General features: G+C 36.4%; 5 protein-coding genes, 1 long non-coding RNA gene and 4 pseudogenes across 8 annotated transcripts in view; 5 read left to right on the top strand and 5 right to left on the bottom strand.

Moving 5' to 3' along the window:
• The first annotated feature begins 18,577 nt into the window (after positions 1-18,577).
• LOC120218839 lies at positions 18,578-21,856 on the top strand (annotated as a pseudogene).
• A 992-nt stretch (positions 21,857-22,848) lies between these two features.
• On the bottom strand, positions 22,849-26,552 carry LOC120218922 (annotated as a pseudogene).
• Positions 26,553-26,704: 152 nt separating this feature from the next.
• On the top strand, positions 26,705-30,345 carry LOC120218835. 3 transcript variants are annotated; one of them, XM_039215736.1, is made up of 11 exons: positions 26,705-27,053; positions 27,215-27,403; positions 27,476-27,560; positions 27,722-27,797; positions 28,023-28,199; positions 28,339-28,441; positions 28,696-28,805; positions 28,906-28,995; positions 29,080-29,160; positions 29,258-30,088; positions 30,183-30,345. In XM_039215736.1, exons 1-11 carry the CDS (start codon positions 26,813-26,815, stop codon positions 30,273-30,275), a joined length of 2,076 nt encoding a protein of 691 aa, XP_039071667.1. In that variant the 5' UTR covers positions 26,705-26,812; the 3' UTR covers positions 30,276-30,345. The 3 variants fall into 3 exon arrangements, with proteins under 3 accessions (XP_039071667.1, XP_039071666.1, XP_039071668.1); XM_039215735.1 differs by having other exon boundaries at positions 26,707-27,053; positions 27,209-27,403; XM_039215737.1 differs by lacking the exon at positions 26,705-27,053 and having other exon boundaries at positions 27,261-27,403; positions 27,483-27,560.
• A 196-nt stretch (positions 30,346-30,541) lies between these two features.
• On the bottom strand, positions 30,542-31,648 carry LOC120218838 (annotated as a pseudogene).
• Positions 31,649-32,195: 547 nt separating this feature from the next.
• Positions 32,196-34,683, top strand: LOC120218836 (chloroplast processing peptidase-like). The gene is made up of 5 exons (XM_039215738.1): positions 32,196-32,758; positions 33,418-33,555; positions 34,080-34,166; positions 34,285-34,352; positions 34,461-34,683. Exons 1-5 carry the CDS (start codon positions 32,216-32,218, stop codon positions 34,591-34,593), a joined length of 969 nt encoding a protein of 322 aa, XP_039071669.1. The 5' UTR covers positions 32,196-32,215; the 3' UTR covers positions 34,594-34,683.
• Positions 34,684-35,681: 998 nt separating this feature from the next.
• On the top strand, positions 35,682-48,401 carry LOC120218840. Its single transcript, XR_005525267.1, has 3 exons — positions 35,682-35,821; positions 36,807-36,808; positions 48,392-48,401. It is a non-coding gene; the product is annotated as an uncharacterized LOC120218840 (long non-coding RNA).
• Positions 37,806-58,427, bottom strand: LOC120218837 (probable protein ABIL5). Its single transcript, XM_039215739.1, has 11 exons — positions 58,411-58,427; positions 53,294-53,296; positions 40,897-40,905; positions 39,668-39,753; positions 39,509-39,591; positions 38,943-39,090; positions 38,728-38,827; positions 38,564-38,603; positions 38,314-38,474; positions 38,168-38,229; positions 37,806-38,039 (listed from the first exon to the last, which is right to left on the bottom strand). Exons 4-11 carry the CDS (start codon positions 39,746-39,748, stop codon positions 37,935-37,937), a joined length of 780 nt encoding a protein of 259 aa, XP_039071670.1. The 5' UTR covers positions 39,749-39,753; positions 40,897-40,905; positions 53,294-53,296; positions 58,411-58,427; the 3' UTR covers positions 37,806-37,934.
• A 609-nt stretch (positions 58,428-59,036) lies between these two features.
• On the top strand, positions 59,037-63,823 carry LOC120218830 (annotated as a pseudogene).
• Positions 63,824-64,298: 475 nt separating this feature from the next.
• On the bottom strand, positions 64,299-66,218 carry LOC120218832 (rac-like GTP-binding protein ARAC7). Its single transcript, XM_039215733.1, has 8 exons — positions 66,019-66,218; positions 65,848-65,935; positions 65,641-65,750; positions 65,421-65,484; positions 65,248-65,312; positions 65,080-65,145; positions 64,892-64,998; positions 64,299-64,427 (listed from the first exon to the last, which is right to left on the bottom strand). Exons 1-8 carry the CDS (start codon positions 66,115-66,117, stop codon positions 64,397-64,399), a joined length of 630 nt encoding a protein of 209 aa, XP_039071664.1. The 5' UTR covers positions 66,118-66,218; the 3' UTR covers positions 64,299-64,396.
• A 3,461-nt stretch (positions 66,219-69,679) lies between these two features.
• Positions 69,680-71,337, bottom strand: part of LOC120218831 — a 1,996-nt gene continuing 338 nt past the window's right edge. The window contains exons 3-4 of the mRNA XM_039215732.1: positions 70,878-71,337; positions 69,680-70,634 (exon numbers count right to left, since the gene is read on the bottom strand). The exon at positions 70,878-71,337 is cut by the window's right edge and continues 5 nt beyond it. Coding sequence (XP_039071663.1) covers positions 69,966-70,634; positions 70,878-71,337 — 1,129 coding nt within the window. The 3' untranslated portion in view covers positions 69,680-69,965. The remainder of the gene's footprint in view (positions 70,635-70,877) is intronic.

The following is a 71,337-nucleotide window of genomic DNA, read 5'->3' as shown; positions in this document are numbered from 1 at the left end:
ATGGATGCCAAATTGGGAAGTACCTTATGTCGTGAAAAAGGCCTTTTCCGGAAAAGCCCTTGTCATGGCTGAAATGGACGGACCTGAACTGTCATATCTAATCAATTCGGATGCATTCAAGAAATACTTCGATTAAGATGAAAACCCGAGAGTGCGTCCTAAGTCGGGGAAAAAACGTTTAGGGTGAAAACCCGAAAGGGCGCTCACAAGCTTATGAATGAGTATTTAAACAAGCTTAGAAGCCATTGATCAACAACAAGAAAACACAAGAAACAATAATAAAGAGAGAATCAAAGAGAAAGCATCAAACCTCAAGTTTGAGCATTTCAAACCTATTTTTCATTCAATAATCATTTTGCTTTCAAGAACACTACTTGTACTCAATTTTATTCATTTTTAGTGTTCTTTTCTTTGTTCTAGAATTGTGCAAACAATCTACCTTGTGAGGATTTCCTTGTAAGTTTGCAAATTTGTAATCTTCTCTTTGAGAAATAGTGTTCTCAAGAATTGGGGTATATTCTTGAGGGAGTTGTAAGGTTATCTCTTTGGCCTCAAAAGAAAGAACAAATTAGTGAATTTGTTGGAAAATCCTTAATGTGGATAGCTAAGATAGTGGACGTAGACTTTGGTTGAGAAAGTTGAACCACTCTAAATCGTTGTGCAAATCTTTTCAATTTTTTGCAAAAGCTTCCACCAAAATTTTAATTGCCAATTCACCCCCCTCTTGGCCAATTCCATCGATCGAATAACTCAATAATTGGTATCAGAACCTTACTCATTTGAAGGTTTAATCATCTCTTGATTCGATTCGGGAAGAGTTACATCGATAATCAAGTCATCAATGGCCTCCATTCGATACCCGTCAACAAGAATCCCTTCTTCAATGGAGCTAACTATGCCTATTGGAAGAATATGATGATGTATTTGATTCAAGCAAGTGACATGAGAGCATGGAATGTTGTAGAAGACAGATATATCAAACCTCTCACTCATCCAAGATTGTGGAGTGAATAAGAGACGAGAATGCTCCAGCTCAACTCCAAAGTCATCCATATCATATTTTGTGCTCTTGGACCAGATGAATATGGAAGATTTTCATCTTGTACAACCGCTAAAGTTATATGGGATAAACTACAAGTCACTCATGAAGGCACCGACGAGGTAAAAGAATCTAAAATTAGTCTTCTAACACATAGCTATGAAAATTTCAGGATGAAACCAAATAAAGACATCAAAGCTATGACAGATAGATTTTCAACGATTGTCAATGGTCTCAAATCATATGGAGAGATTATTTCAAACTAAAAGCTTATGATAAAGTTAGTTTACTCACTTTCAGAATCGTGGCAATCAACGAAGACGACAATCATCGAGGCTAAGAACCTAAAATCCTTAACTCTTGAAGAGCTAATCGGTTCTCTCCTCACTCATGAAATGATGCTTGAAGATGAGGTGGACCTCGATAAGATTGACGAGACACCAAAGGAGAAGAAGAAAAATATTAGATTTGCTCTCAAATCCACAAAAGATGAGAGTGATTCAGATGAAGATGACGAGGAAATGGCATTGTTTGCCAAACGGTTCAGAAAAATGATGAGACCTTACCGAGGAAGAAAATTCAAACGAAATGAAGGCTTCAAAAATGAACCAAAAGAGAAGGACTCAATTATTTGCTATGAATGCAAAAAACCGAGACATGTCAAATTACCCATAATTGAAGAGAAAGGGTCAATCAAAGAATAATCACAAGGCTCATGTGGCTACATGGAGCGATGAAGAAGGTTCCAATGAAGTGGAACAAGAAGTAGCAAACTTGTGCTTGATGGCATTCGGGGAAGATTCTAATGTAACCTCTAACTCATCTGATTTAGATGATTTATCTTATGATGATTTATTAGAGGAATATATTGTGTTGGCTTCGGATTATGAGAAATTGTTTTTAAAATATAAAAAATGATATTTCGAAATTGAAAAATGAAAACAATTTCATATCCAAGACCAATAATGATCTTGAAAGTAAAATCAGTAATTTGCAAATCAAACTAGAAGAGTTTGAAAAGAAAAATTCGGATTGGCAAAATTTACTTTCAAAGGTTAATGATGATCATCAAAAGAAAATTGATGATCTTAAAACTTCTTTTGATAAAGTTAGAACAAAACGTTTTGAAAAAGAAGAAAATTCAAAAACCAACTTTGTTAGAAAAAGTTTTAAAAACTACAATCATAGAGGTCCCCAAAGAACCTCTAATGGAAAATCATTAGAAGTATATGGGTTCCTAAAGAGCTCATTACTACTAAAGATAAGGATATCCTACACAAATGGATACCTAAGGGGACTAGGATTTTAGAAACTAATGAATATGGACCCAAAAGAATTTGGGTACCAAAAATAAAAAATTAATCTATGTTTGTAGGAAAAGGAGCATTGCTATAAGGCACGGGAAACAAATTCAAACTCATGGTACCTTGATAGTGGATGCTCAAGACACATGACCGGAGACAAAAGTCGATTCATAGAGCATAACGCTAAAAATGGAGGAGAAGTGACTTTTGGTGATGATTCAAAAGGTCACATTGAAGGTATATGTACTATAGGTAATATCTCTTCTATACAAATTAAGAATGTTTTATATGTAAATGGACTAAAGCATAATCTATTGAGTATTAGTCAATTGTGTGATAAGGGATTCAATGTCATGTTTGATATTAATGATTATAAAGTCATTGACATGGCATCTAATCGAATTATGCTTGTTGGTCATAGAATAAGAAACATATACATGGTGTATTTAGACTATATTGACATGACTAATTTATGCCTAGTTGCTAAGGATGAGCATGATAGTTGGTTATGTCATAAGAGACTAGGACATGCTAGTATGAGTGTTTTGCAACGGCTAATTCAAGGAGACTTAGTAAGAGGGTTGCCTAAACTAAAATTAGATAATGATAAAATCTGTGATGCTTGTGCTAAAGGAAAACAAAAGCGAGTTTCTTTTAAATCCATTAATGATGTATCAACTAGTAGAGTATTACAATTGATCCATATAGATCTTTTTGGGCCAACTAGGACTACTAGCTTGGGTGGAAAACAATATGCATTTGTCTTGGTAGATGACTATTCTAGATATACTTGGGTTCTATTTTTAAGTACTAAAGATGAAGCATTAGAAAAGTTCATCACGTTTTCAAAAGTAATCCAAAACGAAAAAGGTTACTCTATAACTAGTGTTAGGAGTGATCATGGAACTGAATTTGAAAATCTTGGATTTATTGATTTTTGTAATTCAAATGGTATTAGCCATAATTTTTCAGCACCTATAACCCCTCAACAAAATGGAGTTGTTGAGAGGAAAAATCGAACTTTAGAAGAAATGGCTAGAACCATGCTTTGTGAAAACAATTTGCCAAAATATTTTTGGGCGAAAGCCACAAATACCGCTTGTTATGTTATTAATCGAGTAATGATTAGGCCTATTTTAAAGAAAACTCCATATGAACTGTTTAAAAATAAAAAGCCTAACATTAGCTATTTTCATCCTTTTGGATATAAATGTTTTGTTTTAAACAACGGTAAAGACAATCTTGGCAAATTTGATGCTAAAAGAGATGAAGGAATTTTTCTGGGTTATTCCTTAAATTCTAAAGCTTATTGAGTATTTAATAAAAGAACTTTAGTTGTAAAAGAGTCTATACATGTTGTTTTCGATGATAATCTCCTTCCGAGGAAAAATTCTTGTGTGAATGATGATGTAGGCATTATAAATACAAATGACGTTGGACATGACGTTGGAGAACCATCATCAAAGGAAGAAATGAAATATGAGGAAACTCATGATCCCCTCGAGAATCCAACCATTGAAGAAAGAGAAGTCTCTTACCCAAGGGAATACAATTATGTCAAGGATGGTGAGATTATAGGTGATCCATCCAAAGGGGTAACAACTCAATCCTCTCTTAGAAATATTTGTAATTATGTTGCATTTATTTCATGCATAGAGCCTAAGAATATTAAAGAAGCATTAAAAGATGAACATTGGATTTTGGCTATGCAAGAAGAGTTAAATCAATTTGAAAGGAGTAAAGTTTGGACATTAGTTGAAAGGCCTAGTAATAAATCTACTGTATGTACTAGATGTGTATTTAGAAATAAGCTTGATGAGAGTGGTAACATAGTGAGAAACAAGGCTAGACTTGTTGCTCAAGGGTATACTCAAGAAGAGGGCATAGACTATGATGAAACATACGCTCTCGTAGCTAGGATGGAAGCAATTAGAATGTTATTAGCATTTGCATGTTTTCATGAATTTAAATTATATCAAATCGATGTTAAAAGTGCATTTTTAAATGGTTTTATAAAGGAAGAAGTGTATGTGGAACAACCTCCTGGTTTTCAATATTTAAAATTTCCAAATCATGTTCTTAAATTGACAAAAGCGCTTTATGGCTTAAAACAAGCTCCTAGAGCTTGGTATGAAAGATTGTCAAACTTTTTAATTGAAAAAGGTTTTTCCAAAGGGAGGGTTGACACTACATTGTTTTTAAAGCATAAAGGTAAAGATTTATTAGTAGTTGAAATTTATGTTGATGCTATAATATTTAGTTCTACTAATGAGGTTTTTTGCCAAGAATTTTCTAAGCTAATGCAAAGTGAATTTGAGATGAGCATGATGGTGGAGCTCTCATTTTTCTTGGGACTCCAAATCAAGCAAAGAAAAGATGGTATCTTCATCAATCAAGCTAAGTACATCAAAGATATGCTCAAGAAGTTTGGACTGGAAAATGGGAAACCTCATGACACTCCAATGAGCTCATCAACAAAGCTTGACATAGATGAAGGAGGTAAATGTGTGGATGTTAAATTATATAGGTCAATGATTGGTTATTTGCTTTATCTAACTGCAAGTAGACTGGACATTATGTTTAGTGTTTGCTTATGTGCTAGATTTCAATCATGTCCTAAGGAATCACATTTACTATCTGTTAAGAGAATCTTTAGATACCTTAAGGACACTCCTAGTTTAGGACTTTGGTATCCTAGAGACTCTACCTTTAGCTTGCTTGCCTTCTCTGAGGCGGATTATGGAGGTTGCAAATTAGATAGGAAAAACACCTCTGGTACTTTCCAATTCCTTAGAAATATGTTGATTTCTTGGTTTTCAAAGAAACAAAATTGTGTAGGATTATCTACCATTGAAGCATAATACATTTCAGCTGGTAGTTGTTGTGCACAAGTTTTATGGATGAAACAACAACTTTTTTATTATGGAATTGAAGTAAGTACCATTCTTATCAAGTGTGACAATACTAGTGCTATTTGTCTCACTAAAAATCCCATCCAACACTCTAAAACTAAGCACATTGAAATAAGACATCACTTCATTAGAGACCATGTCGCTAAGGAAGATGAAGTTCTAGAATTTGTTGATACTTTGCACCAATTAGCGGATATCTTTACAAAACCTTTAGAAAAAGAAAGATTTTGGACACTTAGGAGAGAATTAGGTTTAACTGACCTACCTATCTTCACTTAGTGTTTAAAATAATTTTAGCACTTTTAAGAATAAATGAAAAATGCTTATAATAATAATTTTGATTGCATTCTTTGTTATTAGTTAGGGGAGTTTATGTTCTTTGGTGAAAATTAATTTTATGTTCAAATGTAGTTTATGGATTAATTTAATTGATTGAACATGATTAATTTTCAATATATGAGTTGCCAATACCACTAGAGTTAATTAATTTAGCATTTTGAGTTTTTAAAACGGATTTTTGACATTTTTGTGCTTAGTGCATTGATCATCGATACACTTAACAGTGCATCGATACATCCCTTTGAATGTGCATCGATACACCATGAAGGTGCACCGATGCACGCCTTGAATGTGCATCGATGCACAAGGCCATGCATCGATGCATCCGTCGGGTTTTTGGATAAAAACCCTGATTTTCTTCATTCTCTCAAAAACTCTTTAAAACACTCCCTTGCGCCGTTCGCCCCTCTCTCTCTCCCTAAATCTCCATTTGCTCAAAATCAACGAAATTTTTTTAGAATCCTCGATCTTTTCATCTCTATATCCTGATACTATCATTAAATCGTGCAACACAACATCTCATTCTCATCAATCCGAAATTTTCAAGGTATTTTTCTAAAAACTTCTAGTTTATCATATTTTGATCTTAGGACTAGTCTTAATTAGTTCTAGGATGAACATTATATCGGGCATTGATTGTTTGATGATTACAAACTAGATTTTATAACTAATTTCATCAAAAACTCACAAATTTTCAATGAATTTTGAATTTTTGAAAATAAAAAAATATTGAAAATCTAAATTTAATTTTTAAATTTGATGTTTTTGATTTAATTATGTTGTTTTCATGAAAACTATACATATTATGATTTTTCAAAAAAAATTCAAATAGTTTTTAAAACCTTGCCCATTAGGATTCGGTTTAGAGAACCTTGAACTATTAAGGACTCAATTGAGTTTTGAGATTGATTATTGTGCATAGATGTGTTTCAAATTGCAAGTTTCATTCTTTATTTCGATACCTTAACCATGTCCAATCCTAAACGTCCTACGACTTCATTGAGTCGTTCAACCCGACCTCCTAATCCCATTCCTCCTCCACCTAATAGTCTTATAGGATCCTGTTTTAATATGCCTGAACGTTGTAGAGATGACTTGTACTCTAGGTACATAAATTCTTTACAATCCTATAGAATCCGGGAAGAGCGTATTCATTCTCTTCAAGCCATGATAAATATTGACTTCGAATACCTTCCGATTCTTATGAAACTGTGGAATATCCTATGTTCCAAAACTCTAGTGTTAGTACTCTACGATCTCATCACGATTGTTTTCTTCATTTGATGATCTCTTGGTGGTTTAGACCATCCGGAGGTAGGTACTCCACTCTTCGTACTAGGGATTTATGGTGGATGCACTGTATCAAGAATAAGAATAAAATAAATCTGCCCCACATTATATTTAGTCAACTAGTGGATATCATAAACATTGTTCCTTCAAAACATGTCGAAACATTAGTTTATGGATGTCTTCTTAGTAACCTTTTTATCAAACTCAGTCTAAACGTCTCTCTCGACAATCACATCCCTCTCCAAAATCAAATCAATCTCACCTCGTTGAAGAAAGCGGATTGGAAACAAGACGAGGAAACCGGTCTTTGGGTCTTTCGACCCGGTAAGCAAACTCCGGTAGCGAGTTCTTCAAGAGCTGTTCCTAGCTACTCTCGTGCTCCTCCTCCTCCTCCGGCTGCTAACGATGATCCCGAACTTCAACAGCTTATGCAAGATATTGACGATCACGTACCAGATAATGAGCATGCACCAGAACCAGCTCCACAAGAGAATCAAGTGCCTCTATATTTTCGTTCGTTTTTGGAGACATTTGATCTACGGTATGCTTCCATCGAATCCCACTTGACTGCTACTCACGAAGTGGTAAATCATCGCTTAGACACTTTGGAAGCTCGACAGATGGAGTTTCAAAGGGAGATGCTTGCACGTATGGATGCTCTTACTCTTGAGATGCAAACACGATTTCCTCCTCCTCCTCCAATCCTTCTATGGACGAGTAGACTTTGTTTTGTTTTGGAACAACTTATAACTTTAATTGTTAAAACATTTTGAATGCTTTGGGATTGTTTTCTTTAGTTTGACGTTTGTTTGGATTTATGATTTATATGTTTAGATATTTAAGCTTATCATCTATATTTGGTTTGGTTTTCACGTTCAATTTGAGCTTAATGTTTATTAATTTTTGCATCATTAGACATATATGACCAATTATCCATGACATGTTTATGAATATTGTTTATGAAAACTAATGGCTAATCTCTCTTTTGATTGTGATCTTAGCATCTTAAATGTTTATCAAACCTTGTTTAATAACGTTTTAGAGTCTTTTTGATTTAACAAAAAGGGGGAGAAAAGTGTTATAGTAAGGGGGAGTAATTTTTCAAACTTGATTTCAAAATCTTAAAATTACACAAATGTTTTGTTATATCAAAAAGGGGGAGATTGTTGAAAACATTTTGATGTTTCGATATAACAAATTAAATTAAATGAATTTTAAGATTTTACAAAAGATTTTTTTATAAGTATATTCGACTTAATTAATCGAATATCAATTTATTACTCCAAGTCTTTCAAGATCAATTTCAAACCTTACTAAATGTGTAAAATTGTGTTTTATACTTAATATATTTTTGAAATAATTTTCACAAAGTATTTTGAACCAAAATCAAGCCTAAAATCAATTTTTCAAAGTGATGCACCGATGCACCAATCCATGCATCGATGCACCATGGAATAAATTGAACATCGAATGCATTTCATGCATCGATGCACATACCATGCATCGATACACTCAGGGTTTTATGAAAACATCGAATGCATTTGATGCATCGATGCACTCAGGCTGTTTTGAAACATCGAATGCATTTTATGCATCGATACACTCTTAGTGCACCGATGCACGAAGGGTATAACGGTCAAAATATTTGAATTTTATGCTTAATGCGCCGATGCACCTAGTGTATGCATCGATGCACTGATGCTCCCAACTGATTTTATTAATTGTTTTCACACTTAAACGGCTCTATTGACTCCACTAATCATCCCCAACGTTCAGAATCAATTGAAGGAGTATTTAAACAAGCTTAGAAGCCATTGATCAACAACAAGAAAACATAATAAACAATAATAAAGAGAGAATCAAAGAGAAAGCATCAAACCTCAAGTTTGAGCATTTCAAACCTATTTTTCATTCAATAATCATTTTGCTTTCAAGAACACTACTTGTACTCAATTTTATTCATTTTTTCGTGTTCTTTTCTTTGTTCTAGAATTGTGCAAACAATATACCTTGTGAGGATTTCCTTGTAAGTTTGCAAATTTATAATATTCTCTTTGAGAAATAGTGTTCTCAAGAATTGGGGTATATTCTTGAGGGAGTTGTAAAGTTATCTTTTTGGCCTCAAAAGAAAGAACAAATTAGTTAATTTGTTAGAAAATCCTTAGTGTGGATAGCTAAGGTAGTGGACGTAGACTTTGGTTGAGAAAGTCGAACCACTCTAAATCGCTGTGCAAATCTTTTTAATTTTCTGCAAAAGCTTCCACCAAAATTTTAATTGCCAATTCACCTCCTCTTGGCCAATTCCATTAATCGATTAACTCAACACGCTCTAAATTGAAAAAAAGAAAAAAGAGAAAAAAAAGAACAAAAGAATGAAAAGAAAAATAAGGTGAGTTTAAGATGAAAACCCGCAAAGGGCATCTTGCAACCAATGATGGGTCCAAGTTGAAAACCCAAAAGGGCGATTTGGATAATTCAAGAAATCCAGACAATGGAAACATCCTGGTATCTGAATCTTCTACAAACTCAACGAGTCGGGAAAATGTTGCACTCTCCATAATGTTGTTGCATTTTCGAAGATTCCTTGACAAAGGTTGCACTCTCAAGGTCACCTAACGGCTTTTCAGCTCAGAAGTGCCTACATTATCGAAATATAAGACATTCATTCACACTCCATCATGTATTCATTTTTCAGAATGTTTGTCATGTATTATTGGTTCTTTTTTCCCTTATGAATAAAAATAATCTCTTTCTTTAAATCAATTCCTTTTGAGCATCATGGATTGAATTTAAACTTAATGATTTATTTACTTAGGCAAAAGATAATTGCATATTAATGTTCAAAGATTCACTGAAAAGTACAGGTACCCGGAAGCCGATCAAGGCTCATGTACGAACTTGAGATGGTCGAGAAGCATTTCCAAAATCAAGGAACAAAGAATGGCATATTTACACATTTAAAGAATTCAAGATCGGGAATCAGAACTTCAAGATTCCAGAATCAAGATTTCAGACAGGCAACCGAAGATCGATATTTCTCTCCATACCCCAAAATGACATACTTGCATATGCATTTTAAGCATACCTAAGAGCATTGCATCTATAACATCACATATATGCATAACTTTGCAGGTTTTAGCTAGAGCCAATTCAACTTCGCAGCGAAGGATATTGGGCTCGAAACGACACAATTTGCTCGAGAGTATATTTCAACGTCACGACGAAGGATTTCTAACTCTAAGCCAAACTTCACAATGAATGGGTTATCCACAGTTTCAACTTCACGGTGAAGGGAATCATGTCCACCCGCAACATACAATACTTGGATTTCAACTTCACGACGAAGTATATTCAAGTCAAGGCTCAACTTCACGACGAAGGGGCCATCCACGATTTAAACTTCACGACGGAAGATATTGTACCCACACATCCACAATTTCAACTCCACGGCGGAGGATATCGTGCCATTTGAGGCTCAACTTCACGACGAAGGGGCTTCCCAGTTTCAGAACCAATTTCAACTTCACAGCGGAGGATATTGGAATCGAAACAATACAACTTACTTGGATTTTAACTTCACAACGAAGGATATCCAATTTCATACTCAACTTGACGATGAAGGGGCCACCCGCAGTTTCAACTTCACGACGAAGGGAATCGTGCACACAAGCAACATCCATCTTTAGATTGGATTTCAACTTCACGACGAATGATATCCAACTCAAAGAATGAGTGTCTGTCAATAAACTCTCCAGTTTCAGAGCCAATTTCAACTTCACGGCGAAGGATATTGGACTCGAAACAACGCAACTTACATTGGATTTCAACTTCACGACGATGGATATCCAATTCTCAGGCTCAACTTCATGACGAAAGGGCCATATACGATTCAAACTTCACAATGAAGGGTATCATACCCCAACAGATTGACCCAAGTTCACGACGAATGATCATCTGTAGCACAACAACACCAAAGACTTCATATCAAGTTTCAGCTTCACGACGAAGTATCTTGAGCCAGAAGATGATCCAGGAGCTACTTCCTAGTACTCTGAGTTCGATTTCAACTTCACGATGAAGGATTTTGTGCTCAAAAGTTTCCAGTTTCGACTCAACCTCACGATGAGGGAGTCATTTCATGATTCAAACTGACAAACCAGTTCCAACATCGAATTTCAACTCTACGACAGAGGATATTCGATATGGACAAAATATGTGTCTTTTAATCTTTGCTCTATTTTCATCACACGATAGTGAGCAAAGAGGGGCAGCTGAAGACACTTAATTTCGTCTGCCCATATTATGTTATATGCTATTATATTATACTTTATATATTTACTTATTAATTTTGTATTACATGTACAGGCTAAAGCCCAAATACCACAATGGTCCAACAATAACCCAAAGACCAAAACATGAGGTCCAGCTACACGTGAACTGGCCCCATAACGCGGTTTGGATTAGGGTTTGTTCGAAACCCTAGTTCTCCTAGCAAGTCAGCGCCGCAACAGTCCCCCGAGGACTCCTCGCCACTCACACATTTTCCTCCGGCCGTTTCGCGAAACACATCAACATCGTGGGTACCTAAGACTCATCCACAACCAAGCAACAGAATATCAATGCGATTATGTTTCTATATTTGATACTAAAAATAGAGTTTTTTTCCATTATAAATAGTGGATGTAATCGACAGAGTTTAGGGACGATTACTAGAGAAAAATTATAACAAACTACAAGAAATATTCAAAGCATTTTTGTAATATTCGAAGGCAAGAAATAAATAAAAGGTATATTTTACCTCGATTCGACGTTTTTGCTTTGTGCATGTTACATTCATAGTTCTTTTTCTTCGATTTTTGCTTCGAAATAGCCAATGACAAAAAGGGGGTTTCGAAACTTTGATCTCAGATCTACGCCCCCTTGAGGCATTTTAAAAAAAATAAGTTTGATTTTTGAGAATTACAAGAGACAGGCTTTCGAAAAACAAAAACAAAAAAAAATAGATTTTGCCGCCGATTGAACGGCGGCCGGCACGAGACGGTACAACCGCCGATTTTTGGAAAACCAAGCCTTTGTTATTCATTTGGAAGAACAAATTAGAGCATTTGTTTTAAAGGGTGTGTGGTTTTGAAAATGAAGAGAAATGAAAGTTAAAAAAATTGTTGGGCTTTATACCCAGCCCATGCGGTGACCTGCGTGTCAAGCCGACCCGGGGAAGGATCCGCTTATTTTTGTTAATTAAAGGGTAAACCGTGATTTCAGTCCCTTTGGTTTTAAAACAATTCTATTTTGCCCCATGAAGTCCAATTGCACCGCGAATTCCTATTGAATTTGGCCCTAAATTTCACTCTATTTTCGATTTAGTCCCTTTATTTATTATATAGATATTTTACTTATTTATTTTTATTATTCATATTATTATTATTATACGTGTATATATATATATATATATATATATATATATATATATTAAATTATTTTCATTTGATTATTTTTTTATACTATATTTTATTATTTTATATATATTTATATTTTTTAATATTTTTTAATATTTTACTCATAAGTCTATTATTACTATATGTATATTGTAATTATCTTTATTTGATTATATTTTTTTTATATTTTATCATTATGTATACTTTCAATAGTTTATTTATATGCCTATTATTTATATATATGCATTAATCATTTTTAGTTGATTTTTTTATTTTCTTTATTTTTTCTTTATTTTTATTTCTTTGATGTTCATTTTATTTTATTTTTTTATTTCGTGCACTTATTTATTCATTGGTTGTGTATAGATTATTACTATTTTATTTTTTATTTTTTATTTTTTTCTTTGTAATCTAATCATCCTTTCACTTTCACGTCATGTTCTTTATTTCCCTTTGTCCTTCGTTATTTTATTTTATTTTTCTTTTATCTAATACGTTTCTCGATTTTTTAAGGATGATTTTAAATCAATCTAAGGTAAATACTTTGAATCGTTATTTTACCTTTCAATTTAAAATTACAACTTTCTTAATTAAAGACAATTGGAAATTACGTAGTACCGAAAGAGCAGTTCAATGGTGCTAACCCTTCCTTGATTGTAACCGACTCCCGAATCCGAAATATCACTGGTAAAACGTAAATCATGTAAGAAATAAAGTATTCGTTCAACCCATTTTGTTTAAAATAAAATGATCGGTGGCGATTCCTAATCCATTTTCCTAAGTCGAAACCTAATTTTGGGTCCACCCGAAAGACGGTTCCGATAATAATTATATGAAATACCATAATAAAACCAATATACGGTAGTTTACTCGTGTTTTCGAATTTGACTAGCTAAATTGGCTTTGACGCCAACTTTGCACCCGCTGTTGGTGCATTAAAAAAATAGTTCGTAAACTAATATACCGTAGTTTACTCCTGTCAGCCTGTTGTTGTGGAGCAGAAAGATTGCCTTGGCAAAAACAATGAAGGCAGAACAAATAAAGATGTAATTTACTTGTGGAATAAACTGGTTCCACCTATTCTTTTTTCAATTAATAGCTGGTTTAGTTGAGTCAGAGCGAAACGAATGTCATGGCACTAATGATGAAAATAAATAAAATAGTAATTGAACGGGCCATGTGATCTGTCATATGTCCCGACCATGACCCCTTCCAACCTCCCAACTTTGCCCCTCCCCGTCGCCTGCAAAGTAAACAATTTCCACCCCTAGTTTTCTCCAGTACAAAATTCCACGTCAATCACGGAGGATGGAAAGGATTCGTGGACGCTGAAATATTGACCTTTTAAAGCAATAATAATAAGACAATGGGATTATCTTTTTTTTCTTAAAAAAAAACTAAAATTAAACAAGATAAAATGTATCTAAAAAAAATGAATTTAAGTAAGCTTAAACATGTTTGAGTTATTTAATGAGAAAATAACATCAGTGAATAAAAATGTCTTATAATATACAATTTTAATCAATTTTTTTTAGATTTGTCAAAATGATCAACTAAATCGCAATGCGATCGATAATTCGCAACGCGATCTCCGGTATCACAAATCAGTTTCCAGATTCGCAACGCGAACTTCGACTATCGCAACGCGAACTTGGACTATCGCAATGCGATTTACATATTCGCATTGCGATAGTCCAAGTTCGCGTTGCGATAGTCCAAGTTCGCGTTGCGATAGTCGAAGTTCGCGTTGCGATTTTCCAAATTCGTTGCGATAGTCGAAGTTCGCGTATTACCACGACCACGACCCGACCCGACCCGAGACGAGACGAGACGAGACGGCGGCGGCGCGCGAGAGTTCCCCTTGTTCTCTATCACTCAACAAGGAAGTGGAAAATCCAAACCTTAAATACCATTCACAATAGTATTTCCAATACTATGTGGGATTGAGCATTAGCAACACTTGTTTCAAATACAATGTGATTATTCAGGAAACAATTAACAATCATGCACCTTAAAACAACTGAATCAGCAACCAATTGCATTAGTATTTTACGATTAAATATGTCATAATTAAAAGTCAATCTATAATCAATCACGATTATTGCAATTTTAAGCAAAACATTCAAAAATAATATCATTATTTAAGGCTCAATCCCACATAGTATTGGGAACAAGTGTTGGTAATGCTCAATCTCATATAGTATTGGAAACACTATTGAGAATGGTATTTAAGGTTTGGCTTTCCCACTTCCTTGTTGAGTGATAGAGAACAAGGGGGACTCTCGCACGCCGCCGCCGCCGCCGTTCGTCTCGTCTCGTCTCGTCTCGTCTAGGGTCGTGGTCGTGGTCGTGGTAATACGTGTCTTCGACACGTCCGCACGAATATTATATTTTTAGAGAAAATTCTTAAGAAATAAATGCAATACTACCAGTCGTTGCGATTTTGGACTATCGCAACGAATTTGGAATAAATCGCAACGCGAACTTGGACTATCGCAACGAATTTGGAATAAATCGCAACGCGAACTTCGACTATTGTAACGAACTTGGAATAAATCGCAACACGAACTTCGACTATCGCAACGAATTTGGAAAATCGCAATGCGAATATGTAAATCGCAATGCGATAGTCGAAGTTCGCGTTGCGAATCTGGAAACTGATTTGCGATACCGGAGATCGCGTTGCGAATTATCGATCGCATTGCGATTTAGTTGGTCATTTTGGCAAATCCAAATTTTTTTATTTGTTAAAATCGTATATTATAAGGTATTTTTGGTCACTAAGGTTATTTTCTCTTATTTAATTACATATATAAATAAATTTAAGTAAAACAAACATTATATATAATTATAAGTCGGATTGTACCCAGCTTTGTAGAAGGTATCTGCTTAATGGGCCGTCGTGGAAGAGACGACCTTTAGTTAGAAGATAAAAAAATAAGTGGGGCGGCACTCACCGCTCGGCAGGCATTCTAGATTTCAAAAGATTTTTGATTTGGTCAAGTCTAACGAGCCCGCAGGTTCACCATACAGCCTACAACACTGGAATACATCCCCTCCGCCTGAACTACCAACTTGCCGGCGCCTTACCACAACATCTTCACACCCATATGTTAAATACACACACACACACATACATATATATATAATTCTTATCATATGACTATTTCATTTATTTTTATTTACGCACACGGTTTTTCCCGTTATTTCAAAATTACATAAATAAATTTATGATAGAATATATATAAGAAATTTATCACTATTTAATAAGTGATAGATTTTGTTTCATCATTCATATCATCTTGTTGTAAATATATAATTTTAAAAGTTATTATCACCTTCTATAGATATTAGATACATCAAATAATATTTGTTGAAAGGAATTATCCTATTGCATTAATTATAAATATTATTAGGAAAGACGTCCCCATCCTAAAATGTTGAAATCTGGTGTTGGTTTCCAGCTGGTTTTGCCTTTAACTTGAACTGGCAGCTACTTGATCGCCTTAAATAACGCTTCAAATGTGAAAACAAGCATATATAGTAATACTATACTAGTATTACAATTTTTTTATGGAGTACTAGTTAGCTTTACCTCATCTTACACTTACCCTACGTCAATCTCAGGACGAAACTGCATTTTCTAATGTAAATAAATCCTACTCGTCTTACCTTATAATTAAATAATTTTATTTATTAAAAAATAATTAAATTATAACCTCTTAAAATTTCTTTTTGACTTTCTCCCTACTTAACAGTTAACCCTGCCCCTAACCATTAAAAAAGCCTAATATAATTAAAATTTAATATCTAATAATCTGCGAATGTCCTGATGATAGTTGCATGCATGCATTGATGCCAAATGGTTTCTTTGGAATTCATATCTAAAACGTTCCAGTGCACCCTTTTGTCCGACATATATATAGTTTCTTTGGAGGTTTTAGCTGCCAAAATTAGTTGATCAGATAATTTTGTTTAAATTCACAATCTGCCAGATTATCTTGAAATTGAAGTCTCTTCTTGATTATTCATAGCGTTCCTCTCACAAATAAATTATATCGATAATGGAATACTTACTTTCACTGCATTTTATGTTTGGATAAAAGTTAGGGTTACTCTGTAGTAGTTAACCTACCAGCAAAAAAATAAATAAATAATGTTGTAAGTATTGATTATGTGTTTTTTTAAACGTTATAAATCTAATCCTAATTTACCTATAAGGAGGGAAAAGAGGAAACTCTAGGCGAACGAAGGTGAGTACTCCTAATGGATTTAAAACCAATGACCTAAAGGAATACGAGGGAGTAAAGATGAACAGTTTGACCAACTCATCAAATGTGTTTGCTCTTAATATGTATTTTTTATAATATAAATATTAAGATAAACTATATGAATGTTCATTTAATTATAAAAGATATTAATTTGATTGTTGACATATTAATTTTGTTAATTAAATTATTTAAATAAATTAAGTTATCATTAATTTCTAACGGAAAATTTAACGTGATAATTAAAGATTGATATAATTACTCTTTATATCGATTTAATTGTAATTTAAATTAATTTAATTATTTAATAATCTAATATGAATATATGGTGACATATTTATAGGAAGATAAAAAGATAGTAATGATCCAGTGAGTTCTCAAAGCTACACCTATTAGGGTGCGTTTGGTTCGTAGAATCTTACATCACGAAGGAAAATATTTTTTCCGGGATTGTATTCCCACGTTTAGTTCACGAAATTTTACATTACCGGGAATACTCTTTTCCCAATAGTAACATTTTTTGGTTAAAATGGTGGGAATGTCATTACCTCCAAATTATTAGGTAATCTTACATTCTTACCATTTTGGACAAGAATACCCTTGGACTAATGAATTCTTTTTATAATGATCATTCTAAATTATTATTTTTATACTTTACTCAAAATTTTAAAAATAATAATAATATACAAAGAGTTTGATTTACTAAAATATTATTAATTTTGAGAATTTAAAATATTTTATATTTTTAATTTTCAATATTTTACTATTTATAATTTTATTGGATGAAAAAAATAGTATTATTGTAAAAATGTAATTATTTAAAATAATATTTTACTACCATAATATTATTTTTATATTATATTATATTTCATATTAATAAATATGATACTTATGAATATTATTTAAAAATATAAATTTAATATACTAATTATATTAATTATATATTAAATGTAATTTCTCCTCAAAAGTTAAATAATATAACGATTAAAATATTTTTATAAATTTTCATTCAAATATTTATAAATTAATATTAAAGTTTAATTTTAAAAAAATATATCACAAGGGTAATTTGGTAAAATATGCATCAAAGTAATGTTATATTCCTCTAACAAAACAATGTAATCTTCCATTCATGCTAAACAAACTAAATAAGGTAATACAATATTCTCATAGTAATATTACATTCGAGTAATGTTATTCCTAAAAATAATCTTATATTCCGTGAACCAAACGTCTATTTAAGGATATACATGATTAGCCCCTAAATTATTAAAATAAATCTAATAATAAATAATATAAAACTACAAGTAATGCGATATTTAAAATCTTAAATTGAAACTTCCAAAAGAACATTAAAAGTGGGATAACACAACGTTTAATCCCTAAATTTGATATAATTTCAACTCAATCCTTGTTTTTTTGTAGATGTTAATTTCTAATTATGAAAACTTTCTCACTTTTAATCCTTTCAATAATATGAAACAATAAGATTATAACATATTAATATTATAAAATGAAACGCTATTAAAATGAAAAAAATAAAATTTAAAAACTAATATAGAGTAAAAAAATTAAGGACGAAAGTAAAAATAATAATAAAGTTCATAGAGTAGATATTAGTTTATCCAAAAGGAAGGAGGGACGACTGAGAAGCGTGGGATAGTGGAGTAAGGGGGGTATATTTGTCCTAAAATGGGCAGCATAGCATAGTAAAGAGTAGAGACAAAAGGGTGGAGTATTTTATTGGTTTTCTTAACAGTTTCGCATCAAGAACGTGAGGGCGGGGGCGGGGGCGGGGGCGGGGCCAGCAGCTGCATGTGCTAAAAGAGACTACTTCTTCAAGTGCTTTCAAACTTGCAACGTTCCAATACCAAATCAAATTTTGCAATCTTCAATTTATTTCCTTTTAAATCACTTTTCTCTTTTCGAAACTTCCTTAAAACTCTCCTCTTTTTCTCTAATCCCACAGAAAGTTTTTTGTTTTCTTTTTTTCTGCTGATTTAGAGACAACAATGTCATCAACACCACCGGGGGCTACTCCAGCCCCAACATCACCACCACCAACCAATACTACATCTCCGCCGCCTACTACCACTCCTTCTCCACCGCCCGCTACCCCATCAGCTCCTCCTCCTTCAACCACCCCATCAGCTCCTCCTCCTTCAACCACCCCATCAGCTCCTCCTCCCTCCACCCCATCACCTCCTCCTTCAACCACCCCATCCCCTCCTCCTCCCGCCACTGCAGCTCCACCCCCTTCATCCTCGACTCCTTCCCCTCCTACTTCAACTCCATCGCCTCCTTCTACATCTACCCCTTCGCCTCCTACATCTACTCCATCGCCGCCGTCACCACCGAGAATTCCAGGCACTGCATCGCCACCACCGCCTCCGAGGAATTCCGGGACTCCATCTCCCCCGCCTCCGTCTTCTCCGTCTGATTCCAGCAATGGGGTGTCGACGGGGCTCGTAGTGGGTATAGCTATAGGGGGAGTGGCCATATTGTTGGTTTTGAGTTTGTTGTTTATATGTTGTAAGAAGAAGAGGAGGAGAAGAAGAGATGAGGAGAGTTACTACGTGCCTCCTCCTCCACCTTCTGGACCAAAAGGTCAGATCTTTTCCCATGGTACTGTTAATTTATTTATTCTGTTATTATTTTTAAACAGGGAAATTGGGTTATGCTTATTTCCTTGTGGTTTTACTTTTGCATCAAAAAGATGGAATTATGAATTTTTCTTTTGCATAACTTTACTTGTAAAAAGAACGCGCTTTACTGTTTTCAATATTGAGCCGTGCTTGGAGTGAAACAAATTAGCAAATATTAAATTTTTTATTCATATAGATAGCTGTAAGTTCCTTTGAATGGACAATTTCGATTTTTGGCTTTCATATGATCGGTTCTTTGTCTAATTAAAACCCTTCAGATTTCTTAAATGCCAGTTTGACCGAGTTACGAGATTTTACTTTATTTTGGTTGCTTGGTAATCATATGGAGACAGTTGCATTTAATAGAATTGTATTCAACTTCTTTTTTGGAGCCTTACTTCATTGACTCTGCCCTTGGTTGGTTGTAATAATTTATCTACTTTGTTGATTATTTTCAGATGATCCACATGGCGGCCAGCAACAGTATCGGTGGCAACTAAATCCGCCGCCCCGTATGGAGCAATACGGTGCTGTGGCTCCAAGGCCAACTACGCCAGTTACAGCATGGCGACCTCCATCTCCAGGACAATCTGCTACGCCACCGCCACCTTTCATGAGCAGCAGTGGTGGTTCTGGCTCTAATAATTATTCAGGTTCCGAAAACCCACTTCCACCACCCTCGCCTGGTATTTCGTTGGGTTTCTCAAAGAGCACATTTAGCTATGAGGAATTAGCAAGGGCGACAGATGGATTCTCAGATGCAAATCTTCTCGGACAAGGTGGTTTTGGGTATGTGCACAAAGGAGTTCTCCCTAATGGGAAGGAAGTAGCTATTAAGCAACTGAAGGCAGGAAGTGGGCAGGGCGAGAGAGAATTTCAGGCTGAAGTCGAGATTATCAGCCGTGTTCATCACAAACATCTTGTCTCATTGGTTGGATATTGTATCTCTGGAACAACAAGAATGCTTGTTTATGAGTTTGTTCCTAACAACACTCTGGAGTTTCACTTGCATGGTAAGACTTGCCTTGGACGTATACTTAATGGTAATTGATATTTGATTCATCTGGTTAAGTGATCCAGGGATGAATGGTAATTGCAGGGAAGGGGCGGCAGACCATGGATTGGCCAGCAAGGATGAGAATTGCTCTAGGATCTGCAAAAGGACTGGCATATCTTCATGAAGATTGTATGCTTTCCGACCCTCTCAATTGCATACTTGATTGAAATATAGAATATCAATCTCTTAATCCGTGGTAACAAATATGAATGTTTTCAGGTCATCCCAAGATCATTCATCGTGATATTAAGGCTGCCAATATTCTTTTGGATTTCAAGTTTGAGGCAAAGGTTGCTGATTTTGGACTAGCAAAGATTAATTCCGAAGTCAACACTCATGTCTCCACAAGGGTGATGGGTACTTTCGGGTAAGAAGGCCTCCTGCATTCTGCACATAGGTCATGTGATTAAAATTTCTTCTAGAAGTTTTTCACTCACATAATCTGTGCTATCTCCAGGTACTTGGCCCCTGAGTATGCTTCAAGTGGAAAGCTTACTGACAAATCTGATGTTTTCTCCTTCGGGGTCATGCTTTTGGAGTTGATAACCGGACACAGGCCAGTTGGCTCTTCTCTTATGGAGGACAGTTTGGTGGACTGGGTCAGTTATTACTTTAGTTTATATGATGATCTCACCATATGAGCACACATTAACACGCATAAATTCATCTGCCATTGCAGTTACAGAATTCTAGATTTAAGGTTCTTTGAATCCGTAGTTAAGTAAATCTGATTTGGCATTGCAGGCTAGGCCTTTGCTCACAAGAGCTTTGGACGATGGAAACTTTGACGGTCTGGTTGATCCAAAGTTACAAAAGGAATTTAACCACAATGAGATGACTCGCATGATTGCTTGTGCTGCTGCTTGTGTGCGACATTCAGCAAGACGTCGACCACGAATGAGCCAGGTTATTGGTCTACTCGAATTTCTTTCAAACTGTGCAGTAATCTATCTAATATTACACGGAATTTTAATGCAAGAGATTGCATATTACAATCCTTATTAGACTCTAAACCAAGTTGTAACCGAGCAGGTAGTCCGTGCTTTAGAAGGAGATGCATCATTGTCTGATCTCAACGAAGGAATGAAACCCGGGCAGAGTGGTATCTACAGTTCATACGGAAGCTCTGACTACGACACGATGCAATACAATGAAGACATGAAAAAGTTCAGGAAGATGGCTTTGGGCACCCAGGAATATGTTACTAGCGGCGAGTACAGTGAGCCGACCAGCGAATATGGTTTATACCCTTCAGGCTCAAGCAACGAAGGGCAAACCACTCGCGAAATGGAGATGGGAAGGATGAAGAAGAATAGCTACGGATTTAATGAAAACTCAATTTCTTCACGATGATCAACGGCCTCATTCATTCCTTTGTAAAGATCCCATCCTCTTTTTTCATGCTATGACTTGGAATATCACTTTGATTGCAAAAACCGCAGTAATTTTTTTCGTGAGATAACACAAATTATAGTATCTTTTATCCCCTCTAATATTGAAATTACGGGTTTTCATTGATTTGTATTCATTAGCGACACAAACGAAAGTAAATAATGGATATATACATGATGGTTGTGGTTGATTCTTTTATTTATCATAAATGTTGAATTTCGAATGTCAAATTTGTTCCATGTTTTTTTATAGTAGATATAAATATACAAATTCGTAGGCGACGAAATGGGTTGGATTCAATTCATGCTGTCGAACGCGTCGTGTGTAAGGTTTGAACGTGAGGTGGAGGAAGTTTAAAGAAGAAGATAACGTGGGGGTGGGCTGCAAGTGGGGAACATTCTTCCAAGCTTGGCTGGGGACGGAGTGTTGAATTGATTCAGTGAGTCACATGCAAGGCTGCTTTTTGCAAATATCCCGAAACAAGAAGGCAGTCAAACCAAACCGCGATTAAAAAATGACTGAAAACATGATACACAGCTCATTCTGGGGTGTGGTCCTACCTACTAACCTCACACATGAAGAAAGTGGCAAGAGAGATTAAAAAAAGTAATCTATTTTGGTCAAATATCCTGTCAGAGGTTGCCTGTAAATCCAAATTCATTGCCAACCTTAAACTGCTTACCCACCAGTAAAAAAAAGAGAAATTAAAATGATGACCTTTAGTTATCAACTAAGGGCACTTTATTATTAATAATAAGAATTGGCTGTTGGCTTTTTAAGTCGTTACAACCTTTTGATTGGCATTTCCAGACTTGTTCCATATGCTGTTCAACTTTCATTCGATTTGCTACATTACCTGGAATTTTATTGTTTGAAGTACGGAATAAGACTCTTATCCAAAACTCAACGTTATATTGAAGCTTATTTCCTTTTTGATAAAAGTTTATATCAAGTTAAACAAACACAATTTGTGTGACGATTTTTTCGAAAGCATGTATTGTAGTTAAAAATTAATAAAATTTTGACAAAGAAAAAAATAGCTACCCTCTTAAAGGCTAAGAGCTTCATTGCAACCTTAAACTTGATATTGTGAACTAGCACCATAGAGAAAATCATGGTTTTCCTATTTGCTAGCCAATAATATTGCTGCTCATCTACAAATTTGAATTCAAAGCACAGTTTCTCTCAACCTGTTGTGCCTTGAGCACTAAAAATTGTGAATAAGTAGAAAAAAACAAGGAGGAAGTTGCATGAAAAATTTCATCCCCATCCCCAAAGATTGGCCAATCGACCAGTACAATTTTTTTTCCATCCCCATCCCTAGAGATTGGCCAATCAACCAGAGCCAGATCGCCTCCGTTTCCGCCACTTTTGTCGAATTCTCCAAATGCTCAGAAACAGTACAGAGCCTGAAGAACAGTATATCGATCAATGATTCTTTTAAAAGACAAATCAAAAAAGATTTACTACCAGATTACTTTCACCAACCTGTAACTGCAACTATTGCTGGTACAAGCCAATATTGACCAGCAACTAGTTCAGGCACATCCAGCTGAAAACGCGAGGGAAGTTCATCAGTGCTCTTGATCTGGTAGTATCAAGAATGGAATTTAATCCTCTCCCCAAGTCAATAACATGATGGCCAGGCAGTTTTTTGTTTCTGCCCCGAATTTGTAAATTGTATCCTTTAATTCCCCACACTTCAAATCTAGAATCACATCGACAGATTAAATCCTTCCCTCTGACAGCGGAATACGCAGAGTAATTTACATCAGTTCTTCGAGATGGTGAGCGGTTGTCATTTTCATACAATGGCATATCTTGCTTGACAGACTCTGAGAAAAGCACTGTATCTTTAATATTTGAACCAGTGAAATCCAATACTTTTCTTAGAATACGGCTGCTGTCCAAGCAGTTCGAGTCCCCATATACAGCAATGCGACCTTCACCAACATCTAACAGGCCAAGAATAGGGTAGTCCGCCTGCACATGACAAATACATCACATCATTCAATGTTTGCCAACCATAAGTGACTAAAAATATAAAACATTTCATTGCGCTGAAATAAGGTCCATGTATCCCCGAAAGAAAGAGCATCTATGTCTAATCACCTTGTTCGTGCCAGAATTCTGTAGCACATTTTGAGTAGCCCCACTCTGAGCTATCCAAAAAGGGAAAGCTGTGTACCCGCCTCTTGGAAACCACACTATATCTGTTCCAGATGCATATCGACTCTGCTAGCCATTAATAGAAAAGTCACGATTCAGAATCTTATCCCCAAAAGCAATCCCAAATGGCTCCAAAAGATCATTTAGTGCTGGCATATTTGCACCTCCAGTTACTGGGGTCCAGCAGCTCCTTGTGTTGTCATCAAAAAATCGCATTTTAACCATTGTATCCACATTATACCACTCAGCAAACACAGCCAACCCCAACCCAGTATTCATAACATCACCCCTGAGCTTTTCAATCTCTTCTTGAAAGTACTCATCTTCAGGATCGACCAGCAAAAGTGTCCCATATTGGCTGGCATCAAAGCATGCAAAGGGAGAACCGAGTGTCTCAACATAATAGCCAGCATCAGTTAACATGTTGAACATATTGTGAAAATTTGTATGAAGGTGATCCCCATGCCAATCAAGAATGTCATTCCCCACATCCAATGAGTCTCTTGGAATATATCCAGGAGGATATTTTATAGTTTATACTGTGAAACTGATCCCACAATACCCGTTTTGATCGTGGTGGGGTTGGAATCACATTCAATTTCAACTGAAGCACACAAGTACTACTTCGAGTGGTTTTCTCCCCTTGGGCTGGAGGACTGTATATTCTAACAGTTACATTCCCCTCAATGACTCCAGAAAAATGAGCACCTTCTTCCTTAATTTGCATGTGCAGTGCTATGTAACCAGTCCAAGGCCAGATGACTTCTGAATAAGTAAAGCTAATGCTTAAAAGATTCCCTTCCCGGATGAAGGATGCCATGTTGGCGGACTCTGGACATAGCCAATGACATCCATTCCATTCAGAATGGTAGCATTGAATATAACAGGCAAGGCACCAGAATAGAGAACAAACAATCTTCTCAACAACTTTAATGAAGAAAACTTGCTTTTATTGAAACATTTCCATATCGCATCATAACCAAAATTAGACAAATGCAGAGCAGATTAAAGCCAATATTTTGTTCACTCTTTTGCAATTTTGAAACAAAATTATCAAAATGGTCTGACATATGATCCCCAAATAGGGCCACAGGCCATGAGTTGTACCTTCTCTACAAATGGGAGGTCCAAGTAATCAGGACCACCTATGCTCAAGTTTAGCACGTCCATATTGGTTGCAAGAGCATAGTTGAAAGCATCGGGGAACCAAGATGCGTATGATACCTGCAATAAGCTGAAAACGAAATTCTCATAATCTAGCCAAATTTTATAGTTAAGAGAATGTCTTTAGGTTGATGGATATTCTGTATGATGTATACAATTTTCTCTCGCCTATTCATCATTTTGCAATTCTATCATCTTCTAATTATAGTAATGAACAATTAAAAAATGAGTCTGATCTCTGCAGTGCATGCTAGGCACATTCTCAAATGGATGACTAGATACAATTGAGAGGAAATCAAGGACAAAAGGGGTGAGATTAGCAAAGGAAAGAAAATATCTAATACCAACTCGTGTTACCTGTGCATCAGTAAAAACACGAAAAGCATAAATCTCAGTATCCGGTGCAAAACCAAGACATTATGCATTCTCACCAGCAATAACACCAGCCACAAATGTCCCATGTCCAAGATTATCATTCAAAGTATCCTCTTTAGTCCAGTTAGTTCGTTCCTGAAAAATTTGCTCTCAAGGGTGAATATTAAAACTCTCTATTGAACCCACATTATTAACCTAACGAAACAGAGTCATTTTCAATAAGAAAATAATTTCAAACAGACAAAACTTTAACGGATGTCATTTTTCCCACTAATGACATATCATACCTTAATGTTTCGAAAGTGAGGGTGATCAGCACGTATTCCGGTATCGAAAATAGCCATTTTGACTTTAGCGCCGGTATACCCTTTTCGCCATAGAGCATCCGCTCCGAATAAGGAAGTAACTTGAGGCCTCTGTGAAATCAAAATCATAAATTCCGTAAATTTCCTCCCTCGTTTCAATTCATTTATATTCTCGTAAATTTGGGAAATTTACTTAAATCAAATTAAAAATTTACCTGCAACAAAAGATGTCGACTCCAATTAATTGAGGAATTACTTAAACCCGAATGGTGGAAATGTTTCTCTTCACTAAACGACATTGAAATAAAAATCTTTCCGGGTCGCTTTTTCCCATTCTCAAAAGCTCCACTAAGCAGGCCCCTATCAGCCCTTCAATTTCCTCAATCACGACTTCTTTAACCGAATCCCTGATCGAAAGCAATCCAAAATCAGTGGGGAATTTAGCGGCCGGGTTGTGTCTCTGGATCCACTCCCACCCTTCGGATCGAAGGTTGGATTCCAAGTACGAACGGTGATCGGACGCCTGTTTGTAATCGATGAACCGAGCAATGTAGTTTCCACGGGAGGCTTGGGGTTGGATTCGGTTAGGGGTTAGGGTTAGGTTACGGGACGAACGGAAAGAGAGTTTGAAATGGATAAGGAAAAGGGAGAGAAGAATCATGAAAAGGGAGGATTTCAGAGGCAACGAAGGTTGAGCTGTGGCCATGGTGAACGGGGCTTGTTTGGCGGGAAAATCCACTCATCGGATTGAGAGAAACGGAAGCGGAAGAAGAGATCTCTGGTTTCTGTTAAACTTCAGTCTCATATTGAGCTTCCGACAACCTCGTCGATCTTAAAACAGAGGACAAAATCCAACTTGTCCACCTCATCTGAGTGATGTGTCACGTGACCTTAAACTTGACCGAATTTCGTACCAACCGGTCCGGGCCGAATTTGGGCCGGACTTAAGTATAGTATTTAACAGATTTCAAACCGTTCAAGCTTTGTTCGGTCCGTGATTCGGGTCACATTGTTTATCCGCTTTTACTTTTATCGTATTTTCGAAGAAACACTTCAATTCAGCAGATTTCTATTGTGTCTGTCTGAGTGCAAACACGGGCAGTGCTTCAACCCACTCGATGGCGCGAGGCCTAGTCCTCTGTTCACATACCAGAACCATCGTCAACCTTTCCTTTTCACTTCTCAAGCCCCGCTGCCGCCGTCACCTCCGTTATGATGGATCTCGAAATATACCTTCGACGCGCGTCTTTTGCCATTGCGCTGGCTCCCAAATGATAGACTTAGTAGACATGGCTACATACAATGAAGCTTTCTCCAGGAAAATGGCTATGGCTGGAATCAAACACCACAACCGTATTGGTTAGTTTCTTTTTACTCTTCTCTTTGTTGGGTTTCCGTTTGTTTCCTTACTAAATAATACTATTTCTCATCCTGTTTTTAAGTTGGCAAAAATGAAGAGTTGGTCCTGCAAATTAGTAAATCATTGATTTCATCTCTGGGTTTGTTTGTTTTAGCTCTAGGTGTCTCTGGGGGACCGGATAGCATGGCTTTGTGTGTTCTAGCAGCTAATTGGAAAAGTGAAGTTCAATATGGGATTGACAACAGTGGAAAATTCATTGATGGTCTTTTGGCAATAATTGTTGATCATGGGCTACGTCCAGAAAGCAAAGATGAAGCAAAACTAGTGGGAAATCGGGTTTCAGAAATGGGTATATTTGAGTTTATCTGTGCAAGTTGAGTTTCTCACTTGTATTTGGATGGCTAACATGAGTTTTGTGTAGGAATCAGATGCGAGATTGCCCGTTGTGATTGGACGAATGGCAAGCCTAAACAAGGTCGTTTGCAAGAAGCTGCTCGCGACATGAGGTTGTTTGTTTATCTTTTTGAAGTTTGTTTGAAATGCTTGCTAGTCTGCTAATAGCGCTTTCTTTTTGAGTAAGAATGTTTTATATTTCCAGTTTGGTTTGGTAAGGATTATCATTTGATTAGAATCTCATTTTCTGCTCATTATTGTGCTTGAATTTCAGGTATAAAATATTTCAAGATGTTTGTATGCAAAACCAGATCAGTGTTTTACTTGTTGCACATCATGCAGATGACCAGGTTTTTATCAACATTATTGTTCTTCAAGCAGTTTGTACATGCCTGGAAGATAGAAAAAAGTTATATTAAGCCTTAGACATTCGTTCTTTACAAAAGAAGCTCCATTTTAATTTGATTTACTGGAAACTAAGGGTTAATTGTTTTTGGTGAAGTTTCCTACTGAATTCATTGAAACACGAACGCGGAAGCAGTAACTCAATGTAGTATTTTTCTTCCACAATGCAGGCTGAGTTATTCATTCTTAGATCATCCCGTGATAGTGGGGTACTTGGACTTGCTGGGATGGCATTCACATCACAATTGTTCTCGTCGCATACAATTTTTTTAAACAAAGATTGGATAGATCACAGTGTCCTTCTAGTGCGGCCTCTGCTTGAATTTTCAAAAGAAGATATGTATAAGGTTCGTGTGATGAATATAGCAAAAAATGTGATTGATTCATGCCTCTACCCAATTTTCAGTTATTTATTTGCTGTTTTAATGTTCCCTTTTACTAGTATTCTTATAAGCTTTTAATGGGTCCTTGTTTTCATTTTGATAGATATGTCAAAGGAGTAACCGGGATTGGGTTGAAGATCCAACAAATCGAAGTCCATTATTTGCTCGGAATAGGATTCGGATGTCATTAGAAAATCTGTTATCAGGTGAGTACTGACAGATTGGACAGTTCTGGTCATATTAATGCTGTTATCATTCACAAGTCTTGTAGCTTCAACTTTTAACTTGCTGTTATATACAATGGTTTCCCTCACTGATCTTGCTGCTATGTTGCCAAAGCTTGAGGTTATATATGATCCGCATCGTCAAAGCCTTTGTATTAGTACAATACATTTGCACCCTTCCTGGAGAGCCAATAATACTTTAGACTTCATATTTTGGAATTGACTTTGTTTTCCAGGTACCTTTAAGTCTGAACTACAAGCTGTTATTTCTGCATGTCGAAGAACACGCATCTATGTTGATCAAATCTGTAGCAATTTAATAAAGCAGACTGTTACCGTAATGGATGTAAGCAGTATTTGATGTTGGAAAGATGCTTTTTGTTCTTACTTTAATCTAACTTTACCGTAAACTGCAAGCCAATTCATTTTGATCATCATTTTTGCAGCATGGTTATGCAGTTATCGATTTAAAGGCATTTGATCCATCAAAATTTGATGACATATGCCTGTCTAAATTTATTACATTGGTTTTACAGGTACTAATTGATTAACAGTATCTCTAATTTTTATGAACGATTCTTGAATGTTTCTATTAATTCCATTTTCTTGTAACTTGTCAGTTTATTTCACAAAGGCAAAGGCCAATCAGAGGTAGTACTTCAAAATTGCTGTTGCAATACATCCGTACCATTCCATGCAAGGTAAATTACTTAAACCGAACATGTAGCTTGCAATTATTTAGTTTTTGTTTGTTGCATGTGCAAATATCTTTATTGTTACTTTCGACAATTTTTATAGACCTCCCTTACTGCTGCTGGTTGCTACATTTGCCCGGCTCCTGGGTCTAGGGGTGCCAAAGCTCTGGTCTGCTGCTCTGTCAATTGTCCTCTGCCTTCAAATGCTGAATTATTTCACACATTTTCTGTTGAAGAAGTGAAGTGTTTTTTTTTAAACGAGTTGGAACAAATTATTGCGAAGGGAAAATCATATTCTATTAAGCTGGTCCCTGATGCATCACAAGCACAGTTTTTGGACATGGGGTGTGAATCCGTGCTAAATGAAGCCCGTAGATTAGATATTATCAGTGAATCAACTTATAGAAACATCATTTTATTGCAAAGAGAGGAAGTCAAACACTTTAAGCCCAAAACTGATGATGAAGTTGCATCTAGGTGTGAGTTGAAGCTGGAGACTGAACATGTTAATTCATTTCTGAGCGAACCGCTCCTCCCTGGGAAAACATGCTACTTCATGAACCGTTTCATTATCTCATGGAAACTAAGCAAGGAAATTGGTAGCGATGTGTTTCCTCTGGAATCTCATTCTCTGTCATATTGGGAAAGGGAAAGTCAGCACAGTCATTGCTATTGCATAAACAGGGATGACATGGTAGTTAAGGTGCGTACCATGGTTGATGCTGATTGGCTCTATCTAGCTGAGTTGTCAAAATGGCCATATTTAGATAATTTTGAATGGACAAGATTTCCATTAACCGGCAAGATAAAATGCTCTGATTATTCAAGGTTGTCAGCAAACTTAGCTCTTAAATCACTGAAATCAATCCCAGTTGCTGCAAGAAAAAGCATCCCTGTTCTGGTCAATGACCATGGACAGATAATAAGTATCCCGGTGTGTTGAACTCTTCCTTTTTCTTTTAGATGGTGGGCTGTTTATGAGAATCTTTCTTATACCGAACAATTTTTTCATATTTATATTATTTCAGAGCATTGGCTTTAAACATTGCCCTTTCATGATGGCATCTGCTGTATTCAAGCCAAGGGTACCTCTTGGAGGAGGACACAGTTCCTTTCTCTAGTCATGGCAATTTAAAGCTCACCAGCCACCAGGTATGTAAATTTCTATATGCTTGCGACTCTTGGAGGACTGTTTTTTCTTTTCGGTACCAAGCGAAGCTAAACAAACAATTTATTATATAAATTTTGATTCGATTGTACATATATGTACTTGTGTTTACAAGTTTTGATTGAAAGATTGATTGTAGAAAGTTTAACAAAGGCGTTTCCCTCCCAAAATCCCAACATCAAAAGCGCTGGTTGGTATTTTAGGGGTTGTTTCGTTTGATTTTTTTCTAAAAATGCAAGGCTATTGGGTAGCACACTTGATGAGTGCAGAGAAATCAATGGAAGCACAAAATTGGGGCAGAAATATCACCATCTGCCTTGGCCTCCCCCGAACCGCTGTTTCCACGGAGCGTCATCCTGTTGTTGGATCCATGACAAAAGAGCAGTCTTAACAAGCAGAAGATGTTAACATAAAGGAGTTGATATCTCACAGGAACATATCGGAATTTGCAATCTGAACAATCGGCCATATACTGCCCTCCAAGATCAAGGCCGGGAGAAAATCTTTTAACTTCTTCCTTCACTTGAAGAACGCTTTTACTGGTGGAGAGCTCCATATAAGTGAAGAATAATAGCAAGTCAATAGGGCTAAAGATAATACCATCGATAGTTACTTTGGCAGCAACAAACTAGGTCGTCTTTGGTTGTAGTTGAAACTTCATCTTTATGAATTTGTCCAACCCTTCATACCTAAATGGACACAAAAGAACAAATCCGAATTAAGTGGTCTATAAGAGGACATAACAATCAGCAAACAAGGGAAAAACAACACGAAGCGGTAGTGTCCAAATGGTCCAACAAAGCCGATTCCAAACATGTGACAGCTACCCTTTTCCAATCGATTTTACATCCTAACTCTGCTTCCTTCCAGTTGAAACACCAATAAAATTATCAGATACGATTCACATTACCACTTGAAAATGAAACCTTTGAATTGTTCCTTGAACATTACCATTTACCAGCAGGAACATATAGAACAAAATAAATTATATTCAGTGGAAATGATCCCAAACCAAAACCATCATTGAGGATTGCAAGAATCAACAGAGGGCAACATAAATATACCAAAATCCCAGATTTTCAATAGCTCATATAGGAGGAAAACTACATGAAAAAAAATGCGATAGAACAGAAAAGCAGGGGCTTGCTGGGAATTGGAATTAAAAGGTGCTTACTTTACATTGAAGGCGTCGTTTCTTTGCGGTAGCATAGGTGATGTATTGAGCCCCAAGATCACCAATGCCCCATAGGACACCTGACTGATAGCCTGTGTTTTCAATGGATGAATAGATAAGCAGCTCTCGTACCATTTCCATATCCTCAACATTTTATGATAGCAGAAAAAAATGAAGATAACGAGTTAAAAGAAGGGTAGAAATAGAGGAAAGTGATTGATAAAAGATGAGAGAGAAGAAAAATCAAAACATGAAAATTTTATAGTTTCATTCATCGTCATCGTTACATTTAACTATAATAAAATTATGTTAAGCGAGAATATCTAGACAAAATGTTGTCCAAAGATTTTTCATTAGTATTATAAGATAATTGAAACATAGATTACGCGTTTAAGTTTTTCAATCACCATAATAAAATCACTGATCTACCTTCAACCTTTGCCTTAATGTTTCAGTTGTATAAGATTATTATAATAACAGATAATTTTTAATGATTTTAAATGTATTTTTCATTTTAAGAAATCAGAATTGAGATTGTGATGTTGTGTGGTGAGAAGTAATTATATCTTTTATTTTATTATAAACTAATTATAAATCTGTTCTTTTTCGACAAAAAAAAAAACGAAATAAAATTAAATGAACAGTATTTTACTTTCAATATATTTATACGCTTAGATTTCAGTCCCCAACAAAATTTTTCTTACCTTCTTGGAGTAGAGATGGTGATATCTCTACACTCTTTGCCTCCATTGATTTCAACCCACTTTTCCAAACCCATCAAAAACTATAATTTCACCCCCATTCCCTACTTCAAATCCCCCAAAATCCCTAATCTCACAGTCCTCAATCTCTTCCAAACTTCAAAACCCCGCCTTTTAATCCATCCCCATTCCACATTTCCCGCTAAAATTCCAAACTTTTTGGTGTTCAAGATAGAAAATGCGACAACTTTAGGTCCAAGGAACCAATTTCAAGTACTTAAGAGTTATGGGGTTAAAGAATCTGAGGACACCGAAAAAGTGGCAGACTCTAGTGGCGGTGGCGGCGGAGGTGGAGATGGAGATGGAGACGATGGAGAGGTAGAGAAGAAAAGTGGGCCATTGCCAGAATGGTTGAATGTCACTCCCGATGATGCAAAAACGGTTATTGCTGCTGTGGCAATATCGCTTGCTTTCCGAGCATTCGTGGCTGAGCCGAGGTACATTCCTTCGCTGTCGATGTATCCTACCTTTGATGTTGGGGATCGAATTGTTGCTGAGAAGGTAATTATTGGTTTTTTTATAGTTAATTGACACAAGGTTTCTAGTGGAAAGATAGATTACATTCTATTGATTGTTTGATGTTTGTTTTCATTTTTATGTTTTATTGAGGATAAGGAATGGTGTTTTAATTTTTAAAGTTTTATGGTAAAAACTTCATCATAGGTAAATAGTTTGAAACATCAGTTTTAAACTTTCAGTGAAGGTTGAGAAATAACAGGTTTTAACTTCCTTGATACCTGAAATTGGCAAGTAGTAAAAGCGTAGAATATTTAGGAAGTAGAATTTGTGCTTTGGGAGCTCAAGTGATTTAAGAAAAAAAGAATCTTGTAGTTTTTGTTTTTAGATTGTCGTAACTGGAACATGCCGGTATGCTTTTCGTTTAATGATTTTTCCTAGTAATGATGAAATCTGAAAGTGAATACTGAAATGATCTCTTGAGCCTAAAAAAACTAAATAGAAATACTATGATATATTAGTCAGTGTTAGCCTTATAGACTGTGGCTGGAAGGATGTGTTTGCACAGGCTTTACCAAGAATCATACCCTTATTAAAGAAGGATGTGATATGAACATATAATCTTATTTTGTTTTAGACATTCATCAAGTAAACATGTTTATTTCTTATGTTTGCATGACAAATTTTAAAATTGAAATTGTCAGGTTTCGTACCACTTTAGGAAGCCATGTGCTAACGATATTGTCATATTCAAAAGCCCGCCAGTTCTTCAGGAAGTAGGATACACCGATGAAGATGTCTTCATCAAACGAATAGTAGCTAAGGAGGGTGATACTGTGGAGGTAGGGATATTCTGATGATTTCCGAGTATTAATATTTCACCTTATGATAAGCTGGTTGTATATGTTTCTCACTGTATTGAGAAAATTATTACTACTTGTTAATGTTGCATGCTGTGATGTTGAATCACTAGAGCCAAGGAAGATGTTAGTAAATGGATATTTTTGCAAATTATCCAATTCGTTTCTGTTTGCCTTCGACATTCTATGCAATATGCACAGAGACATCTTATCTTTCTTCCTTAGTTACATGTAAGGTGCCACTCCCTATGTTGCTCTAACCCTTTAGTTTTATTGAAGTGCCCATGTCATGCATATTTGGACCTGGGTATGGAAATATGATCCTCAAAGAACCCTTCAAATACATGAAATTCTTGAACATACTTTTGTTTGACATTCATACCCGTGTCCGAGTAATATAGGCCATTCTTTCACAATTGCTCATATTTTTTTTCTTTTGCTTTGATGTATTACAATCTATGCTTTGGTTTCATTAGAATGAAATATTAAAATTTGTTCTGGTGCAGGTTCATAACGGAAAGCTAATTGTTAATGGGGTTGCACGAAATGAAGAGTTCATCTACGAAGACCCTTCTTATGAAATGACACCAATTGTACGTATCCTTAGCTAAAGGCGAAAATAATTCACAAGTTGTGCAAACTTTTAGTTTTGCTTATTTGTAAGTTAGTGCCAATCTGTTTCTGATTGTGTACTTGCTATTCATGTTTCAGCAAGTACCTGAAAATTCCGTCTTTGTGATGGGTGACAATCGTAATAATAGCTATGATTCTCACGTTTGGTAAGATATTATGCTCATACAGGTTGACATATGTGCATCCTTGATACTTCAAATCTGCAGGTTTCCCCTATGCGTTTTTGTTAATTTCTGTGTGTTTGTTTCGTTTAGGGGTCCCCTCCCAGCCAAGAATATCATAGGAAGATCAATATTTCGGTATTGGCCCCCAAAAAGGATAGGTGGCACAGTACTTGAGCGTGGCTGTGCTATTGACAAGCAGGAGAGTGTCAAAGTATCTGAATAGTGATGTATTCAGCCTTTACTGATTTTATGATTTTTATTTCATATATATGAACCAAAACTTGTATCAATTATCTTAGAAATCATTCATGGAGATTCTCCACACGTATACAAGCATAAACGGAGACATGCAAACCTCTTAATGAATAAAAAATATCCTACCAAGAAGATATTACCTACATCAAGATGATACACTTCTTCATATTTCAATCCAAACTGATCTGCACTGTTTTTCTTAGCAATTATTACTTCCACACTAACCTATCACTTGCAGCTTCAAAAATGACTTAAAACACTCAAAACCCACAATTTCCTCCTGCCTTCGGCTCAGTCGTATTGGCATTAACTGTTTTTAAGCTTGATAGGCTTGCTACCGAGGGAGTCGATCACCAAAGAACAAGTGATACGTCTCCGATTGACTTCACCAACTTTCCGACTACATTCCCTGTGGACCAAACTTCAAAGGTCAACTTCATTGGAACTCCACCTCCATTTGAGACGGCTAAGCTTGCCCCTGCCCTGTACAAAGGAACCTCGTCTTCGTGGAGAGTCACCGCTACAGTTGGATGACTCTTTCTTGATTGATAGTACTTCTTCAACTGCAATCAACAAATATAAGATCAAAATGCCAATACTTTGAGTGATCGAGGTGAAAAACGTCTTAAGAAAAAGTTACCTGACATTAGGACTATATTGGAGCTAACATGAATACCGAAGAAAGTTGCAAGATTGTAAACTGTCATCCTTAATGAACAAGTCATTGTAAGCATCTTGCTTGGAACCCCTGTCATGTCGGCTCCCTCTCCAAAATAGAAATTATGGACTGTCAAGCTCTGCAAAACAAGACACTTGTTTTCATTAAGAAAGAACAGAACTATCCCATTTTCGGACAAAACCCCATTTTTTCCCGAGTATTTTATGTCTACATAAATGAGAGGGTACTTAAATAATATTATCTTAAATAACGACAAATAACATTGTGCGTGTTATATATATATATATATATATATATATATATATATATATATATATATAATAAAGTTATAAAAGCAAACCTTAACAACAATTCGAGCTTTGTAAGGGCGGCTGGCACCCCCAGATGATCAAACAAAACAAACTGAAAACCACAATAAACCCAAACACACCCGATCAAAATCTGGCACCTCCTCGTTAACCCTTTATTTTTCCAAAAAAAATACTCCCCATGATCCCCTTCTTCTTCAATAACGTTAGTACGTTACACTCGGCCAACCCTTTTCGTTCCTCTTCCTTCCTTTCTTGAAAGTTCCCGAGAAAAGGCTAGCGGACGAGGCCCTCGAGTGACGGCTGTAAGAAGTTTTTTTTTCTATGTTGACATAGCTTTATTTTATAATAACATGTCAATAATACCGTTAAATTTTATCTGTGGACGACCAAAATAAAACAAAAACATAATGTTAGTGATGATTTAAAAAATAATAATTAGGTGATAAAAAAGGAACCAAATGATACTTGAGTGACTAAATATGTAGTTTAGCCATACTTCTATTGTTATTTATGTTTTGTTATTCTACGAGTAGTTTATCTTTTATAAATAAACGGTTAGAGTTGTATCCAGATCAATGCAGTTTATCGTTATGATCCGTTTGAATCCAAGAGAAAGTACGTCATGATAGATCAATGTATTGAGATCTTATCAACAACAACAACAACAACAAAACCCAATTCCCATATGTAATATGGCAAGGGGAGGTAGGGTAGTAGGCTGCCCCCAACGCCAGGTTGAGAGTAGCTTCCGTGGAAGACCTCCGGCATTCAGAAAATTAAAAATATAGATAAAATACAATGCATGTATAAATAAATACATAAATACATAGTTGTACAGTATTCATATGCAGTCATTAATATCGTTAATATCATATGCGCGTCTGTAATGGGCAGTAATCTTTGTATATAGACAGAAACGTAAGACCCGACTAAATTTAAAAGTGAAGAGAATGATACACAAAAGTCAAACGATAGCAAGCCCAGTTCTAAGCCTTCATAAATACCAATAACAGAAACGGATAAAAAGTAGAAGTTATGTAAATTACTACAAAGGCATTAAAAGAAGACAGAGATGATACACCCTAGAGATGTGACCCACACTACTCGACTATCCTATTCTTAAGTCTCCATACTTTCCTATCAGAGGTCATGTCCTCGGTAAGGGCTAAATCCATCAAATCAGATCTCAAGCAGTCTTCCCACTTCCGCCTTGGTCGTCCTCTCCTTCTGGCACCGTCGACTGTAATCGACTCTACCCTCCTGACCACATCAGATGGTAGTCGCCTGAGGACATGCCCAAACCACCGTAGTATTCCTTCCCTCAATTTCTCGGAAACATGCACCACCCCCAAGGACATCCTAATAGCAAAGTTTGTTGTCATATCCCACAGAGTCCTACCGCATGTCCACCGAAGCATTCTCATTTCTGCGGCCTCTATCTTCCTTACATGATCCTTCTTGGTTGCTCAACATTCTGATCCATACAATAGTGCTGGTCTTATTGCCATTCTATAAAATTTTCCCTTAAGTTTTAGAGGCACCTTCTTGTCACACAAAACTCCAGTAGCGGCCCTCCACTTTAGCCATCCCGCCTTTATACGGTGTGTAACGTCATCATCTACACCCCCATCTTTATGTATCATAGACCCTAGGTACTTGAAACAATCCTTTGAGGGGAGAACGTGTCCTTCTATGCATACTTCTACATCGTCTTCGTTTTGGTCCCTACTGAAGTTTGAACATAAATACTCTGTCTTATCAATATTGATCCTTAGACCTTTTTCTTCCAAAGCAGTCTTCCAGGTAACCAGTCTATTATTCAACTCATATTTTGTTTCAGCCACTAGGACAATGTCGTCAGCGAAAAGCATACACCATGGTACACCGTCTGGTGTCGCACAAAAGATGTCATCCATAATCAAGGCGGAGATGTAAGGGCTAAGAGCCGACCCCTGGTGGAGTCCGATTTCCACTGGGAATGCCTCGGAGTCGCCAACTGTAGTCCTGACGTATGTAGTAGATCTACAATACATATCACGAATCGTCCGGATATAAATAGTTGGGATCCGTCTCGTTTCCAAAGTCTTCCAGATCGTATCGCGGGGAACGCTATCATAAGCCTTCTCAAGGTCAATTAACGTTAATATATTACAAGAAATCTTCAGTAATGGTCCTTTGAATCGAGTAATGTATTCGTCATTATGTTGAACCTAAAACTAACCATACAAGTTATTTAATACATCAAATGATAAGCTAAAAACCAAAACCAGATGCGGAAGCTAACACGTTGAATTTGCCTTGGGGTTTTTTTTTTTTTTTTTATCGAGCAGCTGCTCTTCTTGCCCGTCGAAAGAAAGCTAATATATCACCACTCGGAAATACTTTCCCGTACAAGCCTTTGCGTCCCAGTTTTTTATTTCCTTGCTGCAAAACATACCATCAACCAGACCAAAGCTTAAACAAATTTGATGCAAATGTAGTTGTGGGAATTGTTCAGTGAAGATATATTATCTTATCATATTCATTATCATGTGGTTTAAAGTTAAAATCACCTGGAAATGGAATGCAGGACTTGAACCCTTTGATAGTAACGAAAGGCCATCACGAACAGGCACTGGGGAAAGAAACCCATTATGAAAAAGCAGATAAAGAAATCAAATGAATTACAACTTTTTCATTGATAAAAATGTTTTTTTACCCAATGTAGAATCAGAGTCACTTTCATCAAAATAAGATTTGAGAGGTGGACTCTTGGATAGTGAAGGCTTGTCTGTACAAGTGAATAAGAAAAGTGGGACTCCATCAGCGTCAAGTTCATGCTTGTTTATGAGTTTTGCAGGACTTGCAGCAACGGGGACCCTGAAAATGGTTGAAACCCATAAACCCAACGTCTATAAATATTTGTATCATTGAGGTATTATGAAAGATTGAATTAGTGTTGATGGTACCTTGGGTTTTCATATGATTTCTCCACAGTTGCCATTGTTGCTATCAGTAATTAGAAAAAACAGAAACAACGAATGATTAACATAAAGAATTAGAATTGTAATGAATACAGCAAACTAGCTAGCTAATTATATACATGATTAAAAGAGATTATTCGGATAACTACGTGCAGATAAATAACGTCTGTGATGTCTCGGCAAAATCGGGTTCCATTTGACTCTGGTTAAAGCAAGCTTGTGAGCAAATTGTTCCCATGAAAAAAGTCTCTGGTACAACATCAAACAAGTATATAAACAAAATGTAAATGCCAATATTCCATGTATCGAAGTTGTATCAGCAAGATGAATATATATATATATATATATATATGTATATACTGACTTGTTGGAGGCTATTGATGCGGAGCTCTGCCTCAGTTAATGAATCACTCTGGGAAATGGAGTGATTTAGATTAGCAGAGACGTTCCCCAGATGATCAACAAAAGTGACGACTGCCTTGCATATGTACTCTTTTGTGGTTTCCACCACACTGCAAATTGCCAAACATACCAATTCACATATGTTGAATTAATGGAGGCTAGCTGATTTCAAACAGTGAGAAACTTAAGTTCGAGCTTAACTCGAGCTCGTGTTTAGAACAACATTGGAGTTTTCATTGAGTTTTACTTTTAGTTTCGATTTAAGTTAAATTATTCGAATATACTCAGTTCTCATGCTTCAAAACTTCATTATCTGTTTTAAGCTCTAAATCCAATCAAAAATTTCTTCAAACCTAGCTAAAATAAATTCAACTAAATCAAGAGTCACTCGGGTACTTGGGAAAAGAAAAACAAGAACAAAAGAAACAGAAGAGAAGCTGAGCCAGTAACTCATAATTCAACCTCGTGTTAAATCAACTCAACCATGAAAAATTCGGCTCCACTGCTTAAAAATCAAGGAGAACTTACATTTTCTTATCTTCAGTGTTCAAAAACGTTGTTTTACAGTAATCCGCAGCGTAATGAAGCTGAGACCGCAAATCTCTCAGTTCCTATCACCATTAAAAAACATAAATATGGAATGAAAACTACCCCCAACCTGCAAAAATAAGAAAGAATGAAGTAAACCTGGAGAGACTTGTCAAAACGAAAGCCTTGGCCTGAGTCATCTTCTTTCTTCATAGGAGAAAATATTTCTGTAACATCCATTTTTTTCGAGTTTTTAGAGCCAAATGATGATTGCGGTCAGTGGTAACTGGTAAGTGGATAGGATGGCTGAGCTAAAAATTTTAACTAGTGAAGATAAGGAGGAAAGCAACCATTTTTTTTATCTCTATCAATATTCTTGTTTGGAATCCACAATTTAAATTCCTGCTCCTGGTTAAATTTAAAAGCGAGAGAAGATAGATAGAGGGTTGGGATGTTTTTCCAAGAAAGGACAAGGGGCAGCCTAAAGAAACTATATAGTCATTAAAGAGAGATTCTGTATAGCATATAAATCTCCATGGACACAAACGGGAAGAAGAGTGAAAGATGACAAAAAAGCATTGCAGTCCCGTGATCTTATGTTTCTTTCCCTTTTTGTTTCTCTTTTAATATCATTTTTCATGGAAAAAGAGCAGTCATCTACTGACAAAATAAGCTCGTGTCACTGCCACACACTCCATCTCCAATTGTAGGACCATAGTTTGCTGGAATTCATTTGTTTTCTTTATGCTTAATCATGGGGAACTTTTCAAGAAATTCTGTGATCAATTGTTTTTCTTTTTGGTGAAAGAAATAGTAAGTAATCCATTTTAAAATGATGAAAAAAGAAGCGACCAAATCGACATACGTTAATCTTCACTAACTCTGGAAGAAGACAAGATAATTTGATATAAAATGCAAACTATTCCGAGCAAAAACAAAATACTAGTACATGTTATTATAATGCAGCAACAGAATCTATGGTCTGCCTGCCAGCATATATCCACCTGAGCTGAGTGATTAATTGATATTGGTTTTAGCTCATATCTCAGCTCGCATAGCATGTTATTCATGTTAGAAGTGTAAATGGACACTCGATGTTACACTCGATGTTTTTTACAACTCACAACAATATTATTTAATTTCAGATTAAAATGCGAATATAAACAACATACCAATGCAACACTAACTTCATCTAGTTTAGAGACACCGCTTTCAAAACTTTGCTATGTTTCAATCTTCTCTCGTATTTTTCTTACTTACATTACACATTTTAACTTCAACATTTAAGCTTTTATATAGACATTCTTAACCGTTTTAAGTTGTTGAAATTTTTTATCGTGTTTTTCTGTTGATTGATGAAGTAGATAACAACCGTAGATGGTGATCGAAAAGTTTTTCTAGTCACCTGAGTCTGATCTTTTTAAGAAGTGTGTATGTGTCCCTATTCCCTATTGCATGGCTTTTTAGTGTCCTGGACAGGTGTCGACTAGGAGTTATCGTGGCATTCGTGTCGATGGGACATCCAAAGAAGTGATGGTTTAGACTAGTATGTCAAACCACTTGTATCAACACCTGATCGTTGGATACCATATGCGGGAGATGTTCACGGTATAATAGGTGATTGACACGTAGTTATCGCTGATAGTTCGCAGAGTATGTTTCGTGTGTTTGAGAGTTCACATGGATCTTATATCCATGTTTCTGAAGATTCGCACGAGTCATATGTTTGCTTCTGGCAAAAAAAAAACCCCTTGGCCTGGTTTTTTCTTCAAATATCTCACTACACGCATTCCTCCCTCCATGTGAGAACCTTTAGGCTGATGCATAAATTGACTCAAACTTTGAACCGCATAGGCTATATCCAGCCTAGTGTATGTCAAATAGATAAGCCTTCCCACCAATTTCTAAAAAGCACTTTTATCTCCCAGCATTGTGTCTTCTAACTTTTCTTTTGCACTTGAATCAAACTCAACATATGCTAATCTAGTATTCTGCTCCAAGAGTGTTGATGCCACTTTAGCACCACTCAAGCCAGTATCCTTTATCAACTCAAGAGCATACTTTCTGGTTAAGGACTATTCCTTCCTTGGACCTCAATATTTCAAGACCGAGAAAGTATTTCATCTCCCCTATATCATTCATCTTGAAGTTTTGATGTAGGATCTGCTTGAGCTCTTCAATCATCACACTATCACTGCCTGTAATGAGCAAATCATTTACATAAACCAGCGTTATCACTACCTTGTCCCCTTGCCGTTTAGTAAACATAGAATAATCATGTTTACTTTATTGATAACCTGCAGCTAGCAAAGTTTCTTTAAGCTTCAAATTCCACTGTCTAGAGGCTTGTTTAAGCCCATACAAGGACTTTTGGAGTTTACACACCATGTTCACCCCCTGACTACAAAAGCCCTCTGGAAGCTGCATATAAACTTCTTCGTACAAATCACCCTGAAGGAATGCATTAAAGACATCCATCTGCCACAAAGGCCAATCAAACATGGCTGCCAAGGCTAAAACCAACCTAACAGTAGTGATTTTTGCCACAGGGGAGAAAGTATCCACAAAATCCACACTTTCCTTTTGAATATACCCCTTGGCCACAAGCCTAGACCTCCCCAAAAGCTTTATACTTCACCTTGTACAACCAATGGGAACCTTACCATGTGGCAAAAGAACAATAGACCACGTGTTGTTTAACTCTAAAGCTTGAATTTCTTCCTTCATAGCAGTAATCCAATGTGGGGTTTTACAAGCAACTTTAGAGGTAGTTGGCTCAACAAGTAAAGAGGTTGCATTAATGAAAGATTGAGTAGCAGGATGTAAGTGAGAATAAGAAATATGAGCAGAAATAGGATGCAAACCTGGAAGGAAAGGCGACTGGTAAGAAGTTTGGTTACAAACATAATCATGGAGCCAAGATGGTGGCTTAACCACCCTAGAGGATTGTCGAAGAATAGGAAATTCTGGTGAGATAACAGGACTGCTAGAAAGGAGAAGTTAAACTAAAGTGGATGATGAAGGACCATGATTAATGTTTAAAGGTGGACTTGGACTTATGCTAGATTCTGGTAAAACAGTAGCTTGTGGGCTGTTAGGAAGTGGAGAATCAAGTGGTGGACTATTAGGAAGTGTAGACTCAAGAGCATCATTATGAAGGAATGGTTCAAAAGAAACAGGTTCAGTGGGAGGATCTGGAACAAGTGACAGAAAATCAGAATAAAAAAACTGAGGCTGTGAAGGGAAAAAAACAGAATTCTGATCAACTACATGATGAAAAGGAAAAATTTCCTCATGAAAAACATCCCTACTGACAAAAATTTTTTTGGTGTCAAGGTTGAAAAGGATATAGCCTTTTTGAATACTGGAATAACCCATAAAAATTGAAGGGATTGCCCTAGAAGAAAACTTATCTTGACAGTTTGTATTTGTGGGATAACACAAGCACCCAAAAATTCTCAAATGAGATAAATTTGGAACCTTACTGTATAAAACTTCAAAAAGAGACTTCCAATCTAACACACTAGATGGTAACCTGTTAATCAAGTAACAAGCAGTAGTGACACATTTCCCCCAAAATTTTATAGGCACTTTAGAATGAAAACGAAGACCCCGTGCCACCTCTAAGATATGCCTATGCTTTCTCTCAGCAACTCCATTCTGTTGTGGAGTGCAGACACAAGAATGTTGATGTACTATCCCCAGAGAAGAAGAAAAACTAACACACTCAGAAGCAATAAACTCAAACCCATTGTCACTACGGACAAACTTAACAGTAGCGGAAAAATGGTTTTTAATGAAGGCAAAGAAAGATTTGACAACTGACAAAGTTTCATTCTTGAATTTCAATAAGAATACCCAGGCCATAGGACTAAAATCATCAACAATAGTAAAAAAATAACAATGCCCACTATAAGTTGAAATTCGATAAGCACCTCATAGATCCATATGAATTAGAGCAAAAGGAGTAGTTGACCTAATTTGACTAGTAGGAAATGGTAATCGTGTTTGTTTGGCAAGAGGACATACATGACACTTGTGTAAAGAATCTGTATCAAACTTGACATGCTGCAAAAATGGTATTTTATTCAACTTGGACAGAGAAGCATGCCCCAAACGAGAATGCCAAGTACAAGTATCTTTAACTACAGACATGCATTTTGAAACAGAAGAAACAGTACAAGGACTGACAATATCAACAGATTGTTTATTCATATGTAAACCAGAAGAAAAAACGAAGGCTGCACAATATTACTCTGATTAGGAGAGACACCAATGGGCGACTTCAAAAAATACAGGCCTTTGAACTCCTTACCGATCCCCCTCGTCCTTCCATTTGAGAGATCCTGAATAGCACAAAAGACGGGACAAAAGGTGACCAAATAATTATGGTTACGGGTGAGATTTGAAATAGAAAGAAGATTATGTTGAAAATGAGGCATAAACAAAACATTATCTAAGGTTTGTTCAGGATTTAAAGGAAAAGTGCCAATGTGTGTAATAGAAACAGTGATGCCATTTGGTAAAGAAACAAATCTGGGAAAGATTGAGCAAGAAGGATTATCCAAACTCTGAAAATCAGACAAAATGTGGTCTGTCGCTCCTGTGTCCATAATCCAGGTTAAAGCTTCATCAGAACGAGGTACACATCCAGAAACAGTACCCGTCAAACTAGCAGCCAATCAACTGCTGGAGCCTTGAGAAGAGTATTTAATTGATCATATAGTTCACGTGTCAAGGCAGGCATGGCAGATGTGGAGTTGAGTTGCTCAGGAGGACTCGCACGTTCTTCTAATAGCTTAGAATTAACTGCCATGGCCTGAGTTGTGCCCTCTTTTCTTGCAATGATCACACGTACCATTGAATTTACGCCTCTCAGAAGTATGCAAATACATTGCAATAGAATTCACAACAGGAGCCAAAGAAGAAGAAGAAGTATAAAGATGAAACCTCTGTGACTCTTCTTGAACAATCATCGAGTAGACCTGATTCACACTGGGAAGTGCTTCATGATTAAAATCTGACTCCTAATAGCTGAATAGGACTCATGAAGCCCCATTAGGAACTGGAAGAGCCTTTGGTGAGCAATGTGCTGCACCATCTGATGCGAACCCTCACACGAGCAAGATGAAAACGAGACCAAAGCAGTATACTCATCCTATAGCAGTTTGAGCTTGGTGTAGTAGGCCGAAACCGTGAGCTCCCCCTGCTGCAAAGTTGCTATCTCCTGATGCAAGAAAAAAAAAAACCTCGAACTATCAACAGTGTCGAATCGTTCTTTGAGATCCTGCTAAACAAGTGCAGCACTTGACGCAAATACAATCCCAGCAGAAAGATCTTTACTAACCGCGTTAAAGATTCACGAAAGGATAATTGCGTTACACCGTTCCCAGTGTGAATGCAAAGGCTCATCAAAATCATCCTTACAACAAATGCCATCAACAAAACCCAATTTATTCTTTGCCAGAAAGCCATACGCATGGAGCGACTCCAAATACTATAGTTTTACAGCCCGGTCAATTGATGCAAGACCGACAGAGCCCCTGACGTATCCGAAGGATGAAGAAACAAGGGGTGATTAAAATCAATTTCAGTGGACAAAGACATACTTGAAAAAAAAAACACGATGAAGCCTAATTCCCAAAAGCACGAAATTAGGAAGAAGAGGAAAAATGAAATGAGGAAGAGCTGTAGCAAACGGTGGAAAGCAAGGCCCAATCAAATACAAAAGAGGCCCAAACAGAAAAATAAAAGAAACTAGGACCACACGGCATCTGATACCATGTTAAGAAAGTAAATTGATGTGTATAAAAAAAAAAAGTAAATTGAAATTTTTCCTCCGACTTTCATATGTTCCAACTAAAAAATAATTCACAAAGCTCAACCATTTATATACAATATATGCAACTAACCTGCCAGCTTAACTACTCTAACTATCTAACAGAAACAAAACTAACTGCTTTAGTTTTTAACACACTTGCTCTTTGTTTCTCCAAAAGTGATAAGGCTAGAGTCTAGGGATGTGCTGCAGCTAGCCATGGCCAATGATATTCCATTAGGCGAAGCAGCTGCCATGAACATTGTGTCTTGTTTGTCGTAACCGTCTTTCGGTTGGGTCCCGAAATTAGGCTTCGACGCGAATTAAATAAATTGGGAGTCACCACCGATCATTTACTTTAAGAAAAGCGGGTTAATCGGATACCTTTTTTCTTATCTGATATGCATCTTACCAGAGATATGTCGGATTCGGGAGTCGGTTACAGTCAATGAAGGGTTAACACCCTTGAACTGCCCTTTCGGTACTACGTAATTTTCAGTTGTCATCAAGTAAAAAAATTGAAAGTTTAACTCAAAAGGTAAAATTAAGATCCAAATTTACTTACCCTAATTCGATTTGAAAATATCCCTTTTAAAAAAAGGCGAGAAACAGGTTAGAGGAAAAAGACAATGAAAGTAAATAAATAAAACAAAGAAAACACATAAATAACACGAATAAAAAAAATGAGATAAGAAAATAAAAGAAGTAAAAGTAAAAATAAACAAGAAAAAAGAATGAAGTAATGAATCTAATAATAAAAAAACAACAATAAAAATAATGAGAAAAAATACAAAGAAAAAAAATAAATGAAAAGAAAAAACAATCACATAAAATAAATAAATAAAATGTAAGTTAAAAGTAAAATAGTAATATCAATTATAATGATAATTATATAAAATATAAATATATACGCTAATAGTAAAAATAAATAGTAATAATACTAGTTATATGAATATATATATATAACAACTTATAAACAAGGTATAAAAAAAATAATAGTAATAATAAGTATTAAAATAAAAAAATAATAGTAAAAAAAGAAATAAAAGAAATTATAAAAAAATATGAAAATCAAAGTAAATATATATATATATATATATATATATATAAAATAAAGTATAAATTAAATAAATAATAATAATAATGGAAATATAAGTAAACATATATGATATTAGTAGGAGATTAAATTGAAATAAAAGCTAAATCAGTAGACAAATGTCAAAGAACATTGAAGATTAAAACCGGCAAAAATAAAAAAGTTTTCATTTTTTTTATAGATTTTCGTACTCTCACTCCAAAAATATAATTTGTTTTTGCGAAATAGCCTATGGGGAAAGTAGATCTGAAATTAAAGTTTAGAAAAACTCCTTCCGGGTCATCAGCTAAAGCATTTGTCTTTGGAGTTCTCAAGCAAAGAAAACGCGATTAACAACGTATGCAAGTGAAGAGTAAAGAGAAACAAACGAAAGGTAAAAAAAAAACTTTCACCTTTATTACTTCGAATCGTTTACAACAGCCTCGAAATCACTTTTTCTTTGCTCGTATTTTTCTAGCATTCCTTTTGTGTAACTCCTGTATCTTCTGGTGTGGTAATTACAAGGCTTATTTATAGTTCTAAAAAAACCCTATTTTAGACTAGTATTTGAGTCCTAATCCAACTCTATTCTAGACTAGTATTTGAGTCCTAATTCAACTCTTCTTTGTTGGTTACATGAAGACTCCTCGGTTGATAGGAAAAAATCTGGTGTCTTCAGCTGCCCCTCTTTGCTCATTATCGTGTAACGAAAATGGAGAAAAGATTACAAGACAAAAATTTTGTCCATATCGAATATCCTCTGTCGTAGAGTTGAAATCATTGTGAGGTTGAGTCAAACTTGGAAAATTCTGAGCAAGAAATCCTTCGTCGTGAAGTTGAAAATGAGCTCAAAGCTTTTGACAAGTGGCCTCTGAATCGTCTTCTAGCTCAAGATACTTCGTCGTGAAGGTGGAACTTGACCTGAAGACTTTGGTGTTGTGATGTTACAGATGACTCCTTCGTCGTGAAGTTGGGTCAATCTGTTTGTGAAGTTGGAATTGTATATGGCTCCTTCATCGTGAAGTTGAGCCTGAGAATCGGATATCCTTCGTTGTGAATTTGAAATCCAATACAAGTTGAAATCGACTCTGAAATTGGGAAGTTGTTTGTTGACAACCAATTGTCCCTTCGTTGTGAAGTTGAACTTGTGTTGTCTCGGGTAACACGATATCTTCCGTCGTGGAGTTGAAATCGGCTCTGAAATTGGGAAGTTGTTTGTTGACAACCAGTCGTCCTTTCGTTGTGAAGTTGAACTTGTGTTGTCTCGGGTAGCACGATATCCTCCGTCGTGGAGTTGAAATCGGCTCTGAAATTGGGAAGTTTTTTGTTGACAACCAGCCGTCCCTTCGTTGTGAAGTTGAACTTGTGTTGTCTCGGGTAGCACGATATCCTTCGTTGTAGAGTTGAAATCGGCTCTGAAATTGGGAAGTTGTTTGTCGACAACCAGTCATCCCTTCGTTGTGAAGTTGAACTTGTGTTGTCTCGGGTAGCACGATATCGGATGGCCCCTTCGTCGTGAAGTTTAGCCTTAACTTGAATATCCTTCGCTGCGAAGTTGAGATCCAAGTATTGTATGTTGCGGGTGGACACGATTCCCTTCATCGTGAAGTTGAAACCGTGGATGACCCCTTTATTGTGAAGTTTGTCTTCGAGCTAGATATCCTTCGTTGCGAAGTTGAAATCTACTCTTAATCAAATTGTGTCGCTTCGAGTTCATTATCCTTCGATGCGAAGTTGATATTGACTCTAGCCTAGGTCTGTCTGGAAATCTTGATTGTGGAATTGTGAAGTTTCGATCCTGATCTTGAATTCTTCAAATGTTCCAATTTGAATGTTCGTTCTTTATCCTTGATCTGGGAAATGCTTCTCGACCATCTCAATTATATGCATGAGCCTTGATCAGCTTCCGAGTACTTGTACTTTTCAATGAACCTTTGTACAATAATATGCGAATATCTTTTGCATAAGTAAATAAATCATTAAGTTTAAGCTCAATCCAGGATGCTCAAAAGGAATTGGTGTAGAGAAAAATATTGTCTTTTATTCATGAGGGAAAAAGAACAAATAATGCATGACAAACATTCTGGAAGATGGAGACATGATGAGGTGTAAATGAATGTCTTAGATTTCAATAATGTGGGCACTTCTGAGCTGAAAAGTCGTTAGGTGACCTTGAATACAGCATTTGCCAAATGATCTTTGAGAATGCGACAACATTTAGGAGAGTACAACCTTTCTCCGACTTGTTGAGTCTGTGGAAAATTCAGATGCCGGGGAGTTTCAACTGTCTGGATTTCTTGAATTATCCAAATAGCCAATTCGGGTTTTCAACTTAGACCCATCCTTGGTTGCAAGACGCCCTTTGCGGGTTTTCATCTTGAACCCACCTTATTTTTTGTTATTTCTCTTTTTCTTTTGTTCTTTTTTCTCTTTTTCAATTTTTCAATTTAGGGCGCCCTTTCGAGTTTTCACCCTAAACGTTTTTCACTTTTTATTCCTGATTTCTTTTTTCCGACTTAGGACGCCCTTTCGGGTTTTCATCCTAAGCAAAGTATTTCTTAACTGCATCCGAATTGATGGGATGTGGCAGGTTAGGTCCGTCCATTTCGGCCAGGACAAGGGCCCCTCCGGAAAAGGCCTTTTTCACGACATAGGGTCCTTCCTAATTTGGCGTCCATTTTCCTCAGAAATCTTTCTGAACTGGCAGAATTCTCTTTAGCACCAGATCTCCTTCACGGAATATTCTCGGGCGTACCTTCTTGTCATGTGCTTGAATAATTCGTTTCTGATAGATTTGACCATGGTGAATGGATTTCAGTCTCTTTTCATCTATCAGATTAAGCTGATCGTATCTGGATTGGGCTTATTCTGCATCATCCAGCTTGACTTCTGTCAGGACCCGTAGTGACGGAATTTCTACTTCAATGGGCAGCACTGCTTCCATTCCATAAGCTAGTGAAAATGGAGTTGCCCCAGTCGAAGTTCCTACCGAGGTTAGGTAAGCGAACAAGACAAATGGCAACTTCTCATGCCAATCTTTGTAGGTCTCGGTCATATTCTCCACTATCTTTTAATGTTTTTGTTTGCTGCTTCTACTGCACCATTCATCTTTGGTCTGTAGGTAGTAGAATTGTGATGCTTTATGTTGAATTGCTCACAAGCAGCTTTTATCATTTTATTGTTCAAGTTTGTAGCATTATCGGTAATGATCCTTTCAGGTAAACCATACCGACATATGATATTTTTTACTCAAAAACTTACAGATAACAGATTGAGTGACATTGACATAGGAAGCAGGCTCTACCCACTTAGTGAAATAATCGATAGCTACAAGGATGAAACGATGATCATTCGAAGCTTTCGGATGGATTTGCCCAATTATATCCATGCCCCACATGGAGAAAGGCCATGGTGATGTCATGACATGAAGCGGATGAGGTGGAACATTTATTTTATCTCCGTAAATCTGACATTTATGACATTTTCTGGCATTATTAATACAATCACTTTCCAGTGTGGACCAGAAATATATGCATCTCATTATCTGTCTCGACATGATATGTTCATTTGCATGTGTTCCACAAACTCCATCATGTACTTCTTCCATTATCATTTTTGCCTCTTCAGCATCGACGCACCTTAACAGAACTTGATTATGGCTTTTTTTGTATAAGACCTCCCCGTCAAGGACGTATTCAGCTGACATCCTTCTAATAGTTCTTTTATCGGTTTCAGTGGCTTCTTCTGGGTAACTCCGATGCTTGATATACTGCAAAACATCGTAGTACCAAGGCTTAGCGTCCTTTACTTCTTCAATTTGGTAGCAATGAGCCGGGTACTCATACGACTGCATGTCAATTAGCATCATTTCAGATTCCCCGCCAAGTTTGAATGCGGCTGCCAAGGTAGCCAAAGCATCAGCCATTTGATTTTCTTCTCTTGGCACATAGTGGAAGGTGACTTCATCGAATTATTCGAGCAGATCCAGTATTAGCTTACGGTATTCCATCAATTTTGTATATTTCGTTTCCCGTTCTCCACGGAGCTGATAGATTACTAATGTTGAATCTTCGTATACTTGCAAGGTCTTTATATTTTGCCCCAGTGCAGCTCGAATTCCCAAGACACAAGCTTCGTATTCTGCCATGTTGTTGGTGCAGTCGAAGTTCAGTCTGCTAGTAAATGGGTAGTGACTCCCTTCTGGAGAAATCAGTATTGCCTCGATACCATGTCCTAATGCATTTGATGCCCCATCGAAATACATTCTCCAGGAACCGTCTGTTGAAGTACTTGTTTCTTCTAAGGATAAAGCCATTAAGTCTTCGTCTGGGAAATCAAAGTCTAATGGCTCATAATTTTCATCGGTTCTGCTTGCTAAGAAATCCAATATGGCACTTCCTTTGATTGCTTTCTGGTTCACATACTCGATGTCGAATTCAGACAAGAGCATCTACCATCGGGCTAACCTTCCAGATAAAGCAGGTACACCCATCATGTATTTTAAAGGATCTAACTTGGAAATCAACCAAGTGGTGTGATACAACATGTATTGTCTAAGTCTTTTTGTAGCCCAAACTAAAGCACAACAAACCTTCTCAATAGGGGAATATCTGACCTCGCAATCGGTGAACTTCTTGCTCAGATAGTAGATTGCTCTTTCCTTTCTTCCAAATTCGTCATGTCGACCCATAACACATCCCATTAAGTTCTCAAATATGGATAGGTACAAGAACAGAGGTTTGCCTGGGATGGAGGACATTAAGATAGGAGTATGAGACAATTACTCTTTCACCTTCTCGAATGCAACCTGACAGTTTTCATCTCATGCCCCAGGGTTGTTCTTTCGGAGAAGGCGAAAGATTGGATCATACTTATCGGTTAACTGAGATATAAACCGAGCTATGTAATTCAATCTGCCTAGAAAACCTCGAACCTCCTTTTGTGTTCGAGGTGGAGGTAGATTCTGGATAGCCTTAACTTTGTCGGGATCAACCTCAATGCCTTTTCTGCTGACCACAAAACTTAACAGTTTTCCAGATATTACCCCAAAAGTACACTTTCTAGGGTTCAGACGAAGCTGGAACCTCCTCAATCTCTGGACGAGTTTCTCAAATGCTCGACATGTTCATTTTTGGTATGTGCCTTGACAATCATGTAGTCGACATAAACCTCAATTTCTTTGTGCATCATGTTATGGAACAGGGTTACCATGGCCCTTTGATATGTTGTCCCAGCATTCTTTAATCCGAAAGGCATCACTTTGTAACAGAAAGTTCCCCACATTGTGACAAAAATGGTCTTCTCCATGTCCTCAGGGTGTATCTTGATCTGATTGTACCCTGAAAATCCATCCATAAATGAGAAGTAGTTGTTCCCGGCTGTATTGTCCACCAGAGTATCTATGTGTGGCAGAGGAAAGTTATCTTTGGGACTTGCCTTGTTAAGGTCCTAATAATCGACACACATATGTACTTTCCCGTCCTTTTTCGGTACAGGCACTATGTTGGCCACCCACTCTGGACATTTGGCCACTTGAAGAAAATCGGCATCAAATTGCTTCTTGACTTCTTCCTTAATCTTAAGGAGCATTTCTGGTCGCATCCTTCTTAGTTTCTGCTGCACTGATTTGCATTCTGGTTTAATTGGCAGTTTGTGAACTACCATATTTGTGTCTAACCCAGGCATGTCTTGATACGACCAGGCGAACACATCTCTGTACTGCTGAAGTAAAACTATCAGGTTGTGTCTTGCTTCCATCGAAAGAGTTGAGTTGATTTTAACTTCCTTTTGATCTTCCTCAGTGCCCAGATTCAAGATTTCGATTGTCTCTTTATGAGGCAATATTTGTTTATCTTCTCTTTCTACCATTCTCAACAATTCGGTAGGCAAGTTGCACTCCTCTTCAGTGTCGCACTCATCAAATTCCCCGGGGCATTAGTGCCTACATTATTGTTGTCTGGGGATCTGAAAGAAGGGAAAATGTGCATGTGTGAGAGAAAAATATCCCACATGAAATAGTCAAGAATTAAATTAGAGTGAAAGTGGAAATGAAGTATCGGAATAAAGAAGATAGATAATGAATTCAAAATGAAATAAAGGAAATTTTGTTTGCCATGAGAAAAGAAAAATGCATCTTTTATTGAACTTAAACCAAATGTTTATTCACCCTTACAAAAGATCACCTATTACCCCAGGTATAGGAAAATAGGGATAGTTCGAATATTACTCTGAAAGACTCTTGTAAATCACAGGTAGTTCTTCGACCGACCAACTACTAGGCACGAACCCAGGCGGCAGAGGGCATATCACAGATCTATCTTCGTTGTCAGCATTTCCAGTGGTTACAGCATTGATGCTCAAATCTTCCAAAGTCGCTTCTAAATCTGACAAGGTGGTCTCAAATACATAACCACATGACTTGAATGTGTGGCAAAGAGGCGGGAATGTCATGGGTTCCCATTGAATTTCACTTCCAGTCAACCTAGCTAGTCTTCTCTCTCGGTTCTTCTGAACTTCTTTTCTCTTTTGATGGTAACTGGGCTGAAAGCCGAGCCCAAACCGGTCTGGCTTTGAAATAGAAAGGACCGGATCAATCCTCCCTTGCAGAAACTTCCCAAACCCTTTTCCAGTCTTGGCACATCGTCCTAATGTTTGCATGATCTCCATTCTGGTACACTTGAAAAGCCGGGGTCCAGGAATCTTCCTTCTGCCACAAATGTGGCATTCACAAATTCTAAGGAGCGGAATGAACACTCCACCACTTCCTCATCCAGCTCGATGTATGGGGCCTCCGTGGTCACACTTGCCACAATATCTTCCTCAGCATTGATAATTACTAAGGCCCCGTCATTAACAAATTTAACCTTTTGGTGCAGTGTGGATGGTACTGCACCCGCTTGATGAATCCATGGCCTTCCCAAAAGACAGTTGTAAGAAGGCATAATATCCATCACTAGAAACTCAATGTTGTAGGTGGTTGGTCCGAAGGTCAACGACACCTCGATTTTGCCAATTACCTCTCTCTTGGTTCCGTTAAATGTTCAGACCACGTTCTGCCAGGCTCTCATATGAGAGGCATCTATTGGCAGCCTTTTCAAAGTGACTAAAGGCATTACGTTCAGAGTTGAGCCGTTGTCAATCAATACACTTGGCAGAGCATGCCACTTGCAGTAGGTAGTGATGTGTAATGCCTTCGTTCGGCCTCTTCCTCCTGATGGAATCTCATCATCTGAAAATGAGATAAGATTATCAGCTTGAATATTATTTACTAGTCGATCCATCTTGCTGACTGGTATGTCTTATGGCACGAATGTTTGATTCAGAACTTTCAACAGTGCCTCCCGACGTGCTTCTGAGTTTAACAAAAGTGTCAACATTGAAGTGCGTGTTGGCAAGTTGTGGAGCTGTTCTATAATACTGTACTCACTATGCTTTAAAAACTTGAGGAATTCTTTAGTTTCTTCCTCCTTTATAGGTTCATTGATAGCCAACACATCTTCCTTGAAGGGCTCTAGTTGTCTTTGCCTTACATTGCTGTCAGATCCTTTGGAAGTACTCACCTGGCATCCGTACTTCCATGGCACTTGCCGATTATCTTTGTTCTGAAAAGGTCGAGGTACCGTAATCACCACCTTTGCTTGTGGAGTTATCGTTGTCGTCTTTGCCTTAGGGGTAAAAAGGACTACCCCTGGAGTGTCTTTTTTCTGATGATTATTCGGTAGCGCAAATTTCTGCTTCTGGGGAATCCTGAACTTCTTCGTAAAACTCCAGCTCATTCTGGTCTATCATGAGTTGGAGTAATGTCCGAAATTCGGAGCACTCTTACACCTTATGCCCCTCTTCGTTGTGATAACAACAGTAGTTACCACCTTCACTCTTTGCTACACGTAACTGCGGTGCAAGAAACCCTACTTTTACCATTTGGCACCATACCCAATCCAAAGGAACTTTGACTTCTGAAACATTGGTTTTTATTCTCCTGCCTTTTTCAATGGTGATTGCATTAATTCTGGTCTCCGGATGATTAGGTAAAGGATTCTGGGTGACGTTCGGTGTTTCAGAGTCGAAAGTGATCCAATTTTGGTTCCGCATTTGCTGTACAAGCCTCTTGAATGCAAGATAACCTTCGATCGAATGCCCTTGCACACCACCATGATATTCGCATTGAGCGTTCTCGTCATACCACCTCGGATAAGGGGGCTTTATTGGATCCATTGGATAGGGCGACACCGCGTGAGTGTCAAAGAGTTGTTGGTATAACTCTTTGTACGTCATGGGAATGGGATCAAACTGCTCCCTTTCCCTTTCTTTCCTTGGTTCTCTTTGAGCTTGGTTAGAAGTACCAAATGGTACGGCTGCAGTGGTTTTTGAGCTTGAGACCTTAACACTTTTATTGACGTTATAAGTGTTGACATTGTTGATCTCTCGGTCTTTGTTCTTCATGGGAGCTTTTTACTAGAATCTCCTCCCTCGATTTTTTCTTGTTTAATGGCCAACTCGATCATTTCGACAGCCATGACTAGATCTGAAAAACCTCATGATGTAATCGCCACCAGGTGCTCGAAGTAAGGGGTCTTCAGAGTCTGTACAAACAACTTCCTAGTCTCTTTTTCATCCAATGATGGATGAACCTGCACAGACAAATCCCTCCAAAGTTGTGCGTATTGTCGGAAACTCTCGTTGTGCTTCTTCTCTAGGCCTTGTAGCATAACCCGGTCTGGTCTCATATCGTTGATATACTTGTATTTCTCCATGAAAGACTTAGCTAAGTCTTTCCATGTCTTGATATGAGTTTGGCTGAGCTGGTTGTACCACCAGATAGCTGAATCGGACAGGCTCTCCTGAAAGCAGTAGATCAGGAGTTGGTCATTCCCTCCATATCCTGTCATCTTCCGACAGAACATAGTGATATGGGCTGATGGGCAGCTGTTCCCATCGAACTTCTCAAACTCAGGAACTTTAAACTTTGGTGGAAGTACCAAATCTGGGACCAGGCTCAGCTCTCTTTCATCCACTCCATAATAATCATGGTCCCTTTGGACCATCTTCATTCGATCTTATAACATCCTGATCTTCTCTTCCATCTTTCTTGCTTTGTCATCTTCATTGAAATCCGGGATACTGTAATCATCCGGACGATTATCAGGATCAGTCGTGGAAGTTTGCACCTTTACAGCATATTGTGCTTTTCCTTTGACAGCAGAAGAGTTTTCTTGAGGTTTTGGTAAGTTCCCGGGTGAAATAACCACCTGTGGGGTTAGTGATATGGTCACCCCTTCAGAGGGACTTCCCCTACTACGCTAGCTTGCTGTAAACCTGATAACTTGGCCACGATTTGGTCGACCAAGGATTCCTGATTTTTCTTGATGGACTCCAGGGTTCTTTGACTATTTTGAGCCATCTTATCTTCCAGTTCTTTTTGCAGTCTTGTCATGTTCTCCTCGAGTTTTTCCATTCTGGCCTCCATTTATCTCTTCTTTGCTCGAGTATTATGTGGATGATGCGTATTTAATGCTTGCGGTGGTAGACTTGGTGTTTTCTCTTTCTCTTTCTGAGACATGTTCTGTTTGTTAATACGAATGTAAAAACATGGAAAATATAAAAATAAACATGAACTATAGAATGCAAAGTATGCAATGCATGATGTATGTAACTTAAAGGCACTGATCCAAAAAAATGTCTATTATTATAAATAATCTTTATTTAGACAAAAATGTTTTATCTTGTAAGGGACATAAAAATAATCAAAGGTACACTCGGACTAAATCCTCCCCGAACAGCTTCTAGTAGGTTGACAAGTCTTCTGCCTTTCATCTGTCACTAGTTGAATGCCTTGTCGAACCACTCCGGCTTCCCTTGCCAGGTTGTGGAGATGACGGGCTGCATTCTGTACTTGATCCAGGAAGTCTCGGATGACTACATCTCTGGCCTTCACCCTTTGTTGTGCTTGCTCCCTAGCGGAGTCGCCAAGCTGTCGTAACCGTATTTCGGTTAGGCCCCGAAATTGGGCTTCGACATGAATTAAATAAATTGGGAGTCACCACCGATCATTTACTTTACGAAAAGCAGGTTGATCGGATACCTTATTTCTTATCTGATCTACGTCTTACCAGAGATATGTTGGATTCGGGAGTCGGTTACAGTCAAGGAATGGTTAGCACCCTTGAACTGCCCTTTCGGTACTACGTAATTTCCAGTTGTCATCAAGTAAGAAAATTGAAAGTTTAACTCAAAAGGTAAAATTACGATCCAAAATTACTTACCCTAATTCGATTTGAAAATATCCCTTTTAAAAAAAGGCGAGAAACATGTTAGAGGAAAAAGACAATGGAAGTAAATAAATAAAACAAAGAAAACACATAAATAACACGAATAAACAAAATGAGATAAAAAAAATAAGAAATAAAGAAGTAAAGTAAAAATAAACAAGAAAAAAGAATGAAGTAACGAATCTAATAATAAAAAAACAACAATAAAAATAATGAGGAAAAATACAAAGAAAATAAAAAATAAATGTAAAGAAAAAACACTCACATAAAATTAAAAAAATGTAAGTTAAAAGTAAAATAGTAATATCAATTATAATGATAATTATAAAAATATAAATATATACGTTAATAGCAAAAATAAATAGTAATAATACTAGTTACATGAATATATATATATATATATCAACTTATAAACAAGGTATAAAAAAATAATAGTAATAATAAGTATTAAAATAAAAATAATAATAGTAAAAAAAGAAATAAAAGAAATTATAAAGAATATGAAAATCAAAGTAAACATGTATGATATTACAACAGCCTCGAAATCACTTTTTCTTTGCTCGTATTTTTCTGGCATTCCTTTTGTGTAACCCCTGTGTCTTCTGGTGTAGTAATTACAAGGTTTATTTATAGTACTAAAAAAACCCTATTTTATACTAGTATTTGAGTTCTAATCCAACTCTATTCTAGACTAATATTTGAGTCCTAATCCAACTCTTCTTTATTGGTTACATGAAGACTCCTCGATTAGTAAGACAAAATCTGGTGTCTTCATTGTTCATCACACATGAACGCCAAATTAAGTTCAAGGAGACATAGGCCTTCCCTTTGGAAATAATATCTTGCTGGCTTTCCGGCCTGTCTTGAATGGATGATGCAAGGGAAGTTCCCGAGTGATCTTCTGCACATTTTTCAGTCAAACTCTCTGATCCGAATGGATATAGAAATTGAGAGAAGATTCATTAGTTGAAAAAGTTGGACATTGGCAAATAATTAAGTTAATTAAATATATAAATATAAAAGACTCATTGTATTATTATATAAATTTAAAATATATTATATTAATAATTTTATTAAACAATTAATAACAAATGGTATAATTAAAATAAAATTAATAATTCAACCAATTAAAGTAAAATCAAATCCAATGTTTAATAACTAATAGAAAAATACGAATAAAACAATCTTAATAATTTTAAAAAAAGATAATTATTATTTCTAAAAATCCTAAGATTATACATAATATTTATAAAAAAAATTAAATATATATTTTTAAATAATTAAAAAATTAAAAATATTATCTTATAATTATTCATATTAATAAAAAAAATTGACAAAGAGAGTAAAACAACGGCCTACCCACACTAGGGGTGTAAACGAGCCGAGTCGAGCTCGACTCGAAAACTTTGAAATGGAGTTTAACTCGATTCGAAAACTCGCGAGCTTAAAATTTTTAAGTTCGAATCGAACTCGAAATTATGAACTGAAGCTCATGAGCAGCTCGAAAAGACTCAAAATGAAGAAGAAAAAAATCTTAAACTTAACTAGATTGAAGTCTTAAACTCAAACTCGAGCATGAACCTTAAATACATGAAAACCTTACTATATTTTTTAAAAACAATCAACACATAGATGTTAATATTATTAATAATTTATTTTTTTAAAAATAAAATCTTAATATATTATATTTTCGAGCTACTCACGAGCTTTTCCAGTCGAGTGTCAAGTAGCTTGTTTCGGCTCGTTAAAAATTCGAGCCGAACTCAAACTCGACTCGAATCTATTTGATCCGAGTATTTATCGAGCCTTGATCGAATCAATCTCGAATAACTCACGATCTGTCTCGTCTCAATTACAGCCCTAACCCACACTCTATTTACTGCAGTAATAACCATTCAATAAATTCTTTGTTATCGCCACCTGTCTTCTTCAAGACCGTGAAATTTAAATTCCCTGTTTGAAATGTCCAAATTACCCCATGTGCATCCTCTCCCAGCAACCTGACACCTTCCATTTAAACTTTTAAGACAGGTGTCGACACCAAATCAAACTCCCCTCCTTTTCTCGTTCGCGACTGACGGTGAGTGCCTAAATCACGTTCTCTTTACAGTTTAATTTGTATTTTAGCGACCAAAAATAAGTTAATAATTTAAATTATTTTAATTAAACTAAAAAGCTATACTTAAGTATCCTGTTATAATATTTGTCTCTTTCTCGCGCTTTAATTCAATCCATTTTTCTTTAAAAGAAGAAAGCCCATTGCATGTTCTCTGTTCCTTAATTATGAAAAATCACCTTCTCTCCCAAATCCCCACTACTAGTTAACCTCCTTTCATCTGGCGCAAGATAGCATATACCTCTACCTTTTTTTTTCTTCTTTTTTATGATTTATAAATAACTTGGGAGCTCTCTCTCTCCTTCTATTTCCCGAAGTTTCGGTACCTTACAGTGAAAGTGTCATTAAAGTTCTCGGATTATTACGTACGGCAGATCTAACAGATCATCTTAAGCAAGGTGGTTTTAAATTTAGCTTTTGATTGAATATTAGCTTGTTTAGCGTTAATTTTCGTTTGATTCCTTTTTTAATTAGCATTTATTTGTACGGTTTCTAATGTTATTTTATTATTCTTTTTACAAAAATGTTGTTTGTATTTGTATCGATTGAATAAGGTGATTTATTTTAGTTTCACAGCTATAGTTTGGTTCAATTTAGGAGATCCTCTGTTTTATTTTTCCTTCTGTATTGTTGTTAAGAAAATCAAAGAAAAGAGAGTAACAATTAAAATATCTGGTGTCAAATTAATAGTAACCGGAATGAGATTATTTTTATGTTATTATGAGTTTAATAAAGAAACGTTTGCCTTTTATTTAGGTTGATTGCAATCTTAATATATAATTTTAGTATATTGAGTGATTTGATTGGAGATTTAGTTGAACTGGATTTATTGTTGATTAGTAGAATGAATTACAACATATTGAGCAAAAAAATATGTATATATTGTGCTTGAATCTGTGTTACTTTTAGATGAAAGATCTTATAAACAAAGATTTTTACGTTAATGTATTTATTCATAATGAAGGAAATTAAAATTTCATGTTAATTTGCTAATTTATGTGCAACTTCCTATGTGGCAGTCCAGTCTTTACAAAAATACATAAGTTTTGAGCGATTGAAGGCCAGAGCTGGCTGCTCTAGTTTCGGATGTGGAGTCGTCACCGTGAAGCATTCTCCACGTACAAGAGGATGCCATCAAGAGATCATTCAACTATAGTTGATGATGTAGAAGAGAACTCAGGTAAAGTTACTATAGACCAACTGAGGTCTCTGCATAGTCATGTTTGTGTAGCTGTTAAGAGTTTTAATTGCCTGAAGCACGGAACATTATTATTCCCTTCAGATTGGTCTTTTTGAGTTCTGTATACCAAAAATTTTAACGAAATGGAAAGATTTTTGGAATTTGCTTATATTCTTTCTCCAGCAGTAAAATTTTCTGTTGCGGAGTTCTTTGGCTCTCTTTTCAATTAGCTCTTCAAAAATTTGCATTCATTTATTCGCAATTATTCTGAGCTTTCAAGTTACTTTGAAAGATTTGTGTACTTAATTTGTGTGTTTGTTTAGCTCTCTTACAGAACAGCATGGGCATGGAAACTACAAATCCTTCATGGTTGCTTTCCTTTCCGCATGTAGTAGTGGCAACCATAATTTCACTCCTATTTGGCTACCACCTTGGGTTTGTGTGATATCTTAAACTTCATCTTCATATGTTCTTTATTTTGCTTGTTTGTTTTGATGGTTCGCAAAACAAGATTAGATTTTTGTGATTTGCATGTTGTCCAACCTATACAGTGTAGTTAATGAACCACTTGAAAGCATCTCCATGGATTTAGGTTTCAGTGGCAATACTCTGGCTGAAGGTGACATTTTATCCCATTTTTTCCCTCGTGACTTTTGTTCTGGACCCTAGACCTCTAACATGATAGACTTTATTATGAAATGTTAAATTCAGGTCTGGTGGTGAGTACATGTTTGGGTGGTGCCTTTATTGGATCTTTATTCAGTGGTTGGGTTGCTGATGGTGTTGGACGTCGTAGGGCATTTCAGTTGTGTGCTCTGCCTATGATTATTGGTGCTGCTACAAGGTGATATACATTGCTAGTGAAATTCTTGAACGAATGATTTTCAAGCTATGCCCTTTATTTTATTTCTTAATGCTGGAGATAATAGCTTTTGATTTAAATTTAATTCCATCTTTTTATAATCTATTTGATTTACTTTTTTATTTTCAAGGAAGATGGATTAGAGATATCATTTTTTTACCTCGAGGAAAACTCCTGTTTTACTACAAATCATCTATCTTCAATGAATTAAGACTAGTGATAGCTTTTTACTATTACATCTATGCTTGTGTAGAGGTCATGTTTTAAACTGGCTAATTATATGTGCCATATATAGAAGTTTTTATTGTCTTTATAATATAAAATATATATATATATATATATATATTTGGCTTGCTCTATTCCCCCACACCATTGTGTTCTCTTGGCTTCACTTCATAAATTTGAATTTATAAGGATGATACTCTGACAAACAAATTTCATCTTAGTGCAACATCAAAATCTTTGGCGGGTATGCTCATTGGAAGGTTCTTGGTTGGGACTGGAATGGGACTTGGTCCACCTGTTGCCTCTCTTTATGTGGCAGAGGTATTCACGCTATTAATGTTATGTTACAGTAATCTTTGACATATATAACACTCTTTTTTTTGCATGAATGTAATCTGTACTGATTTTATATACTCAATTTGTTTAGGTTTCCCCTGCTTCTTTAAGGGGAACATATGGAAGCTTCATCCAGATTGCAACATGTCTGGGACTTATGGGAGCTCTGTTTATTGGAATCCCTGTCAAAGAAATTGCTGGCTGGTATGAATCATGCTTTAGGTATCACGGTATCTGTTATTTATATGTTGCTTCTTTGACTTATTTTGCATATTTTTCTCAGGTGGCGTGTTTGTTTTTGGGTCTCAACAATTCCCGCTGGATTATTTGCATTTGCCATGATATTTTGTGCGGAAAGTCCACATTGGTTGTACAAGGTTTGCTCTCTGATTTGCTTGTTACCATCTGATTTTATGTCTTAATATATTTTGTAACATCTTCCTGTAAGTGTATTTATGTTGCTGCTGCACTTTAATAGATGCAATTGATCTGTTAGAATCACTGTCAATTATTACTGGATCCTTTCCTGTCATTCTTATTTTATGCTTTTAACTTTTTCTGTATAAACTGCACCCATTCCTGCGTGGATCAGAAAGGAAGAAGTGCTGAAGCTGAAGCAGAGTTTGAGAGGCTTTTAGGTGGATCACACGTCAAATATGCCATGCTAGAATTATCCAAATTGGATAGGGGGGATGAAGCAGACACCGTGAGGCTCACAGAATTGCTCTATGGCCGCCATTTTAAAGGTAGATATTTACCATTTCTTGTTATTCTATACTTTCTGAGGTTTTTGGGGTCCCTATTCTGCTTTACTTCTTTCCTTTTGGGTTTTGTTATTCATATTCTCCTTTTGCAGTTGTTTATATTGGGTCAACCCTATTTGCTTTACAACAACTATCTGGTATAAATGCTGTGTTTTATTTCTCTTCATCTGTATTTAAAAGTGCGGGAGTGCCATCGGATGTTGCAAATGTTTTGATAGGAGTAGCAAATTTATCAGGTATACCTTGTTCTTTGATAGTTTGACCATGAAATATTATGGCATTTTGGCTGCCTTTCTTGATGCATTATTTTTCCTTCATGATAGGATCTATTATTGCGATGCTTTTAATGGATAAACTTGGAAGGAAGCTACTTCTTTTGTGGAGCTTCTTTGGCATGGTAATTTACGAGAGTTGTGATTTTCTCATTAAAACCTATTTCATTTATTAGTCGTGGTATTCTATGGAGCTATATGTGACAAGTATATATAAAAATGAAGAAAAGAAGCACATATTATTTCCCAAGGTTCATTAGAATTTACACCCCTTAATGCTTTACTATGTTCATCTTTTGTGCCAAGAGCCCTCCTGGTTAAATTATTCTACACATCTCCTGTTCGAAATGGAACGAAATCAATTTCTTTTTTGTTAAAACTAGAATATCATTCATAGCAAGGATTTTGGTTTCAAATTATACTGCTGCGACCATGTTGTGCATGGCTCAGCTAAAAGCAAATATCAATTCCCTTTTCTTAAATGAACGGACGAAATTTGATTTTATAAATTCTCTTTATTTTGTGAATTTAATTTACGCAGACTATGGCAATGGTTCTTCAAGTTGCTGCGGCAAATACTTTCATGTCAGGCTCTGGATCTTTATACCTATCAGTTGGTGGCATGCTAATGTAAGTATTGGTTGCCTGAAGGCAAATAGAAATTGCCCCATGATATAACTGTCAGCCTTGGTTGCCTGAAGGCAATAGTGAGTTAACCTCTGGATATGGATTCTTAATTTTGAACACACTGCAGGTTTGTCTTAACATTTGCACTAGGAGCTGGTCCTGTTCCAGGTCTCCTGCTGCCTGAAATATTCCCTAACCGAATCAGGGCAAAAGCTATGGCATTCTGTATGTCAGTACACTGGGTAATTTCTTTTCTTCTCTTTTCTTCATCTCCAATGTTATTTGTTTGCATTTTTTCTTCCAAGCAAGAACTTGTGATCGACAGCTTTTGCAATCAAATGCAACTCTGCAGGCTGGAATGTCAAATTATTGAGGAACAAGCATGAAATAGAGAATCTTTCTTCTGATGTTTTATCTTGGTTGTTTTTGCATTGCACTTCAGGTAATCAATTTCTTTGTTGGTTTGCTCTTCCTGCGCTTGCTGGAGCAACTTGGTCCGCAGCTTTTTATACACCATTTTCGCAAGCTTTTGCATGATGGCCGTGGTCTTTGTTAAAAGGAATGTAATGGAGACCAAAGGAAAATCCCTTCAAGAAATAGAGATTGCTCTTCTCCCACCGGAATAGAGATGGTACATCATCTTCCAAATTTTTCTTTATGTTGAGCTAAAATAACCACCCGACATGTACAAATGTGTGAGCGAAGCGGTGAGAGTACATGTGTGTATTCTCAATCGTAGATTATTCCATCCACTTGGTCGAATGAATTTATATATCAGATCAAACATAAATTTGAAGAGCAGATATTTTGATCTCATGCAACCAATTTTTGGTATTCATGTGAGTATTTGGCATGAAGTATGTCCTATAACCATATTTGGTCCTTGATTCATTCGGGTAATTAGGTTGAGATATTAGACAGGCTTTCTGTTTGCTAATTCGGGCCATGCGACAGTAGTATTAGATTTTCACGGTTGACCGTGAAACTAAATCAGATCATGTGTAATTTTATTCATACCAATACTTTAACAATTGCCAAGTATTGGGTAATGCTAATTGGGCATATAACATGGCAGCACTAACTAGAAAGGTGGAATTTTAAAACCAGTAGATAAGGACTTTTACAACAACATATTTCCGGTAATATAAGTACTCATTTAATAATTCATGAGAGAATGAACGATTCCCTTCTTTCCTTCTTCCAGTCAGTTTCTTGGTCCACAACTTGTCGAAAAAACATTAAAAACATGTGATGAAATTCCCTGTCAGAAAGCATAATTTGTCGAAACAGATAAGGATGTTCATCAGCTGTCTAGGATTAGCAATCCACAACTGCCGTATCCTATTTATGCATCACATCCTCCACACACCAAACTCCTGCAATTCATAGAAAATAAGTAAATACAATTGTACGTATGGTACTGAAAAACATTCTCTAACTGGTGTCAGATTCCACATCGGTTAAGTTTAAAACACCCGTAATAATCGATGGTTACTTTGTTTTCTGCTCGGAATGCTATCTAATCGATAACTAGGAGGCGCCTAATATGAGTACAATAGTGTAGAGTGATCTGAATTCATAGGAAACATGTACTGGATTACTGCGAGAGGTTGTTGAAGAACATTCTACAGGGCACGCTCCCAAAGAATTAGCATGATTTTACCCTTTAATTCCGATCATGTTTCCAAAATCTACTAGAATCTGGATTCTGTAACCTAACCGAATTATTGGTTTCAGTGGTACTGATAAGTGAAGATTAATAGAGTAATCCTTTCAGGTGTGATGAGAATATGTTTTAAGCAGCCGAAAGTCCGAACAAGAGAAGGAATGAGCTACTCACGCGATCGAACAGCCAGACCTTCGGCGCCTTCTCATCCTTGCCACCTCCTTCCTCCTTGGGGGTTGAAGAACAACCTTGATTGCAGTATCGAAAACGGCCTTGACATTCTGAGAAAGTCGACAAACATCAAGTTGTATTCATTGAAAAGGCAACGGTCCGAGCCTTAATATAAACGACACGGAATTCACCTGCTGAGTCTTGGAGCTGCATTCTATATAGGCTGCTGCACCAATTTGTTTCCTCAGTTCCTCTCCCTATGTAGCATGATCCACAGGAGCTGCTTAGGTTCATGCCAAATAGGCAAAATAGTATCGGCAAATGAATTTTGAATCGAGTCGAACTTAAGAAATGGATACCTGAGCAGATGTTATAATATCATACCCCATTTGATCAGCAAGATATGCTCTGTCATCCCGAAGATCTGATTTATATATAGAGACATAATTCAATGTTATTCACGAACTCCATCTATTCAAACAAGCATAAATGCAGAGCATCATATGATCAAAGTTTCAAAACAGCTGCCTACCTAACTTTGTTCCAACCAGAACAATGGGAACATTAGGCGCAAATCTACGCAATTCCGGCATCCACTGCGGACAGACGAAACAGAAAGATTAGGAGCTTGTATAAAACAAACTAAAACAGATCCTGACTGAATTTTATTTTATTCATGAAGATTCCACTTAAAAATGTCTTTTTTCTAAGAAAAACAGCAAAGCCAACGAGCACTTGATTGAAGAAGGTACCTTCTTGAGAACGTTTTCATAGCTTGCTCTGCTAATTAACGAGAAAGCCACGGCAAATATGTCCGTACCTCGGTAACTCAGTGGCCTTAGCCTGCTATAATCCTCTTGACCTTTAAATCAGATGAAAAACCAAAAAAACAAATCAGAAATGGAGCATCAAATTAAATCCCAGTAAGCGGCCAAGGAGAACTCAGGAGGTTTATAGACCTGCAGTATCCCATAAGCCCAAGTTAACAATGCTCCCATCCACAGCCACGTTGGCACTGAAGTTATCAAACACAGTTGGTATATAATCCTGAAAAGGGGAAAAAGTAACAACTTTAAACCCCTTTCCTAGTCCTGCAGCACAAGTGTCTTAAGCAAATGGGGGTAACTTACAGTTGGGAACTTGTTGCTGGTGTAACAAATGAGCATACAGGTTTTGCCAACAGCTCCATCTCCAACTGTAACACATTTAATGAACTTCGAAGCACTCATGGCGTTCTTAAAAGCTACCCAATTTGAACCGAGACGTGTAGAATAATTGTTATGCTACTACAACAACGGCAATATATAGAAAGTTAGCTGCTTCAGAGTCAAAGTTAAATGAGAATCAAGAGAGGAAAGGGTTGTTGAGTTGAGGACTGTGAAAATGAAATAGTTGATGTAATTTCAAGAAAACATCAGGCTTATAAGAGAAGTAATCATCTGTGGTCAATGGCGTTGCAGCACTTTATCGGCCACATCGATAGATTTCAAACATCTAAACAGAAAAAAAAAATTGAAATGCAGAAAAAGAATGGGCCCCTCTTTCAAACGGGTACATTAGGTTCAGGCCCGCCCTTTCGTTGTTGGTGTCCAGCTTGTATTTTCCACAGTATATTTTATTACTTTCACAGGTTCTTATGATTAAACAAATAAGCTTCTTTGTAAGTTTATTCGAGCTTTTAAATTTAAAGAAAGATGCTTGGAATTCAAAGTTTCAAACATCGAAAACTTTAGTAAATTACTATATTAGTTGTATTAGCTGTAGTGTTTACATAACTCGAAGAAGCTCAACAGCAGGTTCAAAGGAATTGATGAAGTTAATTGATTTTGCATGTTAAACAAATGTCTTCTTCCATCTCTGTTCCACATAAAAGACACGATAACAACAACCATTAAAAAAAAGAAAACCAGTAACTGTTAAAGAAATGGATTCCTTGTAAACCCCCCAATTTTAAAAAAGATTTCTTGAAACGAATGAGGCCATTAGACTCGTTTAATTTATTACACTAACATATGCTATGTCGACTTGTGTCTTTTGTTCATATTCAAACATACGCATACAACCTATTGCAAACGATAAAATATATTAACCTCATTTTCATATAATTACCCACCACCATGGTTCTTTATCAGCTTTTTTGTTGTTGGGGTCACCAATTTTCTTTTTAAAAAAAATCGTCAGATCTCGTTTGGGGATCGTGAGTTTGTGTTTTGATGTATTTATGTTTAATGGTAAAGTTAGGAAGGGTTCGTTGGTTGGCATTAATCTCTCTCCTGAAAATTCAAGGTAGCAGCTTTGTTTTAACCTACCTTTGAATTGTACCATAACTTGAAACTGAAAATGGATCTATGGATTGAAAGAATAATAATAAAATGGAGGAAGGGTTTTAGGGAAATAATAAGAAAATAAAATATTTAATGGTTTAGGGATGTTAAAATAATTATTTAGGAAAATAAATTAAAATGATAAAATTATCTTTATATGTTCATGATTTTATTAAGTCATTTCGTGTTGTTATTTAAAAAGAATATCATTGAGTGGTCTCGGTATTAAAAAAATAATGTCCAATAAGATCTAGGTTCGAACAGCTACGCTTGTAGAGTATATATGTGATGCCAATAAATTAAGGAATATTATGAATATATACTACCTTGTAGGAGTTTTAAATTTAAAATCTGAACATGATATTTTCTAGGGTAAAATAAATGTTTAGTACCTAAATTATCACTTTTGTTTCATTTTAATATCTAAATTTTATTTTTTTAAATCATACCTAATAATATTTAGTTTAGGTTTCAGTTTGATACCCATCGTTAAAAATCTGAACATGATATTTTCTAGGGTAAGTTAAATGATTAGTACTTAAATTATCACTTTTATTCTATTTTAATATCTAAATTTTATTTTTTTTAAAATCATACCTAACATTTAGTTTAGATTTCAGTTTGATACCCATCGGTAAAAACTTAGTGGCAATGATGACGTGAAATTATTTTATCTTTTTCGGTATTCCACACATCTTTGTAATGTAAATTCCACATCATAGGGCCATCAAGTTTTTAATGGAGTACCAAATTGAAACCTAAACTAAACTTTAGGTATAATTTTGAGAAGAAAAAAAAAAGTTTAATACTAAAACAGAACAAAAGTGATAGTTTAGGTATTAAACATGTAGTTTACCCTATTTTCGATTACAAACGTACACAGGATGTTGACAAATTCATCGCTGAGAGTAGTTACAGTGTCTAAATCCACTCCATAGACAAAAAGTTCCCTCGTTTTGGCACCCACCAAACCAAATAACTTGAATCTAAAAAGGCACATTTGAATGTTGAATATAATATTTATTGTTTCTTTTAGATATTAAAAATTTATAAATTCATTGGATTCTGATATATCTCTATGCATGAAAAATTTGACTCGACTCGAGGGATGTTACTCAACCGTGAAAAGATCTAAATCGGAGTTACTGTTAACAAAACTTAAAATCTGAGCATAACACACGAGAAGTACCTATTATTGCTATAACCACTACGAAAAACAAATCCATGTTAGTAAAAACTATAAAGATTAAAGACCAAGGGTTGTTTATGAAGATGACCTGAATTCCATTGGAAAAAACGAGATAACCTATGGATAAAGCAACTCTAAAGCACTGCTTTAAGGATCTTATCGGCACAGGAGACGGTGCCCACCCCTCCCGCTTCGATATTCACAGTCCTCACCTAGAGGTAGTCAGTCAAGAGAACGAACCTCTGGGAACGAGTGCCAAGCCCTTTCTCACTAAGGTCAAGCACCAAACAGACAAAAGCAATAGTATCAGACTACTATCAGGTCATAGATTCCATATTATTAGGATATCATCAATGAATATGTTAATAATACCTTCGGTTTCTCCGTTGCTGCATTTAACTTTTATGATAGTCATATCCATCAGAATCCCATGTTGTCGCTGTGCCAGTGGCAAGGTTCGGCGATTGATCTTCCATGCAGCTACCATGACTTGGGAAAACTGGTAAATGAGTGCTTGTTTGTCATGTATACAGAGAAGAGCTCAAGGACAATATGAATCTGGAAAATGATCATCCAGCTCCATCTTCAATATAAGCTACTACTGCAGTAACAAAATCCTGTTTGCAATTCCAACCAAGGTCTAATACCAACTGAAGCAGCTCTGGAAGATCCCCCTCAATCATTAGGATTTCCGAAAATGATTAGCGCATAATCAAGCAACCTAATGCCACCAGGACAACAGAAAAGAACCAGCTGGACTGATTTTGTAGACATACAACTTTTTCTTATTGGGTAGTTGCCCACCAAATAAGGTAACAATATAGTATCAGAGTTGATACAAACTAGATCGTGTATGTGATAACATTTCACATTACCCGTGACTAATACCTGAACTAAAATTTATCAAGCAACAAGCTAAGAGTGAAAACCTAGTGCCTGGAATTTAGCTCCGTAACAGAACTTTGTAATTTTCAATCAAACCTATATTCCTTGGTGAAGTATGTAAAATCACATGTGCTAATTTTCCCTGATTGTCCACATCCACATTATTAACCCTTTTGACAAAAAAGCTTCACCCCGAAATTTCAGTCATGGCTTGTTGCTTGAGGAACATTAACAATTAGCTTCCTGGAAAACATATCTATCGACTGATCCTAGTGAAGTTACATGAACCTATCAGGTATAAACCAACAACCTCCTGGAACAGGCAAAAGATTTCAATTGGCTGAACTATGGAATTGAACTTTTGATGATTCACTAGGTGCAAGACTATATGTAAAATTCAAACTGTAAGTGGCTCATTAGCATAACCAATAAAACTTTAAATTCATGTTAGATAGACATCAGTATGGAGTATGTATGTTCTTGTCTAATAATGACAAGGAAATGGCTCCAACAAGTTGGCAAAACTATACTTTTCAATCGTTTTATCTGAAATATGGTATATATAGCAAGCTATATACCTGAAATGAATATTGAACTTCTCCAAAACATATGGACTTCCAGAAAAACTAAAACCTCCTAAAAGAAATTTCCAGAAAAACTTGGACCTACTAAAACAAAATCAGAGGGACCAGTTAGACCAAAGCACAATGGCCACGGTTTGGGAATTTCCATCTACTATATATGCCATGCCTGGTTTCAAACTAAATGTCTTAATTGGGTTAAATTTTACATAGGATTCAACCTGAAAGTGACCACAGTTTCCTGGAATTTCAACTCCGCCAAGACTCACACCCCAACCATACACATCTTCAGAAGTATCAGAGAAATTCACAGCCCATTCAAAATGTTTTGGAGTTTCTTGTTTCATCTCAATCCAACCAGAAAGTCTTTTGTATGCATCAAGTTCTGATTCCAACTTCAGGGCAATAGATCCGAATTCCAGGTTGTTTGTTGTCAAAGGTGGAGAAGATGTTTCATCATCAGTTGTGTAAGCATCTTCAAGAGGCCTAGAAAATCCAACAGGAATAGCAAGTGCTCCAAGATGAATATTACGACCTGCCAATTTAGGCCCTCGGTGAAGGCCTAAAAGTGAAAGTTTAAATCCTAATGGAAGTTGACAAACAACTTGTCCAAAAGTACTCAAGCAATGTTCATTTCTCATTCCAGAGACAGATTGAGCCAGCGAAGCAAAGATATTTGACATCCTCATTGTCACCCCAATTGAACTTCCAGTTTGCTGATGCAACAGGGGTGGCCCCAATGATAAACCAGTGAGACCCTTTTCATCCTGTACAGAAAAAAGAATCCAGGTTAATACAGAAAAAAGAGTTCCAAGACGACAACAAAAACGTACAAAGTTCACATCATTTATGGAGTCTGATCAGTAATTGAAGTAAAATTCATACAAATAAATGCAGCGAAAAGAACAGTTTGCACAGTTCAGTTTAGACAGTAGTGAAGGCATTAAGAAATCGCAAAGGTCAGAACTTTGTAATCCAAACTATGTAATCCGAGGTCTAGTAAATTATACCTGAAGGTCCGAGGCGACATCCAGATCTTTAACCTGAGCTCCAAATGGAATAGCAATGGCAGAAAACCAATTAGTAGCATTTGCTTTATAAAACAACTTAGATAGAGAAAGTGGAGTCCCATTTATATCACCATCAATACTTGCAACCCTTTTCCGATCAGCCACGAATTCAATCCCAACAGAATCTTTATCCCCAACAGTTGTTTCAAATCTAAACCTGGAATCAACCCCAGTTCCGATTCCTGCCCGACCAACCCCACCCCAATGTTCCTCGTCAACCTCGGACATGAACAATACGGCTCCAAGAAAATCGACTTCCCCTCTCAAAAGGGTTATTGATTCTCGGAATGGATTTTCCTTTGAAGTTTTGTAAAATGAAAGTAAACGTTCGACTTTGTCTTGTCGGTCTCGGAGTTTCATCAAGCTCGAGAATGATTCTCGTTGTAGCCGCTTCAAGATT

Source organism: Hibiscus syriacus, unplaced genomic scaffold (genome assembly GCF_006381635.1).
Source record: "Hibiscus syriacus cultivar Baekdansim isolate YM2019G1 unplaced genomic scaffold, ASM638163v2 tig00110201_pilon, whole genome shotgun sequence".
NCBI classification, from domain to species: domain Eukaryota; kingdom Viridiplantae; phylum Streptophyta; class Magnoliopsida; order Malvales; family Malvaceae; genus Hibiscus; species Hibiscus syriacus.
Note: the sequence above shows the minus strand (reverse complement) of the source record. Positions and strands in the feature narration are given on the sequence as shown.

What these genes read in the sequence shown, in the direction of transcription:
- LOC120218835 (XM_039215735.1), top strand. Translation starts at nt 26,813, where the DNA reads ATGGCGCGAGGCCTAGTCCTCTGTTCACATACCAGAACCATCGTCAAC. An exon ending in AGACTGTTACCGTAATGGAT is followed by an intron (nt 28,806 to 28,905) that starts GTAAGCAGTATT and finishes TCATTTTTGCAG; the next exon opens with CATGGTTATGCAGTTATCGA. An exon ending in TTATTACATTGGTTTTACAG is followed by an intron (nt 28,996 to 29,079) that starts GTACTAATTGAT and finishes GTAACTTGTCAG; the next exon opens with TTTATTTCACAAAGGCAAAG.
- LOC120218836 (XM_039215738.1), top strand. Translation starts at nt 32,216, where the DNA reads ATGGTGATATCTCTACACTCTTTGCCTCCATTGATTTCAACCCACTTT. An exon ending in ATCGAATTGTTGCTGAGAAG is followed by an intron (nt 32,759 to 33,417) that starts GTAATTATTGGT and finishes TGAAATTGTCAG; the next exon opens with GTTTCGTACCACTTTAGGAA. An exon ending in AGCTATGATTCTCACGTTTG is followed by an intron (nt 34,353 to 34,460) that starts GTAAGATATTAT and finishes TGTTTCGTTTAG; the next exon opens with GGGTCCCCTCCCAGCCAAGA.
- LOC120218837 (XM_039215739.1), bottom strand. Translation starts at nt 39,748, where the DNA reads ATGGATGTTACAGAAATATTTTCTCCTATGAAGAAAGAAGATGACTCA. An exon ending in GCATCAATAGCCTCCAACAA is followed by an intron (nt 38,828 to 38,942) that starts GTCAGTATATAC and finishes ATGTTGTACCAG; the next exon opens with AGACTTTTTTCATGGGAACA. An exon ending in GTCCTGCATTCCATTTCCAG is followed by an intron (nt 38,040 to 38,167) that starts GTGATTTTAACT and finishes TATGTTTTGCAG; the next exon opens with CAAGGAAATAAAAAACTGGG.
- LOC120218832 (XM_039215733.1), bottom strand. Translation starts at nt 66,117, where the DNA reads ATGAGTGCTTCGAAGTTCATTAAATGTGTTACAGTTGGAGATGGAGCT. An exon ending in TCTGGTTGGAACAAAGTTAG is followed by an intron (nt 65,313 to 65,420) that starts GTAGGCAGCTGT and finishes TATATAAATCAG; the next exon opens with ATCTTCGGGATGACAGAGCA. An exon ending in ATATTATAACATCTGCTCAG is followed by an intron (nt 65,146 to 65,247) that starts GTATCCATTTCT and finishes CATGCTACATAG; the next exon opens with GGAGAGGAACTGAGGAAACA.